Source organism: Lampris incognitus, chromosome 12 (genome assembly GCF_029633865.1).
Source record: "Lampris incognitus isolate fLamInc1 chromosome 12, fLamInc1.hap2, whole genome shotgun sequence".
NCBI lineage: Eukaryota > Metazoa > Chordata > Actinopteri > Lampriformes > Lampridae > Lampris > Lampris incognitus.
The window spans coordinates 56848787-56920875 of NC_079222.1; the positions used below are offsets into that span (position 1 = coordinate 56848787).

The 72089-nt window shown below is 45.3% G+C and overlaps 1 protein-coding gene and 1 pseudogene across 1 annotated transcript; both read left to right on the top strand.

Moving 5' to 3' along the window:
• The first annotated feature begins 11223 nt into the window (after positions 1-11223).
• LOC130121506 (excitatory amino acid transporter 1-like) lies at positions 11224-55107 on the top strand. Its single transcript, XM_056290323.1, has 10 exons — positions 11224-11445; positions 31912-32054; positions 32268-32405; positions 52141-52345; positions 52473-52515; positions 53157-53437; positions 53547-53780; positions 53896-54090; positions 54204-54338; positions 54876-55107. Exons 2-10 carry the CDS (start codon positions 31916-31918, stop codon positions 55084-55086), a joined length of 1581 nt encoding a protein of 526 aa, XP_056146298.1. The 5' UTR covers positions 11224-11445; positions 31912-31915; the 3' UTR covers positions 55087-55107.
• A 9430-nt stretch (positions 55108-64537) lies between these two features.
• Positions 64538-68535, top strand: LOC130121653 (uncharacterized; annotated as a pseudogene).
• The last annotated feature ends 3554 nt before the right edge of the window (positions 68536-72089 follow it).

The following is a 72089-nucleotide window of genomic DNA, read 5'->3' on the forward strand; positions in this document are numbered from 1 at the left end:
GGCAGGCTTTCTACTACAACCGCAGGAACGGCGTGCGGACACTGCGCCCACTGAACTCGGGTGACGCAGTACTCACCAAACCTGATGGACAGAAAACATGGACAATGCCAGCAGTTGTTCACAGTCAGAGCTCCACTCCCAGATCCTACATAGTGGAGACAGCTCAAGGTGAACATTACAGAAGGAACAGGCGCCACTGTTGGCCACACCTAAAACACTCACCTTTGTCAGCAGGGATCCTGACCATGTCACTCCAGGGGAGAGTGGAAACACGGATGAGTCCCGAGCAGCAGAAATGCCAACTTCCACACCATATGTTACTCGCTCTGGCAGGGTGAGCAAGCCTGCAATCTGGCTGGATTTGTGAGGCGTATGGACTTGTGTACTGTGGGAGATTTTTTATTTTTTTGTGAAAAGGGGGGTGATATACAGGTTAGAAAATCATCTTAGAGGGGGAGATGTAATGAATGAAAGGTCACGTGTTTAACTTGACCTACTCACGGGTGTACGTGCAGTGCGTGTGACGTATACAGGAAGTGAGAAGCGCATGTTATGAAGGTTGTATGTCGGATGAACGCTAGTAAAAGCTACACAGTTAAGAACCTACGAAGTCGGCTCGTTCTTGAATTATTCTTATGTCAGTAAGACAAGGCGTCTACAGACATTACAGCACCCCTGTACGCACCTAGGGCACGCGGTATGTGGAGGTGGTTTTTGGAGGTCGGCAGTTCGGCTGGGACTTTGTAATGGCGAAGGTGTCCATTGCCCTCCTGGGTGCGGATTTCCTGCGCGCTTATGGACTGTTGGTAGATGTTAAAAACCTCTGCTTGATTGACGCCGTCTCCTTCTGCTCCTGCTCATGTGCGCTGGGGAAGGCGGGTCCTATCGGCTTGTCCAACATGCTTGCTACGAGGGGTGAATTTCAGCGTCTGCTCGCTAAGTTTCTGGACCTCACAACGCCCATCTTCTCATCAGCAGTCACCATACACCCATTTCACGCCGCGGCCATCTTGGATTAAAAAAAACCAAGTGGTGGGAACTTAGCCACGCCCCCTTCCTACTCAATCGGAAATCAATGCAGCCGGGGCCAGCAGCAGCAAACTGGTTTAGACTACCAACCTCGAGCACCTACCGTCATTTACCACAGTATGAAAACTAAGCTGGATGTTTTCTTTTCCGAGTACTTTCTGCCTCTGCTGTGCCAGTGAGGAGAGACACACACACATGGCTGTATTCAAAGAAGCTGTTTAATCACAATAAAATAAAAAATAAGATACATTTCATTTTTATACTGTACATTCAATATTTATACATTAGATTGTCCCAGCTACAATATTCGCATTCTTTCTCCTTTAACTTTAACAAAACTGTTGGTTCATTTTAAACTAAAATATGTTGGGTCAACTGGCTACCAACTCAAACCATCAATTGTTTACTAAACTAAGACAGTGATTGCTCATCTCAAGGTGTGGGCTAAAAAATGGGACTGTACTGAAATGAAGTTAAATATGTTTCAATCTATCTAAGGTTTGTGTGCACTATTTTCTTGTCAGCTGAATTTAACAAAGGTTTAAAACAGTGGTCCCTGAAAATGTGTTAGGAGAGCACACACAGTCCACAGTTGGTTGACTGTTCCACTTAGTGAAAGGGGTAGGACTCCATCAAAAATGCGGTACTCCTTTATGAGTCTTATTGACCGTTCGATGTGTATTCTCAAGCCAGCAATACTCTGTGTGTCTGTGAGCTCATCACAGCTAAACTGTCCACTTGGGCCTAAAAATGCAGGGATGACAAGTGTTACATCTATTTCATCGAGCAGGTCTTTGATAAGGAAGCCCTTATCGGCCATGACCTCATCACCTGACTCTAAGAGGTCCAGAACACCTGACCTCTTAGTTATCTCCTTATCAGAAATACATCGTGTGTATAGATTACTTACCAGGCTAACTGACCCTGAGGGAGTGATCCCAATTAGGGATTTCAGTGTAGTGTTACTTTTATAATGGGAGTATGTCATGGTGTTCAAAACCTTCCAACTAGCTGTCTCGATGCGGATCTCTGTGCAGTCTAGTATCACTCTTGTGTTTGAGTAGAATTCCCTGAATACTGGTGGCATTAGCTCGTCTACTGCTGCTCTACTAGGCCATATTGGGAGGGTCCCTAACATAAAGAGCAAATAGTTGGCCCACGTCGTACAGTTCCTGCTGACTGTGGCCGGTGACACATTGAATCGTAGAGATAAATCCAGAGCAAAAAAGCCCTGCCTCACACAGCACAAGAACAGGAAAAACTGATCAATCAGTAATAATAATAATAGTGGTAATAATAGATAAATGCTCTGCATGGAAGCCAGACACAGAAATGTGTTCTAGGTTATGGCTGTTCCTTTGCATTTGAGTCCATCGCACCATGGACTCTGCAGTAGGCTGTAAAGCTAGGAAGAGTGCTTTGAGGGTGTGGTAATCCTTAAAACCAGTGTAAAACCTGATCAGATTGGGCGCACACTGGAAGCGTTCTAGACCAAAACGCTCACTTCTCAGCTTTTTCTTTTCGTCCTCCAGGAAAGCGATGCGTTTCTTTACTGCGTCAAGCTGGTCTTCCACAGAAAGGGGCTTCACGTCGTAGTCATGGTCAGGTAGAGTCGCCCAAACCTCACTGGACACAGGAGGATATGTCATACATGTGGGAAGCAATATAAATCCACACATTTTCCTGTTATCAAGATGATGTGTCAGAACAGAGCTACCCACTATTGAAAGATTAGTGAATATATATATACATATTATACAATGCAGTAATCTACATGTTTAAAAAATTGTATTGTACTGACAGTAACAACTCACCTATCTCCCTAATGTTCCTCTTCATGTTCCTCTTCATCTTCTTCCGCTGTTAAGTCACCAATGTGACTACAAACAGGAGCAAACATTTTTGAAACGTCAAGGATTTATCTCTTTCCCTTCTTTGATAGGAGTTGCAGGATGGTACACAGCAGTGCGACATGTCGCTTCCAGCAGTGTTTTCAATGAAGTAAGAAGGGGGCGTGGCTAAGTTCCCACCGCTTGGTTTCTTTTAAATCCAAGATGGCCGCGGCGTGAAATGGGCGTATGCATGGCGTGGAACACTACAGCACCACCACGGGCCCCCCAGTCTGGGCGCCCGTGCACGGCGCCTCGACCCAGCCGAGCTCGCCATCGCCAAGGAGGAGTTTGCCAACATGGGGCGCCTCGGCATCGTTCGCCGCTCCGACAGTCCATGGGCCTCCCCCCTGCACATGGTCACGAAGGCTAACGGTGGCTGGCGCCCATGTGGTGATTACTGCCTCCTCAACAACGCCACGACGCCAGACCGCTACTCTGTCCCGCACCGGGGCGCGGTCATCTTCTCCAAGGTGGACCTCGTGCGCAGATACCACCAGGTGCCGGTCCGCCTGCAGGATGTGCCGAAGACGGCAGTAATCACGCCGTTCAGTCTGTCCGAGTTCCTGAGGATGCCATTCCTGTTTGTTTACCTGGACGACATTCTCGTGGCCAGTACGTCCGCAGCGGAGCACCTGTTCCACCTCCGGCAGCTGTTCGAACGGCTCAGCCAGCATGGGCTCATCGTTAACCCTGCAAAGTGCCAGTTGGGTCTGCCAGCCATTGATTTTATCGGGGACCGGGTTACAAAGGACGGAGCAACCCCCCTCCCCGACAAGGTGGATGTCATCGCCAGGTTACCGAGCCCGAACACGGTGAAGTCCCTGCAGGAGTTCCTGGGCATGGTGAACTTTTACAACCGGTTCATCGGCTCATCTCATGCGCCCCCTGTATTAGGCTCTGAAGGGTAAGGACCCCAAGGGCCCAGTTGACTGGTCGGAAGAGAGAAACCGGGCGTCTGAGGATGCTAAGGCTGCACTAGCTGACACCGCCTTGTTGGCGCACCCATCACCAACTGCTCCAGTAGCACTCACCACGGATGCCTCAGATTACGCTGTGGGGGCGGTGTATGAGCAGTGGGTGGGCGGAGCCTGGCAGCCGCTTGCTTTTTTCAGCCGCCAGCTGCGCAGCAGTGAGAGGAAATACAGAACCTTCGACATGGAGCTTCTTGGCCTGCTTCTCGCCATCCGCCGCTTCTGGTTCCTGCTGGAAGGCCGCCAGTTCTCTATGTTTGTGGACCACAAGCAGCTGACATTCACCATGGCCAAAGCCACCGAGCCGTGGTCTGGGCACCAGCAGCACCAGCTCTCTTACATCTCGGAGTTCACCACTGACATCCGGCACGTCGCCGATAAGGACAACTTCGTCGTCGACTGCCTCTCCCGGGCGATGTTGGGGGCCATCCACTTGGGACTCGCCTACGCAGCCATGGCTGCAGACCAGGCTGCTGACACAGAAGTGCAGGCCTACCGGACTGCTGACACCGGGCTGCAGTTTAAGGATGTGGTGTTTGATGACGCCGGGGCCACGCTTCTCTGTGACATCTCCACGGGTCAGCCCTGGCCCATGGTGCCCACAGGATGGCGCCGACGGGTTTTCGACGCCATCCATGGCCTTTCACACCCAGGCGTGAAGGCGTCAATGAAGTTGATGAGGGCCAAGCTCATGTGGCATGGCCTCAGGAAGGACGTCAAGGACTGTGCGGGCACCTGCGTGGCCTGTCAGTGCTCCAAGGTTCACCGCCACACCAAGGCACCCCTGGTGCTGTTCCCGGTGCCTGGGAGGCGTTTCAACCATGTCAATGTGGACCAAGTAGGACCCCTTCCCTCCTCCCGTGGTTTCACTCATCTCCTTACCATGGTGGATAGGACCACTTGTTGGCCAGAAGCTATTTCGTTATCAACCACCACTTCTGCTGAAGTGGCCCGGGCGTTCATCGGGTCCATCTGACCTCACTTCTGACCGAGGCCCGCAGTTCACATCCGAGCTCTGGACTGCAGTCACTGAAAGCCTAGGGGTGAAGCTCCACCGCACCACGGCGTGCAACCCGCAGGGCAATGTGAGCGGTTTCATCGTTCTATAAAGGCCGCTCTTCGGGCCAGCCCCACAGACAGTAGCTGGGTCAACCGCCTCCCATGGGTCATGCTTGGCCAGTGCTCATCGGCCGAGCTGGTTTACGGCTAGCCACTGCGGGTCCCGGGGAATTTCTCCTAGATGTTGCGACACCCTGGTCTGCTGCGCGCCAACAGGCTGTGTTCCAGGACGCTGCTGGCATTTTCACTCCAGTCCCAACTTCGTGGCACGGCCTCCCTCAGTCTTACATCCCCAAGGACCTGCAGTCGGCTGAGTACGTCTTCATCCGGTATGACGCCCTCCGTACCCCCCTGCGGCCACCCGACGATGGCCACCTCCGTGTCCTGGCGGCGGGGGCTAAGAACTTTGTTGTGGATGTCGGTGGTATGCAGGAGTGGGTTTCGGTGGACTGCCTCAAGCTGGCTCACCTGGACTTGGACAGGCCGGTTCAACTGGCCCAGCCCCCTCAGCGTGGGCGCCCCCCTGCCCCTACACCTGTCAAGAGGAGCCATTTTGGCCGCATTATTCGTCCCCCGCCACGTTGTTTTTTTTGTTTTGTTTTTGTCATGGTGAATTCTGGGGGGGCGTGTGTAGTGACCTAGTTGCAGGTTAGATATTCACCATGCGGGCCAGAGACGGTCCCCTTAAGACATTGGGCGGGGGTTAACAAGGGGTATTGTGGGTGGACATGAGGCTGAGGTTTTTAGCATAGTGGACTGCTGACTTACAGTTTGTTGGAGGAAATAAACGACCCCACGGCTGTATGGTCAAAAGGAGAGGTGGTCTCGTCTCCTTTCTTTCATCCTCCACAATATTACTACAGTAGCAGTAGGCTAATAACTTGTCTGGGATCAAGAACAGTGGCCAAAGAGTACAGCGGCTCCTTTTCGATGTTGCCGAACCTTCTCTGAACCGCCTCCAACGAAGTGGTTTTTGCAGTTCCCACTCCACGGTCTGTGTCTGTGTAGCATGGTTAAAATGTCATAACCAAAATATGTTGTATAATTACACAAAGTATCACCACATGATTATTATTAATATTATTATTTTCATTGCTAACATTATTACTTTATTTTATTATATCAACAGGAAACGCCTATAGTAGCCCCTCCCTATTGTGACCCCATTTCCCGTTAGTAGCCCCAAAACGTATGTTCCCCCTGACCCCTGCCTATTTCCCGCTCTGGACATGTAGAAAGAGGTATGTGTTCATTTTTGTCTGCCCCTGTAATTTATTTTATCCATTCCTAATGTGTCTTATGTCTAATGTGGGTCCATATTCTTGCGTAGGCAACAGCAGGAGCTGATCTGAAGTTTCCTGAGACCTGTCCTGTTTTGTTTATATGCGACAGAACACAGATCCCATGCATGAGAGAAGTTGTCCTGTCTTTCCTACACAACGTAAAGGAAAAAGTACACCGGTCACATCTGGCCTTCTCTCCAAAAGCCCTTTCAGCGCAGTGATGGCTGGAATGATGTCTGCAGCTGTTGCTATCGAGGAGCTGATTTCTTTTGTGAGTTCCTCAAAAGGTGCGAGGAGGCTCAACACGTTATCAATTAGCCCCCACTGATGCGTGTTGAGTGTGGCTAGCAGCTCGTGCTCTGCAGCGTGTGCCCTCAGAGCGCGTCTCTGCTCCATCAACTATTGCAGCCTATAGTATTGTAGCGAATTCATGGGGCAGCCCGGGAACCACCGCAGCTAGGCGACAACGTTAACCAGTCGACTAAAGGGTCTGACCCGTTAGCCAAGGGCTAGCGAGTCTATTTATCCGTGCACGTTACACTATGTACTATTCCATCTGGTAGGAACATCTGTCCGCAGTCGTTTCTCAGGCTGACCCAACTGTCCCTGGATGTCGTGAAGTCATGAACAGGTGAGCGGAGAGTGTTTAAAATGTCCGACAATCTTCCTTCCAGTTGCCACGGCATCAATGATGCTTCATTGGGACAGCAGACCTTCATTCACACACTTACTAACTGTAAGTGCGTGTGCCATGCAGGGCAAACTCGGCAAAGGTTTTTGCTGCAGGATGGTAGCCAACCCAGAAGGTTGGTTGAGTGGACAATTTTTAGGCCCACTTTTCTAGGCCCCTCCCCCATTGTGGTGTGTGGTCCCTAAATAGGGCTGCTCAGCCACATGGGGGTCTGCCGAAAGCAGCTGTCACTGAATCCCAGGTGCTAGTGACCATATACCCCATGCTGCTGATGTGCAGGGCTCTGACTCGGAGCTCCCAGGCCAATTCCACCCTGCTCCCATCGTCAGACCCCCCCAATGCCACCAGACTTAAACTGGATATAAGGCCGGATATTGTACACCACGGTCAGAGATGGAGACCTATGCAAGGAGGTTTTTAAGAGTGCCACAGGGGGTGCGCAATCCTCAGTAGCTTTGTCTTTGCCATGACAGGTTGGTTCTGTTGGAAAGGACCCAGAACGACCAGTCACCTATCATGACTGCAGGAGGCTGCCGGAAACGCCAGACTGTCGAAGAACTGCCTAATGTGTGCCGCCAAACATGCTTTTCTCTCTGGGTGTGCGCCTTTGTCTCAATACACTTCCCACAAGGAAGTGGGGCAGTGGTTGGCCATAAACAGCCTCTGGGGACCACTGCAGCTTCAAGATCCCCTACCAAGCTTGCCTGAGGCTGTGAGGCACCCAGTTACAGCGTGTGGCCACAAGGAGGCCTAGTAGGGGTCTTGGCGAAGGAGGGGCTATGTACTGGTGGGGGAAGGCTTATGCACTGGGCTGCCTCCTTGTTCACCACAAGGGCTAGCCAGTGGCAGCAAGCTGTAAGCGAGAGGTTAGAAAAGCAGGAGGTAAGCAAGCATGTATCTTTCCTCTAACTACTGCACCAGACGCATCACATCACCCTGTGTGAAACACACACTTCTACATGAGGTAATACCAGAATCAGAGAAGGTAGGAGGGATGTAAAGAACAAAGGAAGGCCATAGGGAGGAAGAGACAGGGAAAGACTGGTGATCAGGTTGCTAAAAAATATAAAAGGACAAACGGGGTTGGATCGTATATCAGAAAATAGATATAATCAAATCCATGAAATGGACAAGAAATGACATCCAATAATGTTTATATCTGAAGTTATCTGGCCTCAAGGCAAGGAACATCATTCACATCTTCCACTGTAACAAGTGTATTTTATTCAATAATTTGTCATTTTTGGCCTGGTAGCCTGTCCAGGGTGTCTCCCCACCGGCCACCCAATGACTGCTGGGATAGGCTCCAGCATCTCCGCGACCCCGATAGCAGGATAAGCGGTTTGGATAATGGATGGATGGATGGATGGAATTTGAAATTTAGGTGGGAATTGTGTTTGTAAGAGGCTGTGTGACCTAATTTCTGGGGTATTCTTCACTAATTATAATCAGCCCCAGAGGGGAATATTTTTCCATACGGTGAGGTTACTCATTAGCGTGCTGCAGAAGTTCTACTTTTCTGCTAACTATAGTCTGCTTTTCTGCCATTTACTGACCTATAACACATCCCAAATAATGTGTCATTTTACTGTTCAGATCAAACTTGTTACCAGCTTATCCCACCAGCAAGCCATCATTTGTACAGGTTTTCTTTAACACATTTGTATATACAAGTTTTTGCGTACAATTTTTAATGAGCTGTATGTGTTTGTGCATCAATTCTGCAAAGTAAATCTTCAAGGGAAGAAAAGGAGATTAGCATACGAATAGAAAAAAGAGGATAGGAGTGGAGAACACAAGTGGACAGGAAGAGAAAATTGAGACAAAAGGAAAATAAAGGTGAAAAGTAAAGAGTAGAAGATAATGTGATTTCAGTAAATGCAAGGAAATACAATAACAAGTGACGTGTCACTTGTTATTCACATGGCTAACAAAGGTTTAGATCCATCTGAGCCTTACCTGAGACTGTCCCTCCTCCAACACTCGCCTGAGACTGTCCCTCCTCCAACACTCGCCTGAGACTGTCCCTCCTCCAACACTCGCCTGAGACTGTCCCTCCTCCAACACTAGCCTGAGACTGTCCCTCCTCCAACACTAGCCTGAGACTGTCCCTCCTCCAACACTAGCCTGAGACTGTCCCTCCTCCAACACTAGCCTGAGACTGTCCCTCCTCCAACACTCGCCTGAGACTGTCCCTTCTCCAACACTAGCCTGAGACTGTCCCTCCTCCAGCACTCGCCTGAGACTGTCCCTCCTCCAACACTCGCTTGAAACTGTCCCTCCTCCAACACTCGCCTGAGACTGTCCCTCCTCCAACACTCGCCTGAGACTGTCCCTCCTCCAACACTAGCCTGAGACTGTCCCTCCTCCAACACTAGCCTGAGACTGTCCCTCCTCCACTACTAGCCTGAGACTGTCCCTCCTCCAACACTCTCCTGAGACTGTCCCTCCTCCAACACTCGCCTGAGACTGTCCCTCCTCCAACACTCGCCTGAGACTGTCCCTCCTCAAACACTCGCCTGAGACTGTCCCTCCTCCAACACTAGCCTGAGACTGTCCCTCCTCCAACACTCGCCTGAGACTGTCCCTCCTCCAAACACTAGCCTGAGACTGTCCCTCCTCCAACACTCGCCTGAGACTGTCTCTCCTCCAACACTAGCCTGAGACTGTCCCTCCTCCACTACTAGCCTGAGACTGTCCCTCCTCCAACACTCTCCTGAGACTGTCCCTCCTCCAACACTCTCCTGAGACTGTCCCTCCTCCAACACTCGCCTGAGACTGTCCCTCCTCCAACACTCACCTGAGACTGTCCCTCCTCAAACACTAGCCTGAGACTGTCCCTCCTCCAACACTCACCTGAGACTGTCCCTCCTCCAACACTAGCCTGAGACTGTCCCTCCTCCAACACTCGCCTGAGACTGTCCCTCCTCCAACACTCGCCTGAGACTGTCCCTCCTCCAACACTCGCCTGAGACTGTCCCTCCTCCAACACTAGCCTGAGAATGTCCCTCCTCCAACACTAGCCTGAGACTGTCCCTCCTCCAACACTAGCCTGAGACTGTCCCTCCTCCAACACTCGCCTGAGACTGTCCCTCCTCCAACACTAGCCTGAGACTGTCCCTCCTCCAACACTAGCCTGAGACTGTCCCTCCTCCAACACTCGCCTGAGACTGTCTCTCCTCCAACACTAGCCTGAGACTGTCCCTCCTCCAACACTAGCCTGAGACTGTCCCTCCTCCAACACTCACCTGAGACTATCCCTCCTCCAAACACTAGCCTGAGACTGTCCCTCCTCCAACACTAGCCTGAGACTGTCCCTCCTCCAACACTAGCCTGATACTGTCCCTCCTTCAACACTCGCCTGAGACTGTCTCTCCTCCAACACTAGCCTGAGACTGTCCCTCCTCCAACACTCGCCTGAGACTGTCTCTCCTCCAACACTAGCCTGAGACTGTCCCTCCTCCAACACTAGCCTGAGACTGTCCCTCCTCCAACACTCGCCTGAGACTGTCCCTCCTCCAACACTAGCCTTAGACTGTCCCTCCTCCAACACTAGCCTGAGAATGTCCCTCCTCCAACACTCGCCTGAGACTGTCCCTCCTCCAACACTAGCCTGAGACTGTCCCTCCTCCAACACTAGCCTGAGACTGTCCCTCCTCCAACACTCGCCTGAGACTGTCCCTCCTCCAACACTAGCCTGAGACTGTCCCTCCTCAAGCACTCGCCTGAGACTGTCCCTCCTCCAACACTCGCCTGAGACTGTCCCTCCTCCAACACTCGCCTGAGACTGTCCCTCCTCCAACACTAGCCTGAGACTGTCCCTCCTCCAACACTCGCCTGAGACTGTCCCTCCTCCAACACTAGCCTGAGACTGTCCCTCCTCCAACACTTGCCTGAGAAAAGACACTGCTGTCTGCCTGTGTTAAGCTGTTTTCTCTGTATGTGTGTGTGTGTCTCTCTTTGTCTGTCTGTGTGTCTCTCTATCTGTCTGTTGCTTTCTGTCTCTCTGTCTCCCTCTCCCTCTCCCTCTCTCTCCCTCTCCCTCCCTCTCTCTCCCTCTCCCTCCCCCTCTCTCTCTCTCTCTCTCTCTCTCTCTCTCTCTCTCTCTCTCTCTCTCTCTCTCTCTCTCTCTCTCTCTCTCTCTCTCTCTCTCTCTCTCTCTCTCTCTCTCTCTCTCTCTCTCTCTCTCTCCTGGATGTCTCCCCTCCCTTTGTCTCCAGTGACAGAACATGCAGGAGACATTACCATCCCAGCCTGCGAGCTATCTCCATCATCTGTCAGTCTCTCTTCCAGCAACACTGTTGCTATGTAGGCTCTACAGACCCGTCCTCTCGCTCAACACACAGACCCATCCTCTTCCTCATCACACAGACCCGTCCTCTCACTCATCACACAGACCCGTCCTCTCACTCATCACACAGACCAGTCCTCTTCTTCATCACACAGACCCATCCTCTTCCTGGTCACTTTCTACTACCCTTTGTCGACATTTAAGGAACAGAAGCGACAGCTAACAAGAGGTAAGTGAGTCAGATATTTGTACTTGCTAATGTTTCGTGTTAAGTAAGTACCAGTATTTTAGTGTTAAGTAAGTACCAGTATTCTAGTGTTAAGTACGTACCAGTATTTTACTGTTAAGTACTTACCAGTATTTTAGTGTTAAGTAAGTACCAGTATTTTAGTATTAAGTAAGTACCAGTATTTTAGTATTAAGTACGTACCAGTATTTTAGTATTAAGTAAGTAACAGTGTTTTAGTGTTAAGTAAGTACCAGTATTTTAGTGTTAAGTAAGTAAAAGTATTTTAATGTTAAGCAAGTAACAGTATTTTAGTGTTAAGTAACAGTGTTTTAGTGTTAAGTAAGTACCAGTATTTTAGTGTTAAGTAAGTAACATTATTTTAGTGTTAATTAAGTACCAGTATGTTAGTGTTAAGTAAGTACCATTATTTTAGTGTTAAGTAAGTAACAGTATTTTAGTGTTAAGTAAGTACCAGTATTTTAGTGTTAAGTAAGTACCATTATTTTAGTGTTAAGTAAGTAACAGCATTTTAGTGTTAAGTAAGTAACAGTATTTTAATGTTAAGTAAGTACCAGTATTTTAGTGTTAATTAAGTAACAGTATTTTAATGTTAAGTAAGTAACAGTATTTTAGTGTTGAGTAACAGTGTTTTAGTGTTAAATAAGTACCAGTATTTTAGTGTTAAGTAAGTAACATTATTTTAGTGTTAAGTAAGTACCAGTATTTTAGTGTTAAGTAAGTAACAGTATTTTAGTGTTAAGTAAGTACCAGTATTTTAGTGTTAAGTAAGTACCATTATTTTAGTGTTAAGTAAGTAACAGTATTTTAGTGTTAAGTAAGTAACAGTTTTTTAATGTTAAGTAAGTACCATTATTTTAGTGTTAAGTAAGTACCAGTATTTTAGTGTTAAGTAAGTAACAGTATTTTAGTGTTAAGTAAGTAACAGTATTTTAGTGTTAAGTAAGTAACAGTATTTTTGCACTTCACGTTTGAGCTTTAGGTATGACGGCTTCACATGTCAGCGTAGCCTCTTAGTATGTCTGAATATTTCAAACCACTAATTGTTTGTTGATGAAAGTGGATTTGGTTTGATCGTTTGTTTTATTAGAAATATAGGCGTCCATGAATTTTCATCTATTTGATGAAAAAATGCTAATTCTGTTTCAGTCTTCTGGGACTTTTTACATCAATCCAGCATGAACAAGTTTACCGTTAATGACATTTCCTTATTATGATTTCATTTTAAATTAAAAGAAAACCCATATTTCCTTGTTTTTGTCATTATCTTTGCATTCATGTATTTCAGATAAGGTGGAAACCATCCCTGAGTATAAAGTATAAGCTATGCGAGAAAGGAAATACAGTTTCAACTTCATCCCACCTATCCTAGGAGCAAGCTAGTGTGTTTTAAGCCCACCACTGTGGGACTCGGACAGTTTCTCATGCTCCCTGTAGTACTGTACTGCAGAGCAGTAACCTCCAGCTTGTCTTGTGTCAACACACGTTGTTAGGTCTGCCATCACTCCAGGGGTGTGCTGGTGTCCAAGCCTCGGTTCACGAGGAAACAGTCAGAGCCAAGAAAACGAACTCGTGCAGAAAAGAAACATGGCATTTTTTCCACTTTCATGTTGATGTTTTAAATCATTCTAGGGTTTCGCAATTCTTTCCTGGGGGGGAGGGGGGGCTTCAAAATCAAATAATTCAAACATAATAGATATTGCATTTTCCATAGGAAAGGAAAATTACTGCTATGAGCACTATGACTTTCCTCTTGGACATTGTGCAAACGAATTGATTTGATCGTAATAGAAAACAGAAATCACCAGAAAGAGATGAGGTGCAGGACACAGACTACCAGCTGTCTTCAGGAAGACTGGAAGACTCGGGGTTGTGTCGACCAATGCTCATGTTTGGCATAGAGCAGGATGACATTATTTAATCTTTGCATACAGCAGTATTAGTTATTATTTAATCTTTGCATACAGCAGTATTAGTCACTATTTAATCTTTGCATACAGCAGTATTAGTCATTACTTAATCTTTGCATACAGCAGTATTGGTCATTATTTAATCTCTGCATACAGCAGTATTGGTCACTATTTAATCTTTGCATACAGCAGTATTAGTCATTACTTAATCTTTGCATACAGCAGTATTGGTCATTATTTAATCTTTGCATACAGCAGTATTGGTCATTATTTAATTTTTGCATACAGCAGTATTGGTCATTATTTAATCTCTGCATACAGCAGTATTAGTCATTACTTAATATTTGCATACAGCAGTATAAGTCATTATTTAATCTTTGCATACAGCAGTATTAGTCATTACTTAATATTTGCATACAGCAGTATTGGTCATTACTTACTCTTTGCATACAGCAGTATTAGTCATTATTTAATCTTTGCATACAGCAGTATTGGTCATTATTAAATCTTTGCATACAGCAGTATTAGTCATTATTTAGTCTTTGCAAACAGCAGTATAAGTCATTATTAAAACTTTGCATACAGAAATATTAGTTATTATTTAATCTTTGCATACAGCAGTATGAGTCATTACTTAATCTTTGCATACAGCAGTATTAGTTATTATTTAATCTTTGCATACAGCAGTATTAGTCACTATTTAATCTTTGCATACAGCAGTATTAGTCATTACTTAATCTTTGCATACAGCAGTATTGGTCATTATTTAATCTCTGCATACAGCAGTATTGGTCACTATTTAATCTTTGCATACAGCAGTATTAGTCATTACTTAATCTTTGCATACAGCAGTATTGGTCATTATTTAATCTTTGCATACAGCAGTATTGGTCATTATTTAATTTTTGCATACAGCAGTATTGGTCATTATTTAATCTCTGCATACAGCAGTATTAGTCATTACTTAATATTTGCATACAGCAGTATAAGTCATTATTTAATCTTTGCATACAGCAGTATTAGTCATTACTTAATATTTGCATACAGCAGTATTGGTCATTACTTACTCTTTGCATACAGCAGTATTAGTCATTATTTAATCTTTGCATACAGCAGTATTGGTCATTATTAAATCTTTGCATACAGCAGTATTAGTCATTATTTAGTCTTTGCAAACAGCAGTATAAGTCATTATTAAAACTTTGCATACAGAAATATTAGTTATTATTTAATCTTTGCATACAGCAGTATTAGTCATTACTTAATATTTGCATACAGCAGTATTGGTCATTATTCAATCTTTGCATACAGCAGTATTGGTCATTATTCAATCTTTGCATACAGCAGTATTGGTCATTATTAAAGCTTTGCATACAGCAGTATTAGTCACTATTTAATCTTTGCATACAGCAGTATTAGTCATTACTTAATCTTTGCATACAGCAGTATTGGTCATTATTTAATATTTGCATACAGCAGTATAAGTCATTATTTAATCTTTGCATACAGCAGTATTAGTCATTATTTAATCTTTGCATACAGCAGTATTAGTCATTACTTAATATTTGCATACAGCAGTATTAGTCATTATTTAATCTTTGCATACAGCAGTATTAGTCATTATTTAATCTTTGCATACAGCAGTATTGGTCATTATTTAATCTTTGCATACAGCAGTATTAGTCATTATTTAATATTTGCATACAGCAGTATAAGTCATTATTTAATCTTTGCATACAGCAGTATTGGTCATTATTTAATCTTTGCATACAGCAGTATTAGTCATTACTTAATATTTGCATACAGCAGTATTAGTCATTATTTAATCTTTGCATACAGAAGTATTAGTCATTATTTAATCTTTGCATACAGCAGTATTAGTCATTATTTAATCTTTGCATACAGCAGTATTAGTCATTATTTAATATTTGCATACAGCAGTATTAGTCATTATTTAATCTCTGCATACAGCAGTATTAGTCATTACTTAATATTTGCATACAGCAGTATAAGTCATTATTTAATCTTTGCATACAGCAGTATTGGTCATTATTTAATCTTTGCATACAGCAGTATTAGTCATTACTTAATATTTGCATACAGCAGTATTGGTCATTACGTAATCTTTGCATACAGCAGTATTAGTCATTATTTAATCTTTGCATACAGTAGTATTGGTCTGTTAAGGTTTGTAGAACGAACCCAATAGCGACAACACAAGACAAAGTAAAGCACCAACCTGGCAGGACTCGTAGAGGAGAGCCGGCCGGGCCTGGACAGAAGGGGGAGGCGCTTCAGGCGGAACTTGAGAATAGCTTCTTAAAAATGGGAAAACGTAAACTGCCCCCTTAATCCGAAAAGGAAAAAACGTAAACTGCTCCCTTAAAGTCCGAAAGGGAAAAACGTAAACTGCTCCTTTAAAGTCCGAAAGGGAAAAAACGTAAACTGCTCCTTTAAAGTCCGAAAGGGAAAAAAACACAAACTGCTCCTTTAAAGTCCGAAAGGGAAAAAAAACACAAACTGCTCCTTTAAAGTCCGAAAGGGAAAATAAAAAACAAACTGCTCCTTTAAGGTAGAAGTCCAACCGAGTAATAAGATCCACAGTGAGAGAGGAGAAATTAGAATATCAAAAACTTGATCTCAACTAGAAAATCACGATGGGAAAATCCAATGGGGAAAACACAAAGAGAGTTCTTCTCCGAACAAGCTCTCAAGGAGACCTGACACAAGGGAATAATCAAACAAGCAAAAACACGGAGAATACTACAATCTGTACTCCACCGGGAGACACAGAAATGTCACAAAACTCGAGACGAAGAATTTACTCACGGGACTGTTCAGGACGAACTCGCGACGAGTTCTGGAAAGCAAACAAACGTATACTACAGTGGTTAACGAGTAGGTAGGCTGCAGGTGTTTCAGACGCGCCCTTCCCCCGCTCTCATTGCTGGTTGCCAGGTTGGTCAACAGACCGAGCCCTAACAGTACCCCCCCCTCTACGGGAGCCACCAGGCGACCTGCCAGGCTTGTCAGGGTGACGGCGATAGAACTCAGCGAGCAGACCAGGGTCCATGATGAGCTGGCGGGATACCCAGCTTCGTTCCTCCACCCCATAGCCCTCCCAGTCAACCAAATACTGGAACCCCCGTCCCCTGCGTCGGACGTCCATCAGCCGACGGACCTTCCACTGTGGATGCCCATCCACAATCTCAGGGGGAGGCGGAGCTGGGGCCGGAGGCATAAGGGGGCTCTCGGAGACAGGCTTTACTCGGGACACATGAAAAACCGGATGGATCTTCATGGAGGCCGGGAGCTTAAGACGCACAACTGCAGGACTGGGTACTTCCTGGATCTCGAAGGGTCCAACGAACCGGGGATTCAGCTTCTTGGCAGAGGACTGAAGGGGGAGATCCTTGGTGGACAGCCAGACTCTCTGTCCGGGTTGGTAAGCTGGTGCTGTGGATCGGCGACGGTTAGCTCCTCGTCTGGCACGTTCCGTAGCACGGAGCAGCGCAGCCCTGGTGATCTCCCAGACACGACGACAGCGGTCCAGATGAGTCTGCACGGAGGGAACCTCCACTTCGGACTCCTGTGCAGAGAAGACGGGCGGCTGGTAACCCAGGGATGCCTCAAAGGGCGAGAGGCCGGTGGCGGAGCTGACCAGGGAGTTGACCGCATACTCGACCCAGGGGAGAAACTGACTCCAGGAGGTTGGCTTCTTGGCAGCGACGCAACGGAGAGCAGATTCCACACTCTGGTTCATCCTCTCAGTCTGTCCGTTAGTCTGCGGATGATATCCCGACGAAAGGCTGACCGAGGCGCCCAACCCCTTGCAGAAAGCACGCCACACACGGGAAACAAACTGGGGCCCTCTGTCTGACACAATGTCCTTGGGAAGTCCATGCAAACGGAAGACGTGGCTCATCAGGAGGTCAGCGGTTTCTGAAGCAGAAGGAAGCTTAGGCAAAGCCACCAGGTGAACACCCTTGCTGAAGCGATCCACCACCGTCAGGATCACTGTGTTGCCCTGAGACGGAGGAAGTCCAGAGACAAAATCCAATGCCACATGGGACCAGGGCCGACTGGGAATAGGAAGGGGCTGCAGCAGACCAGCCGGTGCCTGGTGAGAGGCCTTGCTGCGGGCACAGATGGTGCAGGCTATGACGAACTCCTTGACGTCCCTCCTCATAGTGGGCCACCAGAACCGTCGAGCTATGAAAGTGAAAGTGCGGTGGACTCCAGGGTGGCAAGCGAGCTGACTGGTGTGGCCCCATTTGAGGACCCGAGACCTCACTGAGTCCGGAACAAACATTCGGCGAGGCGGCACGTTGCTCGGGGCTGGACTGGAGCGCAAGGCGCGCTTGACCACCGTTTCAAGGCCCCAGGTCACCACGCCAACGACCTTGGTCTCAGGGAGGACGGGACTTGGCTCCACCGTTACAGGTTCCTTAAGGTGTTGACGAGACAGAGCATCTGCCTTGGTGTTGCGGGAGCCAGGACGATAAGTCAGTGTGAAGTCGAACCGACTGAGGAAACTGGCCCACCGTGCCTGCCGACCATTGAGACGTTTGGTTGCCCGGATGAACGTCAGGTTCTTATGATCAGTCCAGATGGTAAATGGATGCTCTGCCCCCTCCAGCCAATGGCGCCATTCCTCAAGTGCAGCCACTACAGCGAGAAGCTCCCGATTACCAACATCGTAGTTCTCCTCGGCGGGAAGGAACCGGCGGGAGAAGAACGCGCAAGGATGAACCTTCTGATCGGTCTCTGATCGTTGGGAGAGCACAGCCCCCAATCCGGTGTCCGAAGCGTCCACCTCAACTATGAACTGCCTCTTGGGATCGGGATGGAGTAGGACGGGGGCACTGGTGAACCTCTCCTTGAGCGACAGAAATGCAGAGCGAGCAGCTGGGGACCAGACGAACGGCTGAGAGGGGGAGGTTAGACGGGTGAGGGGTTCTGCTACAGAGCTGTAGTTTCGGACGAACCTCCTGTAAAAGTTCGCGAACCCGAGGAAGCTCTGCAGTTCCTTACGTGACTTAGGATCCGGCCATTCCACCACCGCTTTGATCTTGCGAGGATCAGCTCGAGTCTTGCCTCCCTCCACGATAAAACCTAAGTAGTCCACTGACTCAGAATGGAACAGGCATTTCTCAGCCTTGACGAACAGCCGGTTACGAAGGAGGCGTTCGAGAACCTGCCGCACGTGCTGGACATGCTCCTCGAGGGACCTGGAGAAGATGAGGATGTCATCAAGGTAGACGACAACGAATTGGTCGAGCATGTCGCGAAGGATGTCATTCATGAGTGCCTGGAACACCGCCGGGGCGTTGGTGAGGCCGAACGGCATTACCAGGTACTCATAATGACCACGGGGAGTCTTAAAGGCTGTCTTCCACTCGTCCCCTTTCCGGATCCGAACGAGATGGTAGGCGTTCCGGAGATCCAGCTTAGTGAAGACAGTCGCCTGGGTCAGGGGTTCGAGGGTGGAGCTCATCAGAGGCAGGGGGTATTTATTCTTGATGGTGATGTCGTTGAGTTGGCGATAATCAATGCAGGGTCGGAGACCACCATCCTTCTTCTTAACGAAAAAGAAACCAGCTGCCACCTGGGAGGATGAGGGTCGGATGAGCCCTGCCGCCAACGATTCTGAAATGTAATCGTCCATAGCAGCCTTCTCGGGAATGGAAAGGCTGTAAAGACGACTGCTAGGGAGAGAGGCCCCAGGACGGAGGTTGATAGCACAATCATATGGCCGATGCGGAGGGAGAGACTGAGCCCGCGTCTTGCTGAAGATCTCCCCGAGATCATGATACTCGGGAGGAACAGAGGAAAGATCGGGAGGAGGGGCAATCGGAACAGTCTGGACTGCTGGACCAGGTGCGGCCTGAAGACACCGGGCGTGACAGGAGGAGCTCCACTCCAAAATGTTACCAGACGACCAAGCAATGTGTGGCTCATGCTGAGCCAACCAGGGACGCCCCAAGATCACAGGAACTAAGGGAGACTGGATGACGAAGAACTGAAGGCTCTCCACATGGTTTCCAGCAATAGTGAGAGACACGGGACAGGACTGTCGGGTAACACTGGCCAGGCGGCGCTCATCCAGAGCAAAGGCCTCTATTGGCCTCTCCAATGCCTCACATGGAATGTTAGCTTGAGCAGCAAACGTAGAGTCCAAGAAACACCCATCAGCTCCCGAATCGATGAGTGCGCCTACAGTGATCCGCTGGTCTGTCCAAGCCAGGGTAACGCTCACAAGATGGTTAGCCGGAGCAGGATGGCGGGAACAGGAAAGACGGCTCACTAGGATCTCCCGGGGTCCCAGTGAGCCTAATCTTTTGGCCGCGTAGGACACTCGCTGATCCGGTGTCCCTTAAGACCGCAGTAAAGACAGAGACCTGCCTTGAACCGGGCCTCACGTTCAGCGGGAGTCAGTCGTGTACGCCCAAGCTGCATAGGTTCCTCCTCTGTCACTGTCTGGGAGGAGGAGAGGCTTGCCACAGGGGAAGTGGAGTGCGACGAAGAAGAGCCCCCTTCGGAAGCTCTGGATGGCTGAGAGGTAGAAACGGTTCCCCGTAGACCTCGCTCGCGCCTTCTCTCGCGGAGACGTCCATCGATGCGGATGGCAAGGCTGATAAGGTCGTCGAGAGAGGTAGGATCCTCCCGGGTGGCTAGCTGATCCTTGACGGCATCGCTGAGGCCCCTACGGAAGGTTACCCGAAGTGACTGGTCGTTCCAGCCACTCTCAGCCGCAGCCAGCCTGAACTCGACTGAGTAGTCAGTGACACTGCCACTGCCCTGCTGGATCCTGCTCAATCGGACACCCGGATCCTGACCGTACACTGGGTGATGGAATACCTTCCGAAGCTCAGCCACAAAGTCATCGTAGGAAGAGCAGAAACTGGCCCCCATGGACCAGGAAGCAGTGGCCCACTGAGCAGCGCGGCCAGTCAGCAGGTTAGTCACGTAAGCAACTCTTGCAGCATCTGTGGTGAACCCCCTGGAATGGTGGGCGAAGACAAGCTCACACTGCATGATGAACGTGGCACAGGTCTCAAAGTTGCCATCAAAAGGCTTGGGATTGGAGATACTGGGCTCCCGGAAATCCGAAACATAAACGGTAGGATTGTCTAAGGCAACGGCTGCGGGCACTGCTGGAGGAGGGGTGGCCGGAACTGGTGGGACAGCTGGCTGGATGGTGATAGCCGCTGTGAGAGTTTGCAACTGCTTAAGAACCTCCTCTTGTTGGCTCGCGAGCGCCGCTTGCTGGGCCGAAAGAGAATCCACCGAAGCCTGGAGGGGTTGCACCTGAGCCCGGAGGCCCTGCATGGCAACAGCGGCCTCTTGTAGTTGCTGGCCGTGGGAGGCTGTAAGCTGAATCTGCTTATAGAGAGCAGCCTGGACAGGATTGGCGTCTAGGTTGTCTGGGTTCATAGTGAGGGCGAGTTCGTACTGTTAAGGTTTGTAGAACGAACCCAATAGCGACAACACAAGACAAAGTAAAGCACCAACCTGGCAGGACTCGTAGAGGAGAGCCGGCCGGGCCTGGACAGAAGGGGGAGGCGCTTCAGGCGGAACTTGAGAATAGCTTCTTAAAAATGGGAAAACGTAAACTGCCCCCTTAATCCGAAAAGGAAAAAACGTAAACTGCTCCCTTAAAGTCCGAAAGGGAAAAAACGTAAACTGCTCCTTTAAAGTCCGAAAGGGAAAAAACGTAAACTGCTCCTTTAAAGTCCGAAAGGGAAAAAAACACAAACTGCTCCTTTAAGGTAGAAGTCCAACCGAGTAATAAGATCCACAGTGAGAGAGGAGAAATTAGAATATCAAAAACTTGATCTCAACTAGAAAATCACGATGGGAAAATCCAATGGGGAAAACACATAGAGAGTTCTTCTCCGAACAAGCTCTCAAGGAGAACTGACACAAGGGAATAATCAAACAAGCAAAAACACGGAGAATACTACAATCTGTACTCCACCGGGAGACACAGAAATGTCACAAAACTCGAGACGAAGAATTTACTCACGGGACTGTTCAGGACGAACTCGCGACGAGTTCTGGAAAGCAAACAAACTTATACTACAGTGGTTAACGAGTAGGTAGGCTGCAGGTGTTTCAGACGCGCCCTTCCCCCGCTCTCATTGCTGGTTGCCAGGTTGGTCAACAGACCGAGCCCTAACATGGTCATTATTAAATATTTGCATACAGCAGTATTAGTCATTATTTAGTCTTTGCATACAGCAGTATCAGTCATTATTAAAACTTTGCATACAGAAGTATTAGTCATTACTTAATATTTGCATACAGCAGTATTGGTCATTATTTAATCTTTGCATACAGCAGTATGAGTCATTACTTAATATTTGCATACAGCAGTATTGGTCATTATTTAATCTTTGCATACAGCAGTATTGGTCATTATTTAATCTTTGCATACAGCAGTATTGGTCATTATTTAATCTTTGCATACAGCAGTATTAGTCATTATTTAATCTTTGCATACAGCAGTATTAGTCATTACTTAATATTTGCATACAGCAGTATCAGTCATTATTTAATATTTGCATACAGCAGTATTGGTCATTATTCAATCTTTGCATACAGCAGTATTAGTCATTATTTAATATTTGCATACAGCAGTATTGGTCATTACTTAATCTTTGCATACAGCAGTATTAGTCATTATTTAATCTTTGCATACAGCAGTATTGGTCATTATTCAATCTTTGCATACAGCAGTATTGGTCATTACTTAATCTTTGCATACAGCAGTATTAGTCATTATTTAATCTTTGCATACAGCAGTATTGGTCATTATTCAATCTTTGTATACAGCAGTATCAGTCATTATTTAAGCTTTGCATACAGCAGTATTGGTCATTATTTAATCTTTGCATACAGCAGTATTGGTCATTATTTATTCTTTGCATACAGCAGTATTAGTCATTATTTAATCTTTGCATACAGCAGTATTAGTCATTATTTAATCTTTGCATACAGCAGTATTAGTCATTACTTAATATTTGCATACAGCGGTATTGGTCAATATTCAATCTTTGCATACAGCAGTATTATTCATTACTTAATCTTTGCATACAGCTGTATTGGTCATTATTTAATATTTGCATACAGCAGTATGAGTCATTACTTAATCTTTGCATACAGCAGTATTGGTCATTATTTAATCTTTGCATACAGCAGTATCAGTCATTATTAAAACTTTGCATACAGAAGTATTAGTCATTACTTAATATTTGCATACAACAGTATTGGTCATTATTTAATCTTTGCATACAGCAGTATGAGTCATTACTTAATATTTGCATACAGCAGTATTGGTCATTATTTAATCTTTGCATACAGCAGTATTGGTCATTATTTAATCTTTGCATACAGCAGTATTGGTCATTATTTAATCTTTGCATACAGCAGTATTAGTCATTATTTAATCTTTGCATACAGCAGTATTAGTCATTACTTAATATTTGCATACAGCAGTATTAGTCATTATTTAATATTTGCATACAGCAGTATTGGTCATTATTCAATCTTTGCATACAGCAGTATTAGTCATTATTTAATATTTGCATACAGCAGTATTGGTCATTACTTAATCTTTGCATACAGCAGTATTAGTCATTATTTAATCTTTGCATACAGCAGTATTGGTCATTATTCAATCTTTGTATACAGCAGTATCAGTCATTATTTAAGCTTTGCATACAGCAGTATTGGTCATTATTTAATCTTTGCATACGGCAGTATTGGTCATTATTTATTCTTTGCATACAGCAGTATTAGTCATTATTTAATCTTTGCATACAGCAGTATTAGTCATTACTTAATATTTGCATACAGCGGTATTGGTCAATATTCAATCTTTGCATATAGCAGTATTATTCATTACTTAATCTTTGCATACAGCTGTATTGGTCATTATTTAATATTTGCATACAGCAGTATGAGTCATTACTTAATCTTTGCATACAGCAGTATTGGTCATTATTTAATCTTTGCATACAGCAGTATCAGTCATTATTAAAACTTTGCATACAGAAGTATTAGTCATTACTTAATATTTGCATACAACAGTATTGGTCATTATTTAATCTTTGCATACAGCAGTATGAGTCATTACTTAATATTTGCATACAGCAGTATTGGTCATTATTTAATCTTTGCATACAGCAGTATTGGTCATTATTTAATCTTTGCATACAGCAGTATTAGTCATTATTTAATCTTTGCATACAGCAGTATTAGTCATTACTTAATATTTGCATACAGCAGTATCAGTCATTATTTAATATTTGCATACAGCAGTATTGGTCATTATTCAATCTTTGCATACAGCAGTATTAGTCATTATTTAATATTTGCATACAGCAGTATTGGTCATTACTTAATCTTTGCATACAGCAGTATTAGTCATTATTTAATCTTTGCATACAGCAGTATTGGTCATTATTCAATCTTTGCATACAGCAGTATTGGTCATTACTTAATCTTTGCATACAGCAGTATTAGTCATTATTTAATCTTTGCATACAGCAGTATTGGTCATTATTCAATCTTTGTATACAGCAGTATCAGTCATTATTTAAGCTTTGCATACAGCAGTATTGGTCATTATTTAATCTTTGCATACAGCAGTATTGGTCATTATTTATTCTTTGCATACAGCAGTATTAGTCATTATTTAATCTTTGCATACAGCAGTATTAGTCATTATTTAATCTTTGCATACAGCAGTATTAGTCATTACTTAATATTTGCATACAGCGGTATTGGTCAATATTCAATCTTTGCATACAGCAGTATTATTCATTACTTAATCTTTGCATACAGCTGTATTGGTCATTATTTAATATTTGCATACAGCAGTATGAGTCATTACTTAATCTTTGCATACAGCAGTATTGGTCATTATTTAATCTTTGCATACAGCAGTATCAGTCATTATTAAAACTTTGCATACAGAAGTATTAGTCATTACTTAATATTTGCATACAACAGTATTGGTCATTATTTAATCTTTGCATACAGCAGTATGAGTCATTACTTAATATTTGCATACAGCAGTATTGGTCATTATTTAATCTTTGCATACAGCAGTATTGGTCATTATTTAATCTTTGCATACAGCAGTATTGGTCATTATTTAATCTTTGCATACAGCAGTATTAGTCATTATTTAATCTTTGCATACAGCAGTATTAGTCATTACTTAATATTTGCATACAGCAGTATTAGTCATTATTTAATATTTGCATACAGCAGTATTGGTCATTATTCAATCTTTGCATACAGCAGTATTAGTCATTATTTAATATTTGCATACAGCAGTATTGGTCATTACTTAATCTTTGCATACAGCAGTATTAGTCATTATTTAATCTTTGCATACAGCAGTATTGGTCATTATTCAATCTTTGCATACAGCAGTATTGGTCATTACTTAATCTTTGCATACAGCAGTATTAGTCATTATTTAATCTTTGCATACAGCAGTATTGGTCATTATTCAATCTTTGTATACAGCAGTATCAGTCATTATTTAAGCTTTGCATACAGCAGTATTGGTCATTATTTAATCTTTGCATACGGCAGTATTGGTCATTATTTAATCTTTGCATACAGCAGTATTGGTCATTATTTATTCTTTGCATACAGCAGTATTAGTCATTATTTAATCTTTGCATACAGCAGTATTAGTCATTACTTAATATTTGCATACAGCGGTATTGGTCAATATTCAATCTTTGCATATAGCAGTATTATTCATTACTTAATCTTTGCATACAGCTGTATTGGTCATTATTTAATATTTGCATACAGCAGTATGAGTCATTACTTAATCTTTGCATACAGCAGTATTGGTCATTATTTAATCTTTGCATACAGCAGTATCAGTCATTATTAAAACTTTGCATACAGAAGTATTAGTCATTACTTAATATTTGCATACAACAGTATTGGTCATTATTTAATCTTTGCATACAGCAGTATGAGTCATTACTTAATATTTGCATACAGCAGTATTGGTCATTATTTAATCTTTGCATACAGCAGTATTGGTCATTATTTAATCTTTGCATACAGCAGTATTAGTCATTATTTAATCTTTGCATACAGCAGTATTGGTCATTATTCAATCTTTGCATACAGCAGTATTGGTCATTACTTAATCTTTGCATACAGCAGTATTAGTCATTATTTAATCTTTGCATACAGCAGTATTGGTCATTATTCAATCTTTGTATACAGCAGTATCAGTCATTATTTAAGCTTTGCATACAGCAGTATTGGTCATTATTTAATCTTTGCATACGGCAGTATTGGTCATTATTTATTCTTTGCATACAGCAGTATTAGTCATTATTTAATCTTTGCATACAGCAGTATTAGTCATTACTTAATATTTGCATACAGCGGTATTGGTCAATATTCAATCTTTGCATATAGCAGTATTATTCATTACTTAATCTTTGCATACAGCTGTATTGGTCATTATTTAATATTTGCATACAGCAGTATGAGTCATTACTTAATCTTTGCATACAGCAGTATTGGTCATTATTTAATCTTTGCATACAGCAGTATCAGTCATTATTAAAACTTTGCATACAGAAGTATTAGTCATTACTTAATATTTGCATACAACAGTATTGGTCATTATTTAATCTTTGCATACAGCAGTATGAGTCATTACTTAATATTTGCATACAGCAGTATTGGTCATTATTTAATCTTTGCATACAGCAGTATTGGTCATTATTTAATCTTTGCATACAGCAGTATTGGTCATTATTTAATCTTTGCATACAGCAGTATTAGTCATTATTTAATCTTTGCATACAGCAGTATTAGTCATTACTTAATATTTGCATACAGCAGTATTAGTCATTATTTAATATTTGCATACAGCAGTATTGGTCATTATTCAATCTTTGCATACAGCAGTATTAGTCATTATTTAATATTTGCATACAGCAGTATTGGTCATTACTTAATCTTTGCATACAGCAGTATTAGTCATTATTTAATCTTTGCATACAGCAGTATTGGTCATTATTCAATCTTTGCATATAGCAGTGTTGGTCATTACTTAATCTTTGCATACAGCAGTATTAGTCATTATTTAATCTTTGCATACAGCAGTATTGGTCATTATTCAATCTTTGTATACAGCAGTATCAGTCATTATTTGAGCTTTGCATACAGCAGTATTGGTCATTATTTAATCTTTGCATACAGCAGTATTGGTCATTATTTAATCTTTGCATACAGCAGTATTAGTCATTATTTAATCTTTGCATACAGCAGTATTAGTCATTATTTAATCTTTGCATACAGCAGTATTAGTCATTATTTAATCTTTGCATACAGCAGTATTAGTCATTACTTAAAATTTGCATACAGCAGTATTGGTCATTATTCAATCATTGCATACAGCAGTATTATTCATTACTTAATCTTTGCATACAGCTGTATTGGTCATTATTTAATATTTGCATACAGCAGTATGGGTCATTACTTAATCTTTGCATACAGCAGTATTGGTCATTATTTAATCTTTGCATACAGCAGTATGAGTCATTATTCAATCTTTGCATACAGCAGTATTAGTCACTATTCAATCTTTGCATACAGCAGTATTAGTCATTATTTAATCTTTGCATACAGCAGTATTAGTTATTATTTAATCTTTGCATACAGCAGTATTATTGATTACTTAATATTTGCATACAGCAGTATTAGTTATTATTTAATCTTTGCATACAGCAGTATTAGTCACTATTTAATCTCTGCATACAGCAGTATTATTCATTACTTAATATTTGCATACAGCAGTATTATTCATTACTTAATATTTGCATACAGCAGTATTAGTTATTATTTAATCTTTGCATACAGCAGTATTATTCATTACTTAATATTTGCATACAGCAGTATTAGTTATTATTTAATCTTTGCATACAGCAGTATTAGTCATTATTTAATCTTTGCATACAGCAGTATTAGTCATTATTTAATCTTTGCATACAGCAGTATTAGTCATTACTTAATATTTGCATACAGCAGTATTGGTCATTATTCAATCTTTGCATACATCAGTATTGTTCATTATTTAATCTTTGCATACAGCAGTATTAGTCATTATTTAATATTTGCATACAGCAGTATGAGTCATTACTTAATCTTTGCATACAGCAGTATTGGTCATTATTTAATCTTTGCATACAGCAGTATGAGTCATTATTCAATCTTTGCATACAGCAGTATTAGTCACTATTCAATCTTTGCATACAGCAGTATTAGTCATTATTTAATCTTTGCATACGGCAGTATTAGTCATTACTTAATATTGCATACAGCAGTATAAGTCATTATTTAATCTTTGCATACGGCAGTATTAGTCATTATTTAATCTTTGCATACAGCAGTATGAGTCATTATTTACTTTCTGCATACAGCAGTATTAGTCATTATTTAGTATTTCTATACAGAAGTATTATTCATTATTTAATCTTTGCATACAGCAGTATTGGTCATTATTCAATCTTTGCATACAGCAGTATTAGTCATTATTTAATATTTGCATACAGCAGTATTGGTCATTACTTAATCTTTGCATACAGCAGTATTAGTCATTATTTAATCTTTGCATACAGCAGTATTGGTCATTATTCAATCTTTGCATACAGCAGTATTGGTCATTACTTAATCTTTGCATACAGCAGTATTAGTCATTATTTAATCTTTGCATACAGCAGTATTGGTCATTATTTAATCTTTGCATACAGCAGTATTAGTCATTATTTAATCTTTGCATACAGCAGTATTGGTCATTATTCAATCTTTGCATACAGCAGTATTGGTCATTACTTAATCTTTGCATACAGCAGTATTAGTCATTATTTAATCTTTGCATACAGCAGTATTGGTCATTATTCAATCTTTGTATACAGCAGTATCAGTCATTATTTAAGCTTTGCATACAGCAGTATTGGTCATTATTTAATCTTTGCATACGGCAGTATTGGTCATTATTTATTCTTTGCATACAGCAGTATTAGTCATTATTTAATCTTTGCATACAGCAGTATTAGTCATTATTTAATCTTTGCATACAGCAGTATTAGTCATTACTTAATATTTGCATACAGCGGTATTGGTCAATATTCAATCTTTGCATACAGCAGTATTATTCATTACTTAATCTTTGCATACAGCTGTATTGGTCATTATTTAATATTTGCATACAGCAGTATGAGTCATTACTTAATCTTTGTTTACAGCAGTATTGGTCATTATTTAATCTTTGCATACAGCAGTATCAGTCATTATTAAAACTTTGCCTACAGAAGTATTAGTCATTACTTAATATTTGCATACAACAGTATTGGTCATTATTTAATCTTTGCATACAGCAGTATGAGTCATTACTTAATATTTGCATACAGCAGTATTGGTCATTATTTAATCTTTGCATACAGCAGTATTGGTCATTATTTAATCTTTGCATACAGCAGTATTGGTCATTATTTAATCTTTGCATACAGCAGTATTAGTCATTATTTAATCTTTGCATACAGCAGTATTAGTCATTACTTAATATTTGCATACAGCAGTATTAGTCATTACTTAATATTTGCATACAGCAGTATTGGTCATTATTCAATCTTTGCATACAGCAGTATTAGTCATTATTTAATATTTGCATACAGCAGTATTGGTCATTACTTAATCTTTGCATACAGCAGTATTAGTCATTATTTAATCTTTGCATACAGCAGTATTGGTCATTATTCAATCTTTGCATACAGCAGTATTGGTCATTACTTAATCTTTGCATACAGCAGTATTAGTCATTATTTAATCTTTGCATACAGCAGTATTGGTCATTATTCAATCTTTGTATACAGCAGTATCAGTCATTATTTGAGCTTTGCATACAGCAGTATTGGTCATTATTTAATCTTTGCATACAGCAGTATTGGTCATTATTTAATCTTTGCATACAGCAGTATTAGTCATTATTTAGTCTTTGCATACAGCAGTATTAGTCATTATTTAATCTTTGCATACAGCAGTATTAGTCATTATTTAATCTTTGCATACAGCAGTATTAGTCATTACTCTATATTTGCATACAGCAGTATTGGTCATTATTCAATCTTTGCATACAGCAGTATTATTCATTACTTAATCTTTGCATACAGCTGTATTGGTCATTATCTAATATTTGCATACAGCAGTATGGGTCATTACTTAATCTTTGCATACAGCAGTATTGGTCATTATTTAATCTTTGCATACAGCAGTATGAGTCATTATTCAATCTTTGCATACAGCAGTATTAGTCACTATTCAATCTTTGCATACAGCAGTATTAGTCATTATTTAATCTTTGCATACAGCAGTATTAGTTATTATTTAATCTTTGCATACAGCAGTATTATTCATTACTTAATATTTGCATACAGCAGTATTAGTTATTATTTAATCTTTGCATACAGCAGTATTAGTCACTATTTAATCTCTGCATACAGCAGTATTATTCATTACTTAATATTTGCATACAGCAGTATTATTCATTACTTAATATTTGCATACAGCAGTATTAGTTATTATTTAATCTTTGCATACAGCAGTATTATTCATTACTTAATATTTGCATACAGCAGTATTAGTTATTATTTAATCTTTGCATACAGCAGTATTAGTCATTATTTAATCTTTGCATACAGCAGTATTAGTCATTATTTAATCTTTGCATACAGCAGTATTAGTCATTACTTAATATTTGCATACAGCAGTATTGGTCATTATTCAATCTTTGCATACAGCAGTATTATTCATTATTTAATCTTTGCATACAGCTGTATTGGTCATTATTTAATATTTGCATACAGCAGTATGAGTCATTACTTAATCTTTGCATACAGCAGTATTAGTCATTACTTAATATTTGCATACAGCAGTATTGGTCATTATTCAATCTTTGCATACAGCAGTATGAGTCATTATTCAATCTTTGCATACAGCAGTATTAGTCATTATTTAATCTTTGCATACGGCAGTATTAGTCATTACTTAATATTGCATACAGCAGTATAAGTCATTATTTAATCTTTGCATACGGCAGTATTAGTCATTATTTAATCTTTGCATACAGCAGTATGAGTCATTATTTACTTTCTGCATACAGCAGTATTAGTCATTATTTAGTATTTCTATACAGAAGTATTTGTCATTATTTAATCTTTGCATACAGCAGTATTAGTCATTACTTAATCTTTGCATACAGCAGTATAAGTCATTATTTAATCTTTGCATACAGCAGTATTGGTCATTATTTAATCTTTGCATACAGCAGTATTAGTTATTTAATCTTTGCATACAGCAGTATTAGTCATTACTTAATATTTGCATACAGCAGTATTGGTCATTATTCAATCTTTGCATACAGCTGTATTGGTCATTATTTAATCTTTGCATACAGCTGTCTTGGTCATTATTTAATCTTTGCATACAGCAGTATTAGTCATTACTTAATATTTGCATACAGCAGTATTGGTCATTATTCAATCTTTGCACACAGCAGTATTATTCATTACTTAATCTTTGCATACAGCTGTATTAGTCATTATTTAATCTTTGCATACAGCAGTATGAGTCATTACTTAATCTTTGCATACAGCAGTATTGGTCATTATTTAATCTTTGCATACAGCAGTGTTAGTCACTATTCAATCTTTGCATACAGCAGTATTGGTCATTATTTAATCTTTGCATACAGCAGTATTAGTCATTATTTAATCTTTGCATACAGCAGTATTAGTCATTACTTAATATTTGCATACAGCAGTATTATTCATTACTTAATATTTGCATACAGCAGTATTATTCATTACTTAATATTTGCATACAGCAGTATTAGTTATTATTTAATCTTTGCATACAGCAGTATTATTCATTACTTAATATTTGCATACAGCAGTATTAGTTATTATTTAATCTTTGCATACAGCAGTATTGGTCATTACTTAATCTTCGCATACAGCAGTATTAGTCATTATTTAATCTCTGCATATAGCCGTATTGGTCATTGTTTAATCTTTGCATACAGCAGTATTAGTCATTGTTTAATCTTTGCATACAGCAGTATTGGTCATTATTTAATCTCTGCATACAGCAGTATTAGTCATTATTTAATCTTTGCATACAGCAGTATTAGTTATTATTTAATCTTTGCATACAGCAGTATTAGTTATTATTTAATCTTTGCATACAGCAGTATTATTCATTACTTAATATTTGCATACAGCAGTATTAGTTATTATTTAATCTTTGCATACAGCAGTATTAGTCATTATTTAATCTCTGCATATAGCCGTATTGGTCATTGTTTAATCTTTGCATACAGCAGTATTAGTCATTGTTTAATCTTTGCATACAGCAGTATTGGTCATTATTTAATCTTTGCATACAGCAGTATTAGTCATTATTTAATGTTCGGCCCCATCAGCAGGATGCAGCGCATCAGAGAGAACATCCACATACGCACCATGAAGGCAAAACGGAAAGTGGAAGAGATCTCTAAAGAAGATGTCCATGCATTTCTGAAGAAGAATGCCTTTGTGCTGTTCACTGTAGGGGCAGTTATTGTTGGTGTGTATTCCTGCATTCAAAAGCATATGTATGCAAAACACACACATCTACACTTACACACACAAGAAGACATCCACACAAGCACAAAATTCATAGACCAACCTTTATATCTTAAACACAGATAAAAACAGCAACAACCAATTTCTGCTTAAACATATTGTTTGTTGTGAAACATTCTTTTTGTGTGTGATGTCTTGACAATACCCTTGGCAGGCATTGTGCTAGGATTTTCCCTACGCCCTTATAAGATGACCTACCGAGAGGCGAAATACTTCTCCTTCCCTGGAGAGCTTTTAATGAGGATGCTTCAGATGCTTGTGCTTCCCCTACTGGTCTCCAGTCTCATAACAGGTACCAAACACCTTTCATTACCTACAGCATGATTTGAACTCACCCTAAGAAACAGTTGCATACTGTACAGAAATTCAAAACCAAAATGCCTCTAAGAATGGGACATTTTTGCACCTTACAGCCTGCTTCGGTAAACATAGATAAAAAACTGACATTCCTCCAAGGCCATATTTAATCGTTATTCCATTACATAACTATTAATATTCTGAAAGACATCTTTCCAGAAAAGAGGTGCACTGTGTCATCCCCGAAAAAGCACTTCAGTGTGATACATAGTATACCTGCAGGATATACAGTGTGATACATAGTATACCTGCAAGGATATACAGTGTGATACATAGTATACCTGCAGGATATACAGTGTGATACATAGTATATCCTGCAGGATATACAGTGTGATACATAGTATACCTGCAAGGATATACAGTGTGATACATAGTATACCTGCAAGGATATACAGTGTGATACATGCCTGCCTGCAGGATATACATTGTGATACATAGTATACCTGAAGGATATAGTGTGATACATAGTATATCTGCAGAATATACAGTGTGACACATACCTGCCTGCACTATATACAATGTGATACATAGTATACCTGCAGGATATACACTGTGATACATAGTATACCTGCAGGATATACACTGTGATACATAGTATACCTGCAGGATATACAGTGTGATACATAGTATACCTGCAGGATATACACTGTGATGCATAGTATATCCTGCAGGATATACAGTGTGATACATAGTATATCCTGCAGGATATACAGTGTGATACATAGTATATCCTGCAGGATATACAGTGTGATACATAGTATATCCTGCAGGATATACAGTGTGATACATAGTATATCCTGCAGGATATGCAATGTGATACATAGTATACCTGCAGGATATAAAATGTGATACATAGTATACCTGCAGGATATACACTGTGATACATAGTATACCTGCAGGAGATCTCCTCAAGGACAAATGTCATGTTTACCCATATGACTTGAAAAACATACATGGATATAGTATCAGCACTCAATGAATTTATACTCAGTGTTGAGAATTTTAAATATCTAACCATTTTCCATTTTTCAATCACCTGCTCAAGTTTCTCACTGGATTGGTTGCCCGTTTGATCATGCATCTTTTTCACACCCTTGTCCACGAAACATGTATTCTTGAGAAACTCATTACTAGTGTTCAACTCTCTACACAGGCATACTCTCCTCTAAAGACCACAAGAGGTACACATGACTCATAAGCATCACAGAGTTGGAGACACACTGAAGAAGAGAAAGTAGGCAGAGATCCGCGGAGGGTTTTTTTCCCCCCCTCATGGATCTGCAACAAAGTGCTTTTAAAGAACATACACATCCAACACTACTGAATGGTTAAAATGTAACAACCGTTAACACACGTTAATCTTATATCCCTTCATGACTGGCGTTTCTGCCCCTGTGGTGGCTCTGTATTCCTTTTGAATTGTTCAGCCTTTATTTGTCCAAGCAAAGCTGACTTAGCACACTTGCTTTTTGCAAGTGACTCCCTGCTTCACATTCACACCTTAGAACATGAAGCTCCTTTAAGACCAGCTCTAGACTAACACGGGCTGGAGGGACATTTTATCATCAATGTATCCAGTAACACTTTTAACATTAATTTCTTTGCTTCTTCAAGATACTTAAAAAAAAAAGAAATAGCTGAAAGAAAATTCTAAGGATGTGTGAAGCCAGTGACCATTTTGTAGTGCTGGCTGTGACCACCTTCTTATTTTGGCTTCTTATTTTGCCTGTTGAGCAACTCCACTTTGGCAGGTAATTGATAAGTGCCAAGCATAAAGGCTTTTTTATTTGAACACTCTTTATTTATTGTTTAAGCAATCTTTTATATCATCAATACTTCAGTCTATACAATCTAAACAGTAGGGTTACAGCTTATGATATAATTACATGTACAGAGAGGCATTACAAGGTATAGAAATTATATTCACATTTAACAGTTTCTTCATTGTCAATCAAGCGTGGCATCACGACTGATAGAGAAGTCAACATGTTAACACACATTATATGGAGCTGTATCTATTTCAGGAGAGGTAAGGCTGGTGGTCATACTCATGTACATCACATATTTTCACACAGTCCTGGGAGTTTGGATATGACAGGGGCCCATTTCACATAAAATATATCTGTTTTTAGTTGTGATTTTGCAGTTATGGTTTCCATAATATATAATTCTTTTACTTTCACCCTCCAATCTTGTATTTTTGGGGGGTTTGTATTTTTCCAGTTAATAGTTATTCATTTTTTTTGCAATTAGCAGTAGTACCCCAAGAAGATATTTTTGGGTACAAGTTCATCTGGAACCACACCTAAAATATAACATGCTGGGGTTTAGTGATAAATCAAATCCCATAATATTTAGAATTTCCATCTGGACATCTTTCCAATATCTAGATAGTTTAGGGCGCCCCCCCCCCCGCCAGAAAAATGTGTGTGTGGTCTACAATAAATCCACACTCCCTCAAGCACAAGTTTGATGCCCCACTATATCGTGCTATAACAAGGGGAGTTTTGAAAAACCCAATTTTGACTTTGCAGTCGAACTCTTTCCATATTGGACCATTTGTTAGTTTGTGTCTGCCCATCTCTACTCTAATTTTCCCCCAAGTTTCACCTTCAATTATAATATTAATTTCTAGCTCCCATTCTTTCTTTTATATCCAGAGTGTTGCCCATTGATGTGTCTTGAAGTATCTTATTTAAATTTGATATTAAATCATGTTTTATTGTTCCCTGTACTGTTGATATGGAAAAATGTTCCAAGATTAGGTGGTACTTTACATATCTGTTGCCATTCAGAGTGTGTTTGTAAATAGTGTCTTATTTGTAGGACTCTGTCAGTCACTTCTAGGGAGATTACATTCTTGTTCGAGTTAGTCAAATGAAAAATTTATATTTTTAGCTATTTTAAGGGCCCTAGAAATAGTTGTTTTTTTTAATTGTTTTCTTGCATTTGACCAGACCTTCAAGGTAAATTTGATCCATTCATTCTGTATTTTAATTTGTTTGCATTGTGCGTGGATCAAGAAGGGCCGCATGGCCAACGGAACATGCGAGCGTGAATTTTGTTCTATATCCACCCAACGCGTGCGTGTCCTTATCTTCTGTAATCCATGTTACCAGTGTTGTTAATTGTGCTGTCCAGTAGTAGTGTTTGAGGTGGTGTAAATTAAGACCCCTTTTATGTTTGGTATTCAACAGTGTTTTTAATCTAATTCTAGGTTTCTTATTTTGCCACATGAATTTAGAGAAAAGCTTGTCCAAGTGTGGAGTTTAGCTATAGATACTTCTGTTGGTAGAGACTGAAATAAAAAAGGAAGTCTAGGCAACGTATTCATTCTAATAGCTTCCACTCTTCCAATCAGGGATCGGGGAAGAATCTCCCATCTTTTGAGGTCTGCTTTTACCTCCCTTATTAACTTGTCATAATTTGCATTGTATAATTTTGCGGTACATGGGCTGATATTAATTCCAAGGTATCTCAAACCCTTTTTGGACCAGTGGAATTTAACCCATTCATCTAGTTGTGTAGGCCAGTCAACCGAAAGCATTGTCACTTCAGATTTTGAGTCATTTGTTTTATAGCCTGATACTTCCCCATAATCCCTTAGGATTTTAAGAAAAGCTGGTAGTGCCGACATAGGTTCACCTATATACATCATGATGTCATCAGCAAAAAGTGAAATTTTGTGTTCTATGCCTCCTTCATCTTTGACATTACCTTCTTGTCTTTTAATTTCTGCTAATGGTTCAATGGAAACTGCAAAGAGCAAAGGGCTCAAACAATTTCCTTGCCTAACCTCTCTTTTAATATTAAAAAAGATAGAACAGCATCTATTTACTCTCACTCTTGACTTTGGTTGTAAAAATAAAACTTTCACCCAGTCTATCAAGGTGGGGTGAAACCCAATATTGATCAGTACCTGGTGGAGATAGCTCCAATCAACCATATCAAAAGCTTTTTGTGCATCCAAGCTAATCAGCACACGTTACCCTTCTTTGCACATGGTATCAGGTTTAGAACATGGTTAATGTTACTTGCCCCCATCTACCTGGTATGAACCCAGTTTGATCTGCTGTAATTAGCTTTCCTATATATTTTTGTATTTTCTTAGCCAATATAGTACTAAGGATTTTTTGGTCATTGCATAAGAGGCTTATAGGTCTGTATCCTTCACAATGGGTGGGATCCTTTCCCTCTTTGTGGATGACTGAAATTATGGCTTCGACCAAGGATCTTGGTGGCTTTCCTTCCAACAGTGCATAGTCTTGGCCGAAAAACACTCTGTCCCCTTGGTACATGATTTTTGTCCGTTTCCAGATCTGCTGTAGAATTAATTCCTTAGGGTTAGGGTCTATGAATTTCACGATCATCGATCGCAGAGGTGCTTGGGCCGATATTGGTTCATCAGCCAGAGACCTGTGCGCGCTCTCCAAACGGATGTCTGTATCCTGCGGTAGTTGTAGTGACTTAAGACTGCGGTGGTGTGGGAAAACTGCGGTGCGAACTCACGTTTGCGGTGGCCTCCCCCAGTTCCGACTATGCAGTGTCTTTATCCATGTCTCCATCCCCGTCTGAGTTTGTGTCATCATGTGAAGGATTATCTCTGTGATCGTCGATTTTGTTTGGTGGCTGGGAGAGCTGGAGTTGGATCAGCTGGGAGAGCTGGAGTTGGATCAGCTGGGAGAGCTAGAGCTGGATCAGCTGGGAGAGCTGGAGTTGGATCAGCTGGGAGAGCTGGAGTTGGATCAGCTGGGAGAGCTGGAGTTGGATCAGCTGGGAGAGCTCGGTCTGCTGCGTCCTGTGGGCCGAGCACCACAGCCCTCTGCCTGGAGCTGTGCCCCAAGAGGCAACACTGATGGCGTTCCGCCAGGACACGGATACAGGGCGGGCTAAGCTAGCTGCTAGCCCAGGTACACCGGCGGCTCCCATAATGCCGAGGACAGTGTGGCAGCGGCTTCGCCCGGTCTCACACTCGCATTGCTTTTGTCTACGTCGTGTGGCAGGCGTCGTGGGGAGGTGTCTGGCTGGAACTGGAAGAAGTGGCGCTGGATCAGCTGGGGGAGCCTCGTCTGCTGCGACAGGTGGGCCCAGGAATCGCGGCCCCCACCTGGAGCTGTACCTGAGGAGGATGCCCCGAGGGCGCCAGTGGTTCCGACGGTCATCCTGGCTGGCGTTCGTTCTCTGAACAGTGACATTTTTGGACTGTGTTGCAAATTTAATGAATGGACTGTGTTGTTGACTGTGTTTTTTTTTTTTTTTTTCTTGCTTTGCCCTCTCCGTTTTTTTGTATGTTTTTGGTGATGTCGTTTTCTCTTGGGTCTTTTGTTTTTTGTCTTTGTGTTGCACTGCTGCGGGCTGGGAGAAACAACATTTCGTCTCTTTCGTGTATGAAAGTACATGACTGCGATGCCAATACATTGTTTCGGATTTCTGATTCTGATTCCGACTTATGCATCAGCTCTGTGGCGTAGCCCAGCACACGCCACTGTGCTCTTCCCCCTCCGTCACACTAGAAATGAGTCCAGCTCGCTCAGTCGTCTGGGCCACAGCATTTCGCTGCTACAGTAGCTTCCCTCTGGAGGAGGTGCATGGCCTATAGCTTTGACATGGCAGCGCCCTTTGATTCTCTCCTCCTCCGTCTCCTTTATTCTTCCTTCCAGTATTGCGGTTCGAGTCGTGACATCCTTAATCATTTCTGCAAGTCTCTTCAGTCTTTGTTTAGGGTCTCTCGCTGACTCTTTGTGTTCTTCCCCAAGTTTGCCAATATCCGCGAGGACGATGTCCTCCCTCGGACTCCATGTCTCCCTGGGAACTTTCTTGAGTTGACTCAATCGTGTGTTTGTCTTGGACACTGGTATGCTTCTTTCATACCAGTTTTACCTGGATTTTTAATTTGGCTGGTATTTCGATTATTCTCTTGATATTGTTGTTTTCTGGCTAGTTTTTAAGGGATTTTCCGAGTGTGCAATGTAAGTATGCTGTTGCTTCCACCACCGCGTCACTGGAAGACTGCTTGAAGCAAGGGTGGGCAGTCTTATCCAGAAAGGGCCAGGGTGGACGAAGGTTTTTGTTCCAGTCAAGCAGTTACACACCTGATCCCACTAATCAACCAGTAGAGGCTTTGCTGAGGAACTTGATTAGGAGACACAGGTGTGTAACTGCTTGGTTGCAGCAAAAACCTTGACCCACACTGGCCCTTTGCCCACCCCTGGCTTAAAGGCATTTTGAGCAGTTGTTGAGGGATTTCCGTCCCTCAACAACTCTCTCATTTTCCCCATCCATATTTTTCAGGCTGTTGGATTAGACTTTGTAACTTTCTGGTCATAAACCCACTGCTCTAAACTTAAGGAAACCACCTGTCCAAATTATGTCACTGGATAACAAAGCAAGTAAAGAAATGCATTTTTCACCCCCCCACCCCCCCACCCCGCATTGTAAGACTTAATTGCACCCAACCCATTCGCTTCTTCCTGCACCTTGTCAAGCTGCAGTAGCTAGGCAGTAGCTAGCATGAGCAGGGATCAGTTGCACCATCCACCCATCCATTATCCAAACCGCTTATGCTGCTCTCAGGGTTGCGGGGATGCTGGCGCCTATCCCAGCAGTCATTGGGTGGCAGGTAGGGAGACACCCTGGACAGACCGCCAGGCCGTCACAGACCCCCCCCCCCCACACACACACACACATTCTCACCAAGGGACAATTTAGTAAGGCCGATTCACCTGACCTGCATGTCCCTCTTTTCCACGTCTTTTTCATGTCCCTTTTTTCGGTTGCACCAGTTGTGTGTAAGTTCTTGGTAAGTGTAGTTGTCTTGCAAGTATTTACTAAGTCAGCAGTCACACCACACTAAATAAAAATGGACGACTGCACCACTCCTAATAGTTATTATTAGCAACTTATTTGTTGCTAAATTCTTACACATACAGTCTAGGCAGTGTAGTTGTTGGAATAGCTCATGGAGAGCCATAAGGTTTTATGAAAACAACAGCAGTGACACAAATAGACCTAGCTTACCTTCAAAACAACAAACAAAAACGGTCAGCTGAGGCTGTTGGAGCTCTTAGGAGGAAAATGTTCGCTGTCAGTGCTACTACCACTATGCAATTTACACAATGGGCTGCTTCCCCTTGACTTATTTGAGGAAGCAGGTGTGCAGTTCCATATGTACATGTGTAAACAGTTTTAATTAGCTAGCTGGTGTGACGTTTGCCAAGTAAGAGATTTACACATTGCCAGGGCTTCACTAGCTACAGCATTCCTTCAATAACAACATTTAGCTAGCCAGCTTACACAATGACAGGAACTGGACGAAAAGACTATCCAAGACTTTGAAGTTTGCGCTCTTAGTCTAACAAATAGAGACAAATGTCTTCCCAACTGAAAGTAGGTTGTTGTAATGACCCCAACAATCATGAGTCAAGCAATTGAATGAGGGTCTTCTTTTCTGTTGTGGGTTCATCAGGAAGGGCGGTGCAGTACGACCAATATGTTTGCATTTTCTAGGAAACATTTGATCCATACAATAGAAGAAAGATACCAGTTGCATTCATGTGACAGAACAAACAATGAACAAACACATTAACGCACAAACAATGCGTGAACGTGTGCGTGCATGTGTGTCTGTCAGTCGGCCTGTGTGGTTTCAAGATGCGTATGGTGCGATGCTCATGTGATGGTACACCATCATCAGTACGTGGAGAGTGCAACATCAAACAAGTTCCCCTAACTCGTCTGGAGCCTCCATCAAGAGCAGTCTACGGAAATGGCAAGAAGCTTTTAACAAAAGCGGTCACATTTGATGTGGCCTCGTTAAAATCAACATCTAAACAATCCGGTGTTATTTTTCGGTATCAGGCCAAGGTTGCTCCGCATGCGGAACAACCACGGAGTGGTTTGTTTCCACTCGGTGGGTATATTTTACACTGGCTGGGGAATACGCGGAATAAAGCATCATTTCAGCCTGTAGTCTGTTTTCTCTATGCATGGCTTTCACAAAATACATAGGGGAAATGCACTTCAAAAGCAAATATGCGGTAACACTTTAGCATGGGGAACATAAAAACACTCAATTACTAGTGAATTAGTAATGATCAAGATGTCACTGTGGTATGGGGAACATATTCTAAGTAACAAAAACTTAATTTACAGTAATTTAACACTATGAACACTTGTAGTTTTGTGTGTTGTTATGTAAGAACAGACCATATTCATTAAGTGTTAGTAAGGGAGAATAACTCTTCTTGTGGTACTACCACCTTATAAAGGCCATACTAAGCAAAGCATATTGAGATGGTACTACTAATAAGCAATAATTCTGAGGTTACAGAGGGACAACTCATAGTTAATGGCTTACTGGTTGTATAATAAGGCCATGCAGAATAAGGCATTAATGAGTACGTAATAATGACCAATTAAGAGCCAATATGTTGCTAATTTGCATGCTAATAAGCACCTAATTAATGGTGACTACGTTCCCCATACTAAAGTGTTACCAAATATGCATCTTATCTTAGAAACATATGGGCTTCAGTCACATTGCTCGTGATTTCTGGCAGGTGTTGGCTGTGTGATAGGATACACACAAACACACACATATATATATATTTTTCCCCATTGGCACTCATATATATATATATATATATATATATATATATATATATATATATATATATATATATATATATATATATGTGTGTGTGTGTGTGTGTGTGTGTGTGTGTGTGTGTGTGTGTGTGTGTGTGTGTGTGTGAAGTAATTTTTTGTTTAATTGAAGAAAATTCTGAGACATCCAATCATTGATTTGTTCAATGCACTTACTTAGTACGTTTATGAGATTATATGCCATTGGTGACATGGTTATGTAAATCTGTGTGTTGTCTGCATAATTATGGTAACATATTTTTGTTGTTTTCCATAATCTGAACGAGTGGGAGCATAGAGAGGATAAACATAAGCGGCTCTAGAATGGAGCCTTGGGTAATGCCACAGGTCATTTTTGTCTGCTCAGATTTCTAATTACCTATAGACTGTTACGACTCTCGAATGAAGACCAGAGACCAGTGTAGCGAAACCCGAAGGCAGACGGACACAGAGTACAGAGAAACCAGAAGGCAATTTTAATGCAGGAAAACAAAAAAATAAACAAACTGCAACAAAATAATAACAGGGGAATCTAAGGTGGGGGTGTTGTAACAATGTGCGTGTGCCTGGCTACCAAAGTCCAAAACCGTTGAGCGAGGGGTTGTCCGAGGCAGTCCAAGTCCATGATCCAGGAAGTCAATTCCGAAGGGAGGGGTCCAGGGAGAGTGGCGCAGAGGGAGATCACTGGAGGGGGTCCGGGGAAACGTGATGGTCGCTGGGGATGAGGAGCGAGGGAGACACGGGGAGCCGTGGAAGTCGCGGAGGGAGGGTCTTGAGGGAACCAAAAACAGCAAGACGAAAAACAGGAACACAGAAGTTAGACACTAGGAGAAACAAAACAACAGCGTGGGACTAGGCATGAGAAAGGGGTTAAGAGGAATCACAGGGATAGGCTTGTCAGAGCTTTACCACAGGGTTCAGTACGTCGAAGCACAGAGAGGCGTTGTGCGAGACGTCTTGTAGAGGGCTGCCTGATTGTCGCAGGTGTGCCTGATGGATGATGGCAAACATGTCTGTGAATGTTCTCATTCATCCAGGTCATGGTTATCCAAAGGAGTTGAATCAAGTGCAACTGGACTTGGTATAAACATCTGGTGCAGCGCAATGCTCGTCTCCTCAGAGCGCGAACCGAGCGCTCGGATGTTCCTGGCGTGTCCGAGCTGGAGGAGTGGCTCGAACGTGCCGGCGAGGGAGCTCGGGGCAGTGAAATCACAACATAGGCACAAAGTAGTCCCCGTCCTTTAAGTAGGATTCAAACGAGTTTAGCACTGTGCCAGAAAGTCCCACCCAGTTTTCCAGTCGGTCTAGTAATGTGTTGCAATTGACTGTACCAAATGCAGCACTGAGAGATGAGTATCTTGTACACTAATGACTGTCGCAGCAACCATACCAATAGACACACTCAAATTTGTGGATGATTCCGTGATTGTAAATCTTTTAGAGGGGGAGGAACAACAACAAATTGTGCTTTGAAACTCATGTTGCTTCCACATCAAAGAAGGTCCAGCAAAGACTTTTTTTTTCTGAAGAAAATGTGTACATTTAATGTGTCCTCCCAGATGATGACTCTCTTTTATAGAAGTTTTATTGAAACATCCATCCAGCCATTATCCAAACCACTTATTCTGCTCTCAGGGTTGCGGGGATGCTGGAGCCTATCCCAGCAGTTATTGGGCAGCAGGCGAGGAAACACCCTGGACAAGCCGCCAGGCCATCACAGGGCCAGTTTTATTGCCAGTTGAAACAGTTTTAATGTATTGTTGCGTGGTTTGGTAACTTGACTCTGGCAAACAAAGAAAGGCTTGATAGACTCATCAAATGGGCTAGTAAGATTTCAGGGAGAAGTCAAGCTCAGCTTACCAACCTTTATAATAGGAAGGTGTTCCGAAAGGCCACTTCCTTTCTGGAGTGCCAAGGTCCCCCCCTTCGGCCAGAGTTTGAGCTGTTACCCTCAGGTCGTCGGTTGAGGATGCCCTGTAGTAGGACTAAGAGATACAAGGCTTCCTTTGTCCCCACTGTCATCCAATTGTTAAATAGTAGATAGTATTCACCTGTTGACTGCAGATTGCTTGTTTCCATGGTCTGTATATTTGAACTCCTTTGGTTCTCCTTGCCCACTATGTCCTGTTGTTTTTGTTTTGTTTTTGTTTTTTGTCCATCAGTGATGTGTCAATTCTGCTTTGGTGTTTGTATGTTTTGTTTTGTGTGAGAATTTTATATATACTGGCTGCAAACTAATTTCCCTGTAAGGGACAATAAAGATACTTTGGCGTTTGACTTAGGCTCTGACTTTGAGATCCAATAATACCAGGACCGAGATTCTGCCACTGTCTGTGTTTAAGCAGATGTCCTTAAAGACCATAACAAGAGCAGTCGCAGTGCTGTGCTGCGGTCAAAATCCTGACTGGAAGACATCAAAACAGTTGTTTAGTGCAAAGAAGTTGTTCAGCTACTGGAAACATATTTTTCAATGATTTTACTTATAACTGGGAGGTTTGATAGGGGCCTAAAATTGTTCATTAGTGAAGTGTATATATTATTCTTTTGTAAGAGTGGCTTGATGACTGTAGTTTTTAGGGTCTGCGGGAAGAAACCTGCGAGAAGAGACGTGTTGACAATTTGCAGAAGATCTGAGGCCATGCAGCATTTTTGAAGATGTTTGGAAAGGTCTGTTGGCAGAATATCAAGGCAGCAGGAAGAGGATTACAGGTTGTTCTGATCTGTTATTCTCACCTATATGCTTATTTAGGTGTCGCACACCGTTATTACACAATGCCTAACGTGGCTTGCTTTATTCCACCGTATTGCAAGACTACCCGAATCATATTCCTCGCGCTTCTCCCCACATCAACAGGTGACGTCACATACATACGGGTGCCCTTACATGCCAAACCGGTACATGACATCCCTCCTTTTCTGGGAAATAAACTTCAGGTTAATTTCAATTCAAAAATATGAACCCATATAATGACAGTATCAAAACATTCCCAACCAAAACACATACCACATATTCTGTATGCTTTCACCTTAATTAGAACTATGGATTAATTCTCCATTAACACATATTCACTTATGAACAGTCCGTAAACATATAAGACCTTTTAACATGTTAATTTCACATTTGCATCATCAAACAACAATCGTCACTGAACTTGACCCAACAGTTTTTTTTACATTTCTCCAGTCTATGTCATATCATAATCTGCCAGCCTCGATGGCAAGCGTCTCTCTCTTGGAGGCCTGTCTGCCCCCGGCCGGGGTGTCATTGCTGGTGTTGCTCCGCTCTGCGTTTGGAGCACCCAGTATCTCTCTGTTTGATGTGCAGTCCTCGGCATCCTGTGATGCTTCTGCTCCCTACGGCAGGTGTCTCCTGAGTACTGGTGTATCGCTTCACGAATGTTGTGTTCCGTGTGTATCTGGCTCCGGTTGGAGATTCGACGACAACTTGGTTTCCTGATTTGCTCACCACCTTGTGTGGCGTTGTGTTGAATAGTGTTGTCAGTTTATCAGTCTTTTCTTGTCTCACCAGGACCGTGTCACCGACATTGACATCCGAGTACCTGGCGTGACGCCGTTCGTCTGCACAGATCTTTGATTGTCCTTTCTGTTCTGCATCTCTGTCTCTTACCTCCAGCTCAGCGTGTGCTGCTGTGATGCTTGGCAGCTTCCCCCTCATCTTTCTTTTGAAGAGCAACTCCGCGGGACTCTTCCCTGTGGTCGCGTGATCGATGCTCCGGTATACTGTCACATACTTTCTGAGTTCTTGCTTCCAATTGAGTCCATCTGAAACAGCGATGCGAATCCTCTTCATCAGCGAGGCGTTTTGACGTTCTACCTCGCCGTTCGCCTGCGCCCATCGTGGCGTTGTTTTCACATGCTTGATTCCGTTGGTGTCACAGTACTCACTGAACTCCTCTGATTTGAACTGAGGACCCTGGTCCGACCTCAGTGTGACGGGAAGTCCATGTCGACTGAAGATTGTCTCTAGACTGTCTATCACTGTTGACGTGGTTGTGGACTTTAACGCGTCATACTCATAGTAGCGGCTGTAGTAATCAACTACAACTAGAATCGAGTCACCTGTCGGCAGAGGTCCGAGTAAGTCAATGGCAATATCTTGCCAGGGCCCCTCTGGTAACTCTGTTGGTCTTAACGGTTCCGGTGCGTCTGGCCGAGCAACAACTTGACATGACCTACAATGTCTCTCGGCTGCTCTGTCCATTGTTGGCCACCAGACTTTGCTCCTGAGGTGCTGTTTAGTTCCGACAATTCCTAAGTGTCCTTCGTGTGCTAGTGAGAGAGTGCGTGCCCGCGGTACTTGTGGCAGCACAATACGTGTTCCACGTAGAACCAACTGTCCTATTACACATAACTCACTAGTCACCGCGGCATATGCTGCGCACTTCTCAAAGTGTCCACTCTCAATAGCTTTACGCACCTCGATCAGCTCCTCGTTGTGGGCTGATGCCTCCTACACCTCGCGGGTTGTCAGTGCTCTGGGTGTGGCACTCACTGCAACGAATCTCACGTACTCGTCGGATCCGTGTGCATGTTTCTGTTTCAGTGCGCTGTTCCCCAGCAGACGTGATAGTGGGTCTGCTATGTTCTTTTTGCCCGAGATATGTACTACTTTAAAATCATAAGGCTGTAACCTTAGGACCCATCGCTCTATACGAGCGCATGGTTTCGAGCGTGGGCTGTAGATGGATTCAAGAGGTTTGTGGTCTGTAACCAAGTCAAATCGTCTACCATAGATGTATGGGTGTAACCTTTCACACGCCCATACCAGACCTAAGGCCTCTTTCTCTGTCTGAGAATACCTGCGTTCACAGTCGGTTAGACCACGACTGACATAACAAATGGGAACATTTTCTCCATTCTGGGTCTGTACTAACACTGCTCCTAATCCCACTGGACTAGCATCTGCAATGATTTTGGTCGGTGCATCTTTGTTAAAGTAGGCTAGTGTCCCTGCTTTGGCTAAGCCCTCTTTCAGCGCCTCAAACGCTTGTTTCTGTTCTGGACCGAATTCAAACGGAGTGTCCTTTCTTGTCAGGCGTTGCAGCGGCTCTGACACTGTTGCAAACTGTGGAATGAATCTGCTGCTGTAACTTACGAGCCCGAGGAAGCTTCTCACCTCCGATGCGTTTTCCGGCTCTCTCGCCTCGCTCACGGCTCTCACTCTCTCCTCTGTAGGACCGATTCCTTTTTCAGACAGCAGGATTCCCATGAAAATCAGTCGATCCATGTTGAACTGACACTTGGCAGGGTTTAGCGTCAGTCCGCACTCCTCCAGTCTCCTCATGACTGTGTGTAGTCGCTCGTTGTGTGTCTCCTCATCCTTAGCGTGGACTATGACATCATCTGAGATGTTCTCCACACCTTCTATACCAGCCAGTGCAGCGGCGATTTCATGCTGGTACTGTTCGCTGGCGGAAGACACGCCGAAGATGAGTCTCTTGTATCGGTAGACTCCGTTGTGGATGGCGAATGTGGTGATTCCGCGTGATTCTGGGGTCATTTCAAGTTGGTGGTAGCCCCACTTTAAGTCCAGTTTACTAAACACCACCGATCCATTCATCCCTTGTAGTAGCTCATCCACAGTGGGTATTGGATACCTCTCTCTGATGATGGCAAGGTTTGCCTGTCGCATGTCTAAACACAGTCTTATTTCTGAGTTTGCCTTGGGCACGATGACCACTGGATTTACCCATGGTGTTGGTCCATCGACCGGTTCTATTATGTCTAGATCTAGGAGCTCTTTTATCTTGGCCTCCACAGGCGCCCGTAGGTTGAAGGGTATACGCCTGAGTGGCTGTGCTACTGGTGTCACCTCTGGGTCTATGTGTAGCGTTATCTGTTTTGTTTTCAGCTCCCCTACCCCCTGAAATACAGTCGGGTACTGCTGCTGAAGTGATTGGTTCATGTCTCTGACGGCTGATATGTTGGCACCTATTTTCAGTACACCTAGTTTCATGGCCAACTCTTTTCCTAGTAGTGGTTCTCCATCACCTCTGATTACTATGAATTCTGCTTGTTCACAGCGTTCTCCTATTTTTACTTTGCATGTGAACGCCCCTTTAATGGGTAGAGGTTGGTTAGATGAATAGGAAAATAGTTTCCTTCCCGGCTTTGGGACATATGAGTGGCACCTAATTTTCTCTGACTTTAAACCCTCCCAGGTCTTTTCGTCTATCACATTGCAAGTAGCCCCGGAGTCGACAAGCATCTTCAAGCTAACTCCTCCCACATTTATGTTGAGCCTATCTGACTTGTTTGTATCACTCAATACAGAGGCATAATCATGTTCTTCTATCTCTATTTTATGCACTTTTTCCTTTCCTGTTGCACCTTTTGTTTTGCATTGCTTTGCGAAATGGTCTCTACCTTTGCATTTGCGACACGTTTGGCCGCGCGCGGGACAATTGGGGTCTTTCCCAAAGTGGTCTGAATGTCCACATCTAAAACACGTTTTGTCCATTTTGTCCGTTGTTCCTCTATCCGCGCCCGGTCTCCCTTGTCCTCTTTTCTGATATTTCCCTCCTTTCTGTGAGACACGACTCACAGTCGCCTCTGCTTTCCCCTCCCTCACAGACATCTCCGCCATTTGTTCTTCAATTTGTTCACACTGTGCCGCCAGCTCGAGAGCGCGAGCAAGCACCAAACCACGCGCCTCCTCGAGGAGTCTACGGCGAATATAACTTGACGTGCATTTGCTTACAATTGCATCTCTAATCTGATCGTCTGTGTCTCCACCGAAACCGCAGTCTTTTGCCGCACGTCTCAAGCGTGTAGCGAATTGTTGTACTGTCTCCCCCTGATTCTGGGAGATTTTCTGAAATGTCTGGCGGGCGAATGCAGCATTTACCTGAGGCACGAAATAGCTGTTCAAAGCTGCAACAGCGGCATCATAATCAGTCACCTCTCCGGTGCCGTCCAAAGTTGAAACGATGTCCTGTGTGTCTGGACCCGCGTGATGCAGAAGACGTGCTCTCCGGCGCTGCTTCACTGCATCCTCGGTGTTATCCTCGATGATCAGACCTTTCCCATCAGCAAACAGTTCAAATGACATTAGCCATCTTGTCCACCGCGGCCCCAAAGTCGCCGGGTCGGAGTAGCAATCAAACGTCGGTACGCATGCTGTCTTTTCCATGCTGCCGCGCTAGCTAGCTAGCTACAACTGTTAGCTACACTTCAGATCTAACTAAACGTTACGAACCTTAGCTCATCACTTAGCTTAGGCTCGGTACATCACTCGTCGCCATTGTTCTGATCTGTTATTCCCACCTATATGCTTATTTAGGTGTCATTAATTATAAATGATTAGGCACACCGTTATTACACAATGCCTAACGTGGCTTGCTTTATTCCACCGTATTGCAAGACTGCCCGAACAATATTCCTCGCGCTTCTCCCCACGTCAGCAGGTGACGTCACATACATACGGGTGCCCTTACATGCCAAACCGGTACATGACACAGGTGTTGTATAATGTCCTCCAAGTTTTAATGGTTGATGGGATGAAATTGTGTCATGTTATCTGAATTGACTTTAGGTGGATACAGAAAAAAACACATACCCTGTACCTAGTACAGAGGCACCGACTCTGCCAGTCTAGTTTTCTGAATGTTGTCATTGAAGAAGGAGGCAAATTCATTGCAGGCCCTGGTAGTTAGAACTTCAGAGGCTACTACCACAGGAGGGATTGTTAGCCTGTCGACAGTAGCAAACAAGGCACGTGCATCATTGTTCTTTTTGGCAATGACGTAAGAGAAGTAGGACTGCTTTGCATTTCTCAGTTCCGAATTATAAACGTGCAGTCTCTTACAGATGTTATCATGAACAGTAAGATTGGTTTTTTTTGCCACCTGCGTTCAGCTTCATTACATTTTTTTATATTCTGACCAGCGTGGCCCATCTCCATGTAGATCTTTACCAGAGACCACTTTCACCTTAGTGGGAGCAATGGCATCAATAACATCTTTAATTTTAGAATTGAAATGATCTACAAGCAAATTGACGGAGACCCAAGATGGGGTGGGTGTGGAAGAGAAAGCCTGAATAAATACGTATTTCACTCCTTTCAGTGATATACCATTTAGTGATGACCTCTGTTTGAACATTTGTGTGCATGGAGATAGTACTCTCAAAGAAAACACAGGAATGATCCAAACCTTGGTGATAATTAAGTCCAGAGTGTCCCCCTTGTTGTGTGTGGGCCCCGTCACATGCTGAGTCAGTCCATAGTTTTCAACAACACAACACAGTTCTTCGGTTCCTCTGTCCTGGAGCTGCCAACATGGATGTTTAAATCAGCAGCAATAACTACACAGTCAAAGTCAACAATATTATAGACAGCAGCAGTTCAGTTAAGCCATCAAAAAAGTTTGCATTGTATTTAGGTGGCCTATAGATATTTAGAAATATAACTTGAGAAGACGAATTGAACTGAAGAGCTAAATATTCAAAAGAAGCAACATTTTCCTAAGATATTTTCTTCCATTTGGGCAAATCATTAAACAAAATGGCAACTCTACCTCCTTTCTTATGCTTTCTGGTTTTGCTCATGAAACTGAAGCTGGGAGGGGTTGACTCAGTAAGAACTACCCAAGTTTCAGTTAAAAACATAATTGAGATTGTGCTTGATGATGAAATCATCGATTAAAGTGTTTTTCCTGCCAAAGTCCTGATGTTTAGTAATGCTAAATTTAGTGTGTTAAGAGTAATATCCGCCCAGTTTTTGGTGACAGGTTGTGGCTGCTGGCGTACAACTGGAGTCAGATTAGATAAAGTAAGCTATGCATTTGGAGTACACTTAAACTGGTCAAATCAGGAATTGCAGACCTTCAAGCTGCTCCTCACTGTCTGGGGGGGGGGGGGGGGGGCTGTATAAGCAGCAGTGGGTCCATACCCAGTAAGCAGAGGCAGAAATGAGCTGAAAGGGGGCTGGAGTAAGGATGCAGTTGGTCCTAGTAGTCAGCATGCCTTGTAAGGCTGACTGCAGGGAGGTTGCCCTTGGTTTGTTTTAGATAAGCAGGAACTTTTGGTGCTACATAGAAACATCTCATCAATCCCCTTTATCGGCATCCTTAGATTGTGTGAGATATCACCAAGAGATTGGGGGGGGGGGTCTGGGAATGATCTATGGTGTTGTCCTTTTTGTTCTGGGTAGAAAAGCTTGCTCTATGCTTCCCAGATATTCGTGACTCTTTACTCCAGTAGTGGGGAGCTCGAGGCTATAGGTTAAGTCGGCAGTAAGCATGTGGACCCCCACTCTATTTAAATGAACTCCATCCATTCGGAAACGGTTTCATTGCTCCCAGAACAGGTTGACAACTAAGCTCATTGTTTGAGCAGTGCATGTGGAGGAAAGCCAGGTATTTAACACCAGCAAGCAACATAAACATTCAATTCCTTTCCCTAAAGTGGGGATTGGACCTGACACAAGTATTTGAGCTGGGACTTGTCGCTGGGATTTTCTGGCCGAGCGTGGCACAGCTGGTGCAGTCAGTGGAGGGGAGAGAGAGGGGGGGAGGCATTTTCCCCAAATCTGGTTTATGGTCTGTTCAACTTTAACTGAATAGGATTACTATTTGCTGTTATTTCAGGTGCCCCCTATTGTACTGTCACAATATATGCTAATAGAATCACTGCTGTTATTTTAGGTCTCTCCTATTGTACTCCATCCATCCATCCATCCATCCATCCATCCATCCATCCATCCATCCATCCATCCATCCATCCATCCATCCATCCATCCATCCATCCATCCATCCATCCATCCATCCATCCATCCATCCATTATCCAAGCTGCTTATCCCAGTTGGGGTCATGGGATGCTGGAGCCCAACCCAGCAGTCATTGGGCGGCAGGCGAGGAGACACCCTGGACAGGCCGCCTGTACATCACAGGGTCGACACACACACACACACACACACACACACACACGCACACACACCTAGAGACAATTTAGTACGGCCGATTCACCTGACCTACATGTCTTCGAAGCACCTGGAGGAAACCCACGCAGACACGGGGAGAACTTGCTCTCCCTATCCTACTCAATAGTCACTAAATAGGATCACTGTTGTTGTTATTTCAGTTCTCTCCTGTTGGAGTCACAACTTCTTTCAACTTGTTTCTGTCAAGATGTCAAGTTGTTTCCCGACATTCAGTTGACATTATTCATTATCTAAATTGTCAATGGGTCGTCACCCCTAAGTGAAGGTCACTACCTTCAGATGTCTTTCCGTCGGAAGTCTTTTGAAGCCTCAGTCTAGTTAATATATTCCAGTGCATCAAATGTGGACGTCTCCACATTAATTCCCCCCATTCCACAACCAGAAGGGAAAACGGTCTCCACAAAGCGAAGCCAGTCTAGTTTCCGAGGCCAGCAGGGCTCGCTGCGTTTCAGCCACAGAGCCGGGAACAGACAGTCTCTTCTCTTCAAGAGATGAAATCTGAAAACTCAGTGAAAACCCTGGTCACTTTTGTGAATAATCTAGTTGTCAGAGTTGAGTTCTGCTCGTGGAGAAGTAGCAAAAGGTAACAGAAAGTAACAGAAAGTAGGAAAAGTTCGGAAATCAAAAACCAAAGCGGCGAGCAAGAGCAAAAGTGTCTGCTCTGGAAGCTGGGCAGAAGCACGGTATGTAGTAGCAGTTAGTAGCGTTCATCTCAGATTGCTCGTCATGGGGGTGCTAACTGAGAGTGAGATAATATTCCAGTTGAGAAGAACAGATAAAAGGATTCATATTACAGCTAATGTAGGTATACTTTGTATCACCTTGGTTCTTAAGCGCTTTTGAAATGTCTTTTGGCGTTTTGATGACAATTTTAAATTCTTACTTTTCCCCAGCTTTTGTTCTCATCTCATTGTTCTCTTTGATCTCTTGATCAGACCTTGTACATCAAACCGTAAATAAGCCAAAACCTTATTTTATGGATAACTATGTTGTTTTCTTGTGTGTTAATGATTTGTTGTCCATTGTATCATGACGAAATCACCGAATCCCCAATCTATCCAACAGGAGTGGCTGCTTTGGACAGTAAGGCCTCAGGAAAGATGGGCATGAGAGCTGTGATATACTACATGACCACCACCTTTATTGCTGTTTTCGTTGGTATCATAATTGTTCTCATCATTCACCCTGGAAAAGGATCTAAAGATGAGTTTGGAAAGCAGCAGAAGATAGAGCAAGTCAGCACCGCCGATGCCTTCTTAGATCTAATCAGGTAGCCTGCATGGGGACGTAAGGTTACTGTGTGCTGATGGAGCCATGACAGTCCAACAGACTAACAGTAAATGGCAACATACCTATTACCTATCATTCCTCAACCACTGTGCAATTTCTCATTTCAGAAATATGTTTCCACCAAACTTGGTCCAAGCCTGCACACAGCAGGTGAGATTGAATATTTACAAAATGTGCTCGACATTATACTCATTAATTCTGAAAAGGAAAATAAGACTCAACATGTAAATCTTTCGTACAAAAATGTTGGGATATTCCAACTATACAAAGGAATCTGTCTATGTGATGATTTCAGTGGGAAAAGGCTAACTGAGAATATAAACTAAAATCTGAGGGAGCTATTTGACTTACTCTGGAAAGGATATAATGTCAAGTAGCACCAAAGGAGAAAACTGGCCTCTCTCTCTCTTTTTTTTTTTTTGGAGAAAACCAGAGTTTTTGTGGAAGAATTGAAGGTCACGGTTGGGTCAAAGTTGGATTGGCGGATCATTGGCAGGGCAGCAACAGTGTCATTGTGATGGCGGGATATAAGGGAAAGTCTGCAATCTGAGAGGAGGAGACTACTAAAGGCAGGACTATACCATGGCTTGAAATTGCAAGACTGCAGGGAGTTAAAAAAACTGTGGTTTTGGACAGTCCCCAGGGCCAAGGCCGAGCCAGACGGACCTTTAGGAAGTCAACACAAAGAACCGTTATCTCATTCATGAGGTTCAGATTAGTGCAGTGGTCTGTATCCGCTCTATCAATGGGCACTGGTATAACCTCGATCCCCTAATGCCCTCATCCTCCAGTTCAAAACCAAATATGGAACACGAGTGGTCCACGTGATGGTGACAATGAATGACACGATCTTCAACTCAACCAATACCACCCAGGAGACCATGGAGATCACCCAGGAGGAGGTGATCCCCGTGCCAGGACAGGTGAATGGGGTCAACGCTCTAGGGCTGGTGGTCTTCTCCATGTGTTTTGGCCTTATAATTGGCAACATGAAGGAGCAGGGCCAGCTCCTTAGAGATTTCTTTGATAGCCTCAATGAGGCTATCATGCGTCTTGTTGCTATCATCATGTGGTAAGACATTAATTCACCTTTTTTGGGATGATAATCCACTGCTCTTTGAATAAGTATTGTGCTGTCACATCATCTTTACCAAAATCTTGTCAATCCACTCCTTCCTCAGGTATGCTCCAATTGGTATCCTATTCCTGATTGCAGGAAAGATCGTGGAAATGGATGATCTCACACAAATGGGAGGCCAATTGGGCATGTACACCATCACCGTTATCATTGGTTTGATGATCCATGCTATTGTTATCCTCCCAACTCTTTACTTTGTCATTACACGGCAGAACCCCTTCATTTTCATTGCCGGGCTTCTGCAAGCTCTGATTACAGCCCTTGGGACATCTTCCAGGTAAAGGTACAATTCAGTGTTCTCAGAGTCCTCTCATTGTTGGCTAGCTCAGTAATATAACTCCTTGTAAAAGGTACACCAGCACTCTGCCTGATCCTATTTGTCGATTTCCCAGCTCAGCAACATTACCTGTCACATTCAAATGTCTGGAGGAGCACAACAGAATTGACAAACGCGTCACACGGTTTATATTGCCGGTGGGCGCAACCATTAACATGGACGGAACGGCACTTTATGAAGCTCTGGCGGCCCTCTTTATTGCCCAGGTGAACAATATGGAGATGAACTTTGGTCAGATCATCACAATCAGGTAGGAGTCAAGAGAGTATGATAAGAAACAAGATTTATGTGATCAGTTACCACGCTGTTAGACTGAATAAAGAATCCCCCTGTAACTCAGCTGTGTGTGTGTGTGTGTAAAAGTATTACAGCAACTGCAGCCAGCATCGGAGCTGCAGGGATTCCTCAGGCAGGCCTGGTCACCATGGTGATTGTACTGACCTCTGTTGGGCTTCCTACTGATGACATCACGCTCATCATTGCAGTTGACTGGTTCCTGTGAGTAACTCCTGGCGCTATGTTAGTAGGGCAGAAAGAACACGAAACTCTCATGTACTTTAAATGCACTGATAAATGTCCACGCCGTATTCTGCTTGGCACCGGGAAGAATTAGTGGACGTGTCGATCAACTCACGGTGGATCTTCTCTCTAACTTTAAAGGTCACACCACCTTTTTATCTACTACCACCCAGTGACACACTTGTCCTTTATCCCCAGAGTCTTGTTCTACATTTTCCCTTTTGTGTTGAATATTTTTTCGAGTTTTAACATAGAAACATAATTAGGCTTCCCAAATTAATCACTTGAATTAGAATACCCTTCCCAGAAATTACTCAGCTAAATGGGGTAACAAGAAAAAGTCCTTTAACTAGAATGGACCAATTGCAAATGTGTATCAAAGCTTCTTTTAAAGAAAACATGTTAGCCTTAGTCGAGCAGGACGAAAGCTCGGCTGATCCTACAGCAGTAACATGTGATCTTCATGTCTCCCCCTGTCACATTACTCCACCCTGTACATCTTCCTCCTGGGCTCAGTGACCGTCTACGCACCACAACCAATGTCCTGGGTGATTCCATTGGAGCAGGAATTGTGGAGTTCCTGTCCCGTCATGAGCTCCGCAGCCGGGATGTGGAGATGGGAAACTCGGTACTAGAGGAGAAGGAGAAGAAGAAGCCTTACAAACTCATCTCCCAGGATAGTGATTTTGAAAATGACAAACGTTCCCATAGTGAATCCAACATGTAATAAACATTTCCAGTAACTACACATTCATAAATATGGCACCTGGAAAAATGCTCAAGATCATGGGTTCTTGGTTCTGTGCGAGTTCTCTGCGAGTTTTGTGTAGAACAGATGCTCAGTGAAAGGGGGACAGTGTTGAGGGATGGGGTTGGGGGTTTAGGGGGCATTATGACTTTGGGATTTTGTTTTCAGAAGTGACTCTCCCTAGGATATTCCCATGATCACTTGTCCTGATCTCAAAACACTTTCTATTCCTTTAAGAATTGGCCATTTTTACACGTTTGAGCCACGTCACCTTTTTAACTGATTCCAGTTGTCATGCACCAATCATGACTTTCCTCTTACAGCAAGTTTTTTGAAAAATATTGCATTAATTTCTTAAACATGCACGTGTTGTTCGCTGCTTCTGACCTGCAACTAGCAGTGATTGTTCTATTTGTTTTCCAGTTCCCTGTAGAATAGAGTGCCATATGGTAGAATAGAGTGCCGTATGGTAGAATAGAGTGCCGTATGGTAGAATAGAGTGCCGTATGGTAGAATAGAGTACCGTATGGTAGAATAGAGTGCCGTATGGTAGAATAGAGTGCCGTATGGTAGAATAGAGTGCCATATGGTAGAACAGAGTGCCATATGGTAGAACAGAGTGCCGTATGGTAGAGTAGAGTGCCATATGGTAGAATAGAGTGCCGTATGGTAGAATAGAGTACCGTATGGTAGAATAGAGTACCGCATGGTAGAGGCCCACAACGTGTAGTGGTCTAGGAAAGAGGTCTAGGAAAGAGTAGACAGACTTTGACAGGTGAAGTAGAACATGGAGCACTTGAAGCTGAAACAGTGATTTAAAATAAAGCACATAGTGCATGTTAGCATATAGCATGTCATATAGCATGTTAGCATATACATCCAGGCTAAGTAAGCATGCCACTAGTCCTGCAGCCATGTTCACACGTGTAAAGATGAAATCATGAATTAACTGCTTTCGGTTCATTCAAATGAACGTTGAATGATAACTTCAAAAATAAAACTTATAGATTTTTATCAACCATACTGCTACCTAGAGAAGCATGGTCAAATTTAAAATGTGTACAGATGTTTCTATATTCTGCTGACATTTATTAGTCGATATTAATGTTTATTATAAGTATATAATCACAGTATTCAGGTTAACTGGTATAGAGGTTTCACGTTTAACATTCTCTCACTCACACAAGCAGGGAAGCATGCACTGGCATTTCACACACACGCACACACACGCACACGCACGCACACACACGCACGCACGCACACGCGCGCACACACAGACAGACACACACAGAGTTGGAGGGCACGTTGCAGTACCAGACTATTCCACGGCGCATGCTGCCTCAGTGGCCCATCCCTGTGTGAGACCAGTGTGCCGTGCACGGATCACGTGACTGCTGTATGCTAAATAAAGCTTGATGCTGTTCATGTGAGACGTCTGGGACTACCCTTCAATAAATGTGTTGTGATAAGCCCCCTTCTTCTTGCTGATCTTAATCCAAGTGAATTCAGACATTGGGAAAAAAATTGCTGTTCTAATTTACCCCCCTCCCCCTTTTTCCCCTGCCCAATTGTATCCGGCCAATTACCCCACTCTTCCAAGGCGTCCCGGTCGCTGCTCCACCCCCGCTGATGATCCGGGGAGGGCTGCAGACTATCACATGCCTCCTCCCATACATGTGGAGTCACCAGCCGCTTCCTTTCACCTGACAGTGAGGAGTTTCACCGGGGGGATTTAGCGCGTGGGAGGATCACGCTATTCCCCCCAGCTCCCCCGAACAGGCGCCCCGACCGACCAGAGGAGGCGCTAGTGCAGCGATCAGGACCACCCGCAGACACGGCCAATTGTGTCTGTAGGGACGCCGACTAAGCCGGAGGTAACACTGGATCCGAACCAGCGATCCCCGTGTTGGTAGGCAACAGAATAGACCACCACGCTACCCGGAGGCCCCGTGTGCTTTCAAAATTAATGCGTTAATTTTTGTGATTAATTTGATACGTTTAATGTGTTAAAAATGACCCCAATTAAGGCAGCTGTGTTTCGTTTGCGTCCTGAGGCAGCAGTGCGCGGCAGCTTCCCGGGCGTGTCTGTTAGGCTCGCGCACCAGAACCCGACCCGTGTGGCGAAACCCAAGACAGACAGACACGAGATGACTTCAAAATCTACAAAGGGGGGTTTTATTGTGGGAGGGAAATGTATGGTGAAAAAGGCGTTCTGTTAGTGGGATGTGTGAATAAACTATGTGTGGTGTCCCGTGGTTTGCGTGTATAACTATGTGTGAGTGTTTTTAGCCAATGTGTGGTGTGGTATGTAAATGACCAGGAGGTGTTGAAAAAATGTGCGTGCACCTGGCAAGAAAGTCCAGTCCGTGATCCAAGAGGGGTTGTCCGAGAAAGTCCAGGTCCGAGATCCGGGAAGTCGAGTCGGAAGGGAGGGGTCCCGATAGAGGGACAAGGGGGGAGATCGCAGGAGAGGTCCGGGGAGAAAACGTGAAGGTCGCTGGGGACGAGGGAGACGCGGGGAGCCGTGGAAATCGCGGAGGGAGAGTCTTGGGAGGAAACAGAGACAGGAAGATAAGACACTGGGGAATAAACAGAATGCAAGGAACGCTGGAGGGCTTGTCAGAACTTTACCGCAGGGTTCAGTACGTCGAAGCACAGAGAGACGTTCTGGGAGGCTTCTTGTAGAAGGCTGCCTGATTGCCACAGGTGCGCCTGATGGATGATGGCAAACACCTGGTGCAGTGCAGCGCTCGTCTCCTCAGAGCGCGAGCCGAGCGCTCGGATGTTTCCGGCACGTCCGAGCTGGGGGAGTGGCTTGAACGTGCCGGGGAGGCAGCTCGGGGCGGTGTAACCACAACAGGACCCCCCCTCCTACGGGAGACACCGGGCGACCGTCCGATGGCGTTGGGGTGGGCCCGATAGAACTCCTCCAGGAGTGCGGGGTCGGCCAGGTAGGACCGGGGAACCCAGCTGCGGTCCTCGGGCCCATAGCCAACCCAGTCCACCAGGTATTGGTACCCACGCCCCCGGCGGCGTACGGCGAGCAGCTGGTCGACATCCCAGACCATGTCACCACCGTCGAGGACCCTGGGGGGTGGAGGTGCTTGGACAGGGGGAGACAGGGGGCTGGTGGCTACCGGTTTGAGGCGCGAGACATGGAAGACGGGATGGATCTTGAGTGAGGTAGGGAGATGGAGACGCACCGCCGAAGGGTTGACGATGCGGTCGATGGTGTAGGGACCGACGTAGCGGGGAGCCAGCTTCCGGTTGAGGGTAGGGAGGGGCAGGTCCCGGGCCAGGAGCCATACCCTCCGGCCAGGTCGATAAGTTGGGGCCGGCACTCTCCGCCGGTTGGCGCTGCGCCGGCCCCGCTCTGTAGCTCGCAACATCCAAACGCGCCGACATCGGCGGAGATGGGCCCTCGTGGACGGGACCGCCACCTCCAACTCCTGATGGGGGAACAGAGGGGGTTGATAGCCAAGGGAACACTCGAAGGGGGACAAACCGGTAGCCGAACTCTCCATGGAGTTGAGCGAGTACTCCACCCAGGGCAGGTACTTGCTCCAGGAGGCGGGGTTGCTGGTGGTAACGCAACGCAAAGCCGCCTCCAGGGCTTGATTGGCCCGCTCTGCCTGCCCATTGGTCTGGGGGTGATACCCGGAGGAGAGGCTGACCGTGGCCCCAATCCCCTTACAGAAGGCCTGCCATACCTTGGAAGTGAACTGGGGACCATGGTCAGAGACAATGTCCAGGGGAATCCCATGGGGTCGGACGACGTGGGAGACGAGAAGGTCCGCCGTCTCGGCTGCAGAGGGGAGTTTGGTGAGGGCAACAAAGTGGACGGCCTTGGAAAACCGGTCGACAATGGTCAGAATGGTGTCATTGCCTTGGGACACGGGGAGGCCAGTTACAAAGTCCAAGGCAATGTGGGACCAAGGTCGGCCGGGGACAGGAAGGGGGCGCAGGAGACCTGCTGGAGGGCGATGGAGAGCCTTGCTGCGGGCGCCGGTGGTGCAGGCCGCCACGAACTCTCTGGTGTCTGCCTCCATGGTGGGCCACCAGAAACCCCTGCGGATAAAGGCCGCCGTTCGGTGGACACCGGGGTGGCAGGCAAGACGGCTGGAGTGGCCCCACTCCAGCACCTGGGGCCGGACAGAGGGAGGCACAAATAGCCGGTTCCGGGGTCCATTGCCTGGGTCGGGCTGGGCGCGCTGGGCCCTTCTCACCACCGATTCGATGGCCCAGGTGACGACACCCACCACCCGGGCCGGGGGAAGGATGGTGTCTGGGGCGTCAGGGGACCCCTCGGGAAACAGACGGGAGTAGGCGTCTGCCCTGACGTTCTTGGTGCCCGGGCGGTAGGTGAGGGTGAAGTCGAACCGGCTGAAGAAGAGAGCCCAGCGCGCCTGCCTGGGGTTGAGCCTCTTAGCCGTCCGCACGTAGGTCAGGTTCTTGTGATCGGACCATACGATGAACGGCTGCCCTGCTCCCTCCAGCCAGTGTCTCCACTCCTCTAGGGCGGCGTGGACGGCCAGCAACTCCCTGTTGCCGATGTCGTAATTCTTCTCCGCAGGACTGAAACGCCGGGAGAAGAAGGCGCACGGGTGGATCTTCTGGTCCTCCTCCGACCGCTGGGAGAGGACGGCTCCGATGCCCGTGTCCGATGCGTCCACCTCCACGATGAACTGCCTGCACGGGTCCGGGTGGGCGAGCACCGGAGCCGTTGTGAACAGCCTCTTCAGGGCCAAGAAGGCGGCTTCTGCCTCCGAGGTCCAGGAGAAGGGGCGGAGGTTGGAGGTGAGTGCAGTGAGGGGGGCGGCCACACGGCTGAACCCCCTGATGAAGCGCCGGTAGAAGTTTGCAAACCCCAGGAAGCGCTGGAGTTGCGTCCTGTTAGTGGGCCGTGCCCACTCCTCCACCGCTCGGGTCTTCCTGGGGTCGGTACGGACGAGCCCCTTCTCCACGATGTGGCCAAGGAACTCCACGGAGGCGGAGTGGAACACGCACTTCTCGGCTTTCACAAAGGAGCCTGTTCTCCAGCAGCCGTTGGAGGACCAGGCGGACATGCTGGTGGTGTTCCTCCTCAGTCCTGGAGAACACGAGGATGTCATCCAGGTACACCACCGCGAACGTGTTCAGCATGTCCCGGAGCACGTCGTTGACCAACGCCTGGAAGACGGCCGGGGCGTTGGTGAGGCCGAAGGGCATAACGAGGTATTCGAAATGCCCTAGGTGGGTGTTGAAGGCCGTCTTCCATTCATCCCCTTCCCGGATGCGCACCAGGTGGTACGCGCTGCGCAGGTCCAGCTTCGTGAACACCGTGGCGTGAGTGAGTGGCTCGAACGTGGAACTCATAAGGGGGAGTGGATATTTATTTTTCACCGTGATGTTATTTAGCATTCGATAATCTATGCAAGGCCTCAGGCTGCCCTCCTTCTTCGCCACAAAAAAGAAGCCCGCTGCCACCGGGGAAGACGAGGGCCTTATGATTCCTGAGGCCAGGGATTCTGTGATATAATTGCGCATAGCCTCCTTCTCCGGGACGGAGAAGTTATACAACTGACCGGTGGGAAGGGCGGCCCCGGGAAAGAGATCTATGGCACAATCATAGGGACGGTGAGGGGGGAGGGAAAGTGCACTGTCCTTACTAAATACAGGGGCTAAATCGTGATAAATGGGAGGAACGCCAGTGAGATCCGTGGGAGGAGGCACAGTTCTGAGGCCGCTGGACGGGGAGTGGGCGGAGCGAAGGCAGTTGGTATGACACGCAACGCTCCAACCCAAAATCCGCCCGGTAGACCAAGAGATGTAGGGATCGTGCCGTTCCAACCACGGTCTTCCTAACACCAGGGGCGCTGTGGGGGCGTGCAAAACCAAGAAGCGGATAGCTTCCACGTGATTACCCGAAAGGGTGAGGGTGAGGGAAGCAGTGCTATGTGTGATCTTACCAAGTGAACGACCATCTAGGGCTTGGGCTGTGAGGGGTGTGTCTAGGGGGACGAGTGGAATGCCGGCCTGCCGGGCCAGCGAGATGTCCATCAAACACTCGTCCGCCCCCGAATCCAGGAGTGCACCAACAGACAGTGAGTCGTTACCCCAGGTGAGAGTGACCGGAAAAAGGTGGTTGTGCTCCTTCTTGGGCTGGGGCTGAGGAAGGGTCGTCAGGCTCGCTAGACCACCCCTCACTAGTGAGCCGGGTCTTTTTGGGCGAATTGGGCAGGCCTTGATGTAGTGGCCCGACCTCCCGCAGTAGAGGCAGAGGTGGTCATGCATCCTCTGCTCCCTAACCTCCAGCGGGAGCCGTGACCGACTCAACTGCATGGGCTCCTCCTCCGGCCTGGATCCAGAAGTCACCCAGGGTTGCGAGGGCGAGTGTGAGGGTGGAGAGAGCCCACGGGACGCTGACCCAGGGAAGGCACCGGTAGAACGGACGGGGGTTGGTCTATGGGAGGGGCCAGCGCGCGGGGCGCGTTCCTGGCGCCGCTCCCGCAGCCGTTCGTTCATCTGGAGGGCGAGGGTGACGAGCTCGTTGAAGGAGGCAGAGCGGTCCCGAACGATGAGATCTTTGATGGGCTCGCTCAGCCCCCTCCTGTACGCGCTCTTGAGCGCAGTGTCATCCCACCCACTGTCTGCCGCGAATATCCTTAACTCCAAGGAATAATCTGCCACCGACCTGGCTCCCTGCTGGATGGGCCGGCAGCGTCCTGCCCGTCAGCTGGGTGGTCGAACACCAGATTGAACTCTCGACGGAAGGCACCATAGTCCGAGGCGAGCCGCTCGGTATGGCCAACTGCCGCTATGGCCCAGCTGAGGGCTTTGCCGGTGAGGAGGGACATGACAAGGGCTACCTTGGTCTCTCCTGTCCTATACCTGCCTGGCTGGTGTTTGAACAGGAGCTCACACTGACCAAGGAAACCCCTGCACAGCTCGAACTCCCCACCGAAGGCTTTGGGGCAGGGGAGGTTAGGCTCGCACCAGGGGTCCAGTGGGGGTTGACTCGGAGGAGGGGGGACGTCGGGACCAGGAACGGGGAAACCGGAGGCCGAGCTGGGGGCAGAGACTGAGGCCAGGGCAGGGTGGTCGCTCATCCTGGAGACCGCTGTTGAGAGCGCAGCGATCTGCGTGGTGAGGGCGTCTAACGCGCTCGTCGCGGCCTGGGAGCCGGACTGAAGATCGCTGATCTCTCCAGTGACACGGGTGAAGGCAGTAGTAAGCTCTGAGTTGAGAGAGGCAAGTTGGCAGCTGTGACTTCTTACTACCGCCTCTAGGGGGACGGGGCTCAGGGGCGTCACAGGGACCGTCTGCTCCTTGGGTTTGCCTGGGTCCATAATGGCTTCGACGTTCTGTTAGGCTCGCGCACCAGAACCCGACCCGTGTGGCGAAACCCAAGACAGACAGACACCGGATGACTTCAACATCTACAAAGGGGAGTTTTATTGTGGGAGGGGAATGTATGGTGAAAAAAACGTTCTGTTAGTGGGATGTGTGAATAAACTATGTGTGGTGTCCCGTGGTTTGCGTGTATAACTATGTGTGAGTGTTTTTATCCTATGTGTGGTGCGGTATGTAAATGACCAGGAGGTGTTGAAATAATGTGCGTGCACCTGGCAAGAAAGTCCAGTCCGTAATCCAAGAGGGGTTGTCCGAGAAAGTCCAGGTCCGAGATCCGGGAAGTCGAGTCCGAAAGGAAGGGTCCAGATAGAGGGACAAGGGGGGAGGTCGCAGGAGAGGTCCGGGGAGAAACGTGAAGGTCGCTGGGGACGAGGGAGACGCGGGGAGCCGTGGAAGTCGCGGAGGGAGAGTCTTGGGAGGAAACAGAGACACGAAGATAAAACACTGGGGAATAACCAAGGAATGCTGGAGGGCTTGTCAGAACTTTACCGCAGGGTTCAGTACGTCGAAGCACAGAGAGACGTTCTGGGAGGCTTCTTGTAGAAGGCTGCCTGATTGCCACAGGTGCGCCTGATGGATGATGGCAAACACCTGGTGCAGTGCAGCGCTCGTCTCCTCAGAGCGCGAGCCGAGCGCTCGGATGTTTCCGGCACGTCCGAGCTGGGGGAGTGGCTTGAACGTGCCGGGGAGGCAGCTTGGGGCGGTGTAACCACAACAGTGTCGCCACTAAGTGCCCATTTAGCCACCATCACGCCACGCCACGTCATGTTTTTGTGACGTCTTTAAGCGAATTTTGCCGTTTGGTCCTGTCCATAATATAATGCTGTCAAGCCAAGCCAAGCCAAGCCAAGCCAAGCCAAGCCAAGCCAAGCCAAGCCAAGCCAAGCCAAGCCAAGACAAGGCAAGGCAAGGCAAGGCAAGGCAAGCCAAGCCAAGCCAAGCCAAGACAAGGCAAGCCAAGAAAAGGCAAGCCAAGCCAAGCCAAGCCAAGGCAAGGAAGGCAAGCCAAGACAAGGCAAGCCAAGCCAAGCCAAGCCAAGACAAGGCAAGGCAAGCCAAGCCAAGCCAAGGCAAGCCAAGACAAGACAAGACAAGACAAGGCAAGCCAAGACAAGACAAGACAAGGCAAGCCAAGACAAGGCAAGCCAAGCCAAGCCAAGCCAAGCCAAGCCAAGCCAAGCCAAGCCAAGGCAAGTCAAGCCAAGCCAAGCCAAGCCAAGCCAAGCCAAGCCAAGCCAAGCCAAGCCAAGCCAAGCCAGTGCTGTCGTGACGTTGTGCCTTGGTCGGCTGCAGAGGTTATTTGTGATACCATGAATAATGTTGTCATTGTGCGCTCTCCCTCCTGCCCGTCGGCGCATGAAGAGCTGTCTTTTCCCCTACTCTGCTCCTCAGTGGACTGTTCCACTGAGGAGCAGACCTTTGTCTCCGCCTTCTCACAGCAGGAGGCTTTGTGGGTTCCAGCCCCCATCCCCTCAAGGGGGATATTTGCTATTCTACTGTGCCGTGCCATTCGGGCGCATATGGCGTTCTGTGATGCGCCCTTATGAACACGTAACGAACACGAAATGAACGTTGTGAACTCATGACACTTTAAATTCAATTGACACTTGAACAAGGAAGCCATTTGCTGTTGTTAATTATCTGTTATACTAGTGCATAACAGAAACCATCGCCTTCTGAACTTATATCTACTTTTTATGGCTTTGATGGCTTTGTCTTGATGCATGTTCAATAATCCAGGGAAGGAAATCCCAGAAAGCTGAATCAGTCCATCTGGACACCATGTTTATAGTGGGACAAACGTTTCATCACTCATCTACGTAAGTGACCTCTTCAGTCCCAACCGACTGCAGCCATCCCCACCCCGACAAACAGCGCAGTTGCATAACAACTGAAACAGCCACAGTTGCGTCACACATGGAACAAGCGATCGACTTCATAAGCAGATTGGCACGAGCATTAATTAATTAGAGTTGCGATGGCCATGTGTACTGCGGGACACAGGACTGGGGAATAGTTGCAGTTACAGCATTGCAAGATGGCTACCGACGTGCTTTTACATTGCTGTGAAGAATCTGTAGCCGATAGACCACCCAGCCAGGCGGAGAAAGACGTGCGGGCCTGCCAAGGGGCTGAGTTTTGCTGTCGCGCCGAGGCAAGTCCCGCTAATGGAACTGATCACAGCCATGGAGTCTGCAACCCGTAACAACAACAACAACAACAACATCACAGAAGCGGAACAACTTCGGACCAAACTTTCAGCCTGCCTCAGCAAGGTGAAGCCGCCGCCATCCAACATCAGCACAGAGGAGAGGAATGCTCTCAAAACTCTCCGTAAGGAAAAAGACTCGTCATCCGTCCAGTGGACAAAGGCAGATGCACTGTTGTCTTAAAGCAGACAGACCATCATTAGAAAGTTATGACGTTACTTAGTGACATAAGTACTTATGAGCCCCTGAAACGAGAGCCAGGCAGTGGTCGCAAGAAAAAGCTGATAGGTTGTCTGAAGCAGTTAGAACAGGACAATGCTATTGACAGAATTTCGTACCACAATTATACCCAGGGGGCGCTACACCTAATCTCTATGGGTTACCTAAGATACATAAACAGGATGTGCCATTACGGCCTATTGTTTGTATGATTAACTCAGTGACCTATAACCCCTCTAAGGTTCTGGCATCTATTCTGAACCTGTTGGTAGGCAGTGATGAACGTCACATGCAGAACACTGTGGATGTTGGTGTGGATAAGGTGAGGGGCATCGTCATGGAGGGGGATGAAACAATGGGTTCTTATGATGTTTAGTCTCTCTTCACGTGTGTTCCTGTTGATGCAGCAGTGGAGGCAGTCCGTATGAAATGACAAAACGACCCCACCCTTAGCAAGAGGACCACCCTTAACACTGACCAAGTGTGTCTGCTCCTGAAGCTGTCGTCAGTCCACGTACTTCACTTACAGGTACTCCAGGCAGAAGCATGGGTGTGCTACGGGCTCTCCAGTCTCACCTGTAGTGGCCAACTTGTATATGGAAGAGGTGGAAAAGAGGCTCTGATTGTCCTATCCAGGGACACCACCTAGCCATTGGTTCAGATTTGTGGGCAACATCTGGGTTAAAATTAAATCTCGGGAGGTACCACATTTCACCGACCAAATTAACTCGGTGGACAACCACATCAAGTTCACCAGGCAGATGTGAAAAATGGCAGGCTAGCCTTCTTAGACTGTGAAATTACAATTGGTGATGGGGGACATTTGTTTGTTGATGTTTACCGCAAACCTGCACCGCATCTCAGTGTAAACACACTGCGCCAGAGGCGCATCCTTGGTCCACCCCAAGAATCGGGTCCCCCGGCACAAACAGAGCAATATAGTGTACACTGTTAAGTGCCAGGAGGACTGCCAAGACTTGTACATCGAAGAACCAAACAGACGCTGGCCAAGACTCCACAGTCTACACCATCTACAGGCCAGGACTCCACAGTCTACACTATCTAAAGACCAGGACTCCACAGTCTACACCATCTACAGGCCAGGGCTCCACAGTCTACACCATCTACAGACCAGGACTCCACGCCATCTACAGGCCAGGACTCCACAGTCTACACCATCTACAGGCCAGGACTCCACAGTCTACACCATCTACAGGCCAGTGGTCACTCTTTCAAGGATGAGGATGTACACATCCTTGATAGGGAGGAACGCTGGTTTGAACGGGGAGCCAAAGAGGCCATCTCTGTGGGGGTGGGGGGGGGGGCTGTCGCCATCTTACAATGCTGTGATTGCAACTATCCCTAATTCTCTGTGAATGATCAATGGTCACACCCATATTTGCATATGAAACTGGTCGCTATAAATAAAATTGTCTTAACTTGACTTATAGGAGCCAAGATAAAGGACGTGAGACGGCATTAGGGTCGTAAAAATCCTGAAAACTCCACCTGTTCACCGAGGCCTATGGTGTCTAGTCACTTCTATCATCCCCAGTAATCGTTACTATTTTTATTTTCTGTTCTTGCAATTTTTTTTCTACCTGTAGTGTAAAACGTCCTTGGGTTCCTTGAAAGGCACTATACAAAACCTAGTTGTTGTTGTTGTTGTTGTTGTTGTCGTCGCTGGTTTCGGTTGTTCTGCAACTGTATTGTACTGTGTTGTTTCCAAGGCTGGGACACCTGCAGTCAGGTGAGAGTGAAGAGGGCACTGAGATGAGGAAGAAACGTGTGTGTCCTTACACGTTGTGTCCAGATCAACTGATCCAACCTTCTTCCAGTGTCCTACCTGGGTTACTGAGCAGCATCAACATATGCTGCTGCTGGCTGCGTTAAAGCTTCCAAACATCTTCGTTTGTAAGGCTGTAACTCTAACAACATGAGTCCAATTGGCGCAAAGCTTGCTACACACATCCTGCTTAGTGTGTTATACAACATTTTCAATGAGATCATCAAAGTGTGCCAAGAGTTTTTTTTAATTTGCATTTTATGAAAACATTTTTAAACTTTATTTATGGTTTTTGAATTATAGTCAATACAACATACACAATCCCCACTCATCCTCTGCACCCACCCCACCCACCCCAAGGCCCTCCAAATGTAGCCGGGTGGTAAAGAACCGATCTTTCTTCCTGCAGTGAAATTAAATTCTGTACTGCCCCTTTAAGAGATTAAGCTCGACGCAGGGTTATAACGTCACACGCCTAGTGTCAGTCAGAGCGAGGACAGTGTGAAGCATGGTGGACAGAGATGCATAGCAGTCTGCATCGGGGTAAATATTTTAAAATTTACCTTCAACTTATGGAAATAATGTTCATATCCAGTACCTAAGATCTCAAAGTGTATATTTACGAGTTATTAGAGTGAGATGGAGTATTATTTGGCATGGATGGTTCTGAATTGCGTAGTATGCATAACCGCGTGTTCGGATTTTATTATTTGACATTTACTGGTACTTATAAAACTGCGCGTTACCCGCGGTGCATACTCCGGTATTTTGTGCATATTATTTTGTAGCGATTCGGTATTTTATTTCGGTATTCTCCTTTTGTTACTGTGAGGTTGTTGAATCAACTACTGTGAATGTTTGACTAGGTAGACAGTTTTGCTGTAGCTGTTCTTGGCCAGCCACGCTGAGGAGGCCATCTTGAAACGTGGCTGTAAGTGAGTGGCGGTATGCACTTTATTTCACATAAAGGCCTTAATGCTACTGTTGTTTAATGGTAATGTAATTAACATTGAATGTTTTCTTTTGTATTGTGGGTTTATTTACAGAAGCCCACTACTGTATTTCATTTGTATGTATTTCATTTGTATATATTTCATTTGGGTACATTTTCATTTGTATATTTTATTTTCATGCAGTCGTGATCTATTTCTTTCTATTCTCCTATCGACCGCTGTCCTCCTATTCAAGTGAGGCAGCATTCAGAATAAAAACCCCAAAAATAGAATTTTGTGTTGTCCGGTGAGTTCATTACCCTAAGGACCCATCACACAAATATAGAGGATAAAAACAGACAGATAGACAAAGACAAAAAAATAGTAGTAAAAAAGCAGACATAGAATACAAAGCATGTTTGACAGTACACAATAAAACAAACAAGGACAGCTTGTGCATCATCAGATGCAACTGACCAGTTCCCAACCTTATATTAACACTGATAACAACAACAAAACACAGCAAAACAAAACACTGTTGTCAGGCAAAGGACAGGCTCTCAACTAGGAACTCTGTAAAAGGGGACCAAGCCCTGGTACACTTTCCCCGGGATCTAATTTGAATACACCTGAGTTTTTCCAGTGGGTCTCACTCTGCGTTGTGCAAGACACGAAGATGTCGCGCATATGTGATCTGTATTTTTGTGTAGAGAGACATTCACATGACTTGATGAGAGGGTCCAAGGACAGGATGTTGTGTTGCTGTTAAGCCCACTGAGGCACATTTGTCATTTGTCATATTGGGCTATACAAATAAAGTTGCCTTGACTTGACTTGATATTATGAGTTTCCTACACGCTCTCATTCCGCGCCTGCGTAACAGGACTAGGATTGTTACGGGTCGTGTGAAAAACGGTTAATGTGCAAACTACCCTACCCGAGTAATGTGCAGATAACCCGCCAGAACGGGTAGTCTGCGCACTACCCGCTTGGGCGGGTAATGTGGATGGAACGAACCACATTATCCACATTACCCGGGTAGTCTGCACACTACCCGCTTGGATGGTTAATGTGGATGGAAGGAACCACATTAGCCACATTAGCCCGGTAGTCTGCACACTACCCGCTTGGGTGGTTAATGTGGATGGAAGGAACCTACAACTCATCTTTTTAGGATATGTGGATATGTAAATCAGCAGTAGGCCTTTAGCCTAATGACTCATGAAGTGAGGCCATGTGAGGAATCACAAGTTGTGGTAAATGAAAGAACAGACGTTGGCGATATCATTTTGTTTTTAGATCAACATTCCCCCCACTTGTATAACGAGGCTATTAGCATCAAAGAACACAAACATGAGGCCTCCTCCTCCTCCTCGCTCTCTATCTGATCCCTGATATGAATGAGTAGCCTACACATTTGACAAGGGTGAAAAGAAATATCAGTGTCGGCCATCTCCCATCAGGCTGCTATAGCCTACTCTCACTGGAGACATGTGTGATTCAACCAATCCCAAATGGCGCCACTCCGTGGACAGACTGGTATATAACACTTTAGGGAAGAGGGGTACTGGCGAGGGAAATACTGTGGCAAACGTAGAAGTAACGACAAAGGTAACTTTTCAGTCTCCTTTATTGAACTCACGCAGAAACAGGAACTTACGAGAAATGTGTTACAATACATGGCGGTCATCTACCCGAACAACAAAGTTGATCAGGGTTTCAGTACCAAAGTCACACAACACAACAGAATGACAACTACAATTACACCACACCAAATAGTAATCACATAAACACATAAAACCGCATAAAACACTTACAAAACATTTAATAACAACTGACAATCTGCACGCAGTGCCTGATGGGTAAAACAGGACGGCCCAATTCTGACGGCGTAGCGACTTAGCTACATTACCCCCTCCAGCGTGTCGCCTGTCCTCAGCCGACAACAAAGTCCCTATAGCGAAGGGGAAGCCATCTCCGCCGCCGTGGGGGCACGGGTCCCTGTTCCCCCCTGTCCGTCCGGTTGGTAGGGCCTGTGGGTGTAGGACGGACCGTCCCGGGTCGGCTAAACTGATCTACAGGTTCTTCAGCCAAGGGGCGGTAAGGTGCCAAACGGTTCCGGTGTAGAACTACCACCCGCCCCCGGACACACAGTTTCACCCGGTACACAACATCCGAAAGCTGCTCCAACACCTCACAGGGCCCCACCCACTGGCTAGCGAGCTTGGGGGAGACTCCTCTCTTCCGGGTTGGGTTGAAGACCCACACCTTTACTCCTGGGGTGAAGGAGCGGCCCTGACAACAAGCGTCATACGCCCGCTTTTGTTTCGCACCTGCCTGTTCCTGATGCTGCCGAGCAAACTCATGTGCCTCGGCCAGACGTTGTTGGAGGTCCCGCAGGTACTCGAAACCGGGTATCTTGGGAAGGTCAGTACCCGGGGGCGTGCCAAAGGCTAAGTCCACAGGGGTCCGCAGTTCTCTCCCGAACATGAGCGCGGCCGGTGTATACCCAGTACTTTCTTGTACCGCCGACCGGTACGCCCACAGGACCAGGGGTAGATGACAGTCCCAGTCTCGCTGGTGCCGTGAGGTGACAATAGCGAGTTGTGTTGTGAGCGTTCGATTGAACCTCTCCACCAGTCCGTCGCTCTGGGGGTGGAGGGGCGTGGTCCTGGTCTTCTTCACCCCCATGCGTTGACACACCTCAGCGAATACCTGTGCCTCGAAGTTCCGCCCCTGATCGCTGTGTATTTCTTCGGGCGCACCGAACCGACAGAACATCTCACACACCAGCCGCTCAGCTGTAGTGGCAGCACTCTGGTCTGGGACCGCATACGCCTCAGGCCATTTGGTAAAGTAGTCCATGGCCACAAGGGCGTACCGGTTTCCGTTGTCTGTGGTGGGAAATGGGCCAAGAAAGTCCACACCGAACCGTTCCATGGGGGCCCCCACCTGATATTGTTGTAGAGGGGCATGGGAGCGTCTGGTTGGTCATTTCTTGGCAGTGCAGGCATCACAACAGTGCACAAAAAGTTCAGTGTCATGCCTGCATCCGGCCCAGTAGAACCGTTGGCGCAGTTTGTTCAGCGTCTTTGCCACCCCATAGTGACCTGCCCCCACCGAGCCGTGGGCTGCCCGTAGCACTCGTTGGCGCCAGTCCTTGGGCACCAGTAACTGCCACACACTTCTTTCCCGGCCCGGCGCTTGCCAGACCCGGTACAATAGTCCATCACGCCGGGCCAAGGTGGCCCACTGGGAAAAGTAGGCCTTGGTCTCCACCGACATGGCAGAGACAGCTTGCCAGTGGGGGCGCACCTTGGCGTCGACCCACTGTCCCACCCTGGCCAGGGTGGGATCACTATCCTGCGCTGTTTGCCACTCCATTGCCATCAGCCACGCCTCCTCTGGCTCAACCTGCCGCGTGGTGGACACTTGGAGGATTGCTCTGTCTCACTCCTCTTGGCACTCACAATGTCTACAATCCTTGCAAGGACGACGGGAGAGGCCATCTGCATTGCTGTGCAGGCGCCCAGCTCGGTGCTGGGTCTCAAAGTCGTAGCTCTGCAGCTCCTCAATCCACCTAGCCACCTGGCCTTCGGGCTCCTTAAAGCTGAGCAGCCAGGTCAGAGCCGCATGATCCGTCCGCAAGAGAAAGGTCTGGCCATAGAGATAGGGGCGAAAATGATTGAACGCCGCGACCATCGCCAGGAGTTCTTGTCGTGTAACACAGTAATTGCGTTCAGCGCGGCTAAAGACACGACTGTAGTAAGCCACCACTATCTCTCCCCAAGCAACCTCCTGAGACAGGACGGCCCCCAGCCCCACATTGTTGGCATCTGTGTCCACATTGAAGCGGCACTTAGGATCAGGAAGTGCCAGCATGGGTGCAGTGATCAAGGCGGTGCGGAGCCGGGCAAAGGCGGCTGCACAGTTGTCGTCCCAGTGGAACTCCCGTCCCTTCTCGGTAAGACGGTGTAGGGGACTGGCAATGGAGGCAAAGTTTCGGACAAAACGTCGGTAGTAGGAGACGAGCCCCGTGAAGCTGCGCACCTCGCTGACGTTTCGCGGAACTGGCCATTTCTCCACCGCCTCCACCTTAGTAGGATCAGGGGCCACGCCCTCTGCCCCCACCACATGGCCCAAAAACTTGGTCTTACGTCGAAGGAGGTTGCATTTTTTGGGATGCAGGCGCAGGCCCGCCCCCCGAATGGCTTGGAAGACCTGACAGAGGTTCTCTAGGGCCAGCTCGAAGTCAGCGGCATGAACCAGAAGGTCATCAAGGTAAACCACGCACCGGTTGCGGGGAATGTGAGCCAGCACCCTCTCCATTAGTCTCTCGAACGTGGTGGGGGCATTGCAGAGACCAAAGGGCATCACACGAAACTGCCAGAGTCCCTGACCGATGATGAAGGCCGTCTTGGGTCTGGCTTCTGGTGCCAGCTC

Bases quoted from the DNA above. Each gene is read 5' to 3' on its own strand.
- LOC130121506 (XM_056290323.1), top strand. From the start codon at position 31,916: ATGCAGCGCATCAGAGAGAACATCCACATACGCACCATGAAGGCAAAA. The intron at 32,406-52,140 runs GTACCAAACACC...TCTATCCAACAG, and splicing joins GGTCTCCAGTCTCATAACAG to GAGTGGCTGCTTTGGACAGT. The intron at 54,091-54,203 runs GTAGGAGTCAAG...TGTGTGTAAAAG, and splicing joins GGTCAGATCATCACAATCAG to TATTACAGCAACTGCAGCCA.